Genomic DNA, 72,089 nt, shown 5'->3' with positions numbered 1-72,089 from the left:
ACAAAGTTCACATAACAGGAAGGTGAGATACAAGCACAAGTACACATGAAGACAACATATAAACAAACAATTAATTAATTAATTCTGAACAAACATGCAGATAAAGTGTACACAGCCAACACGGCAACCCAAAATCTTTATTTTAAAAAATCACTATGTGATTTTAGATGTTTTAGTGTGCGCTTCTCAGTTCTGTGTGCGTGCGTGCGTGTTTGTGTGTGTGTGCGCGCATGCACGCGCGTGTTTGTGTGTGTGTGTGTGAGAGATACCATCAGGGGCCACTTTGTAGTGTTAGTCCCACTTGACCTGCGGCCCCTCAGCATGGGACCCTGCATTGATAGACCTCACTGAATGAGGGGGAAAGTGAATGTTGTCCGGGCTCATTGGAATGACAATGGGGGCATATGGTAGTGTGTGTGTTGGTGTATGGTGGTGGCAGCCACCATATTCCTCTGTGTGGGGAAGCCAGGTGCTGCGTAGAGGGAGCCTACTGTGAGACGACAAATCATCTGCTGATACCCCAAAACAGCACAGCACAGCACTGGTCTGCTTGATGGGGGTTACACTGCATACTGTGTCTCTATCTTATGGTTGTTCTCTCTGTCACGACACTGGTCTGCCTGATGGGGGTTACACTGCATACTGTGTCTCTATCTTATGGTTGTTCTCTCTCTCTCTCTGTCTGTAGTATCTATCTATGTATTACGTATCTATCTATCTATCTATCTATCTATCTACACACACACACACACACACACACACACACACACACACACACACACACACACACACACACACACACACACACACACACACACACACACACACACACACATTCAGTCACACATTCAATCACACATTCAGTCACACACAGCCATTCTGTCCTCTCCTCTTCTGTCATGAATACTGAGATCCAGCCTAATGACTGTTCAGCACAGTGTGGAGGGCGGCTGTCTGCTGACAAACAGGCCAGCAGCCGCCACAGCATCTGCTGCAGGCCCGCTGCACCAGACGCCAAGCCTTGTACCAGGGCCATCGCAGGCTAATTGAAAGACAGAGGCCATCCCTCAAAGACTCAGAGAGAGAGAGGGGAAGATGGAGAAAGACAGAGAAGAAAGGATAGAGAAGATGAGGGTGTGTTTGTTTGTTTGTTAATTCGTGTGCGTGCGTGCGTGCGTGTGTGCGTGCGATGCTGTGTGTGTGTGTGTGTGTGTGTGTGTGTGTGTGTGTGTGTGTGTGTGTGTGTGTGTGTGTGTGCGTGTGTGCGTGTGCGTGTGCGTGTGTGTGCGTGTATGTGTGCATTGGGAAGGAGACTCGGCAGAAAGACAAACAGAGTCAAAGAGAAAGAAAGAGAAAGAGGGATAACATTAGGAATGGAAAGAATGAGTGAGACAAAGAGAGTGAAAGAGACATTGAGAAAGAGAGGTAGACAGGAGGAGAGAAACCTATTCTTCTTCTCACAGGAGAACCATCGGACCAGTCTGTTTGTTTCCCAGGCGGCCATGTTGGAGGAAAAGCCCCTCTGGGCATCGAGCTCCACGCAGCCCACAGCTCCACATAATTAGACTGGACCTGTGGTCTCAGCTCACTAATAAATACATGTCTAAGCATACACATCAATGGTTGAGTGGTTAACACCCACACGTTCAGACCCACTTGCACTGTTATAACTAGCCTGGGATCAAATCCCACCAGTGCTTTCCTCCTGTGCCCCTTTTCTCTGTCTTTCTCTCTGCCTTCTAGCCTTTGTAAATAAATAATATTATATGAGAGTGGGCTGCCCATAATATACATGGTTGAGTTACACAAGCCCCTGAACAAGATGATAAATGAAAGCGTCTGAACGTGATACATTTCTTTTCAACTTAGTATGTGTATCATCTTTATTGTGTGGCTGTAAAGCACTTTGAGCTGCATATCTTTGAATGAAAAGTGCTATATAAATAAAGATTACCACACCAATACAAATGATGATTCTATAATATTTTTTGACAGATTTTCAGACTGATCAAATTTAGGACTGCCCTTAGCTAGAATTTTTGAGGATGTTATGTCTACTGAATTAGAATAGGTTACTGCAACTTGTAATAAACACATCATGTTGAACAATCTCATTTAATCTTATCTCATCTTCCTAAAAAAATACTAAAATTGGCCAATGGGAGGACTGGCGGACCTCTGAGGTCACTCTGACTCAGCCGTATAAGGAGTTCCCAATGCAGCTATGCCCAAATATGGAGTGGGTTGTCTAACCTCAATGTGTCGGCATGGCATCAGCCGCAAACAAATCAGTCAGCTTCATATATGGGCACAGAAGGGGGCATGCTCATATTTGGGCAAATACTGATGACATTAGCGATCTCCATGGGCATAAAAGGGAGAAGGACTGACAGATACAGAGATCCGGTTGTCCAGAGCCACAGATCCGACCACTATGCCCATATATGGTCATGTGCATATACAGTATGGACGGATCGACATCAAACTCGGCGCGTGCAGCGCCATGGACTCGAGGGAGTGCGGTGCCCGCCGTCGAGTAGTTCGGATATCCAGTTGTCCAGAACCGCAGATCCAGCCAAAATGCCCATATATGGACATTCCAATATATGGGCATATACTGATGACATCATGGATTCCATATATGGGCAAAAAAGGGACAAGGACTGACAGATACAGATATCTCCATAATATATGGGCACAAAATGGACACAGAGGGCTACAACGAGTATTCTGACAAATCCCCCAACACTGTGACTCAGACATATTGGTCGGATCGGCAGTGCGACGTAGTGAGCGAACTCTAGATGTGAGGGCTGCATAGCGGCCCGAACCTCTAGTATTTGAAAACTGCTGTTATTATTCTCCAACATTCTCCTCTAGTCGCTATTACCAAAGGACTGTGAATAGCATTGTTATCAAGGCCCATCGCCACCCACCGGCAGCAACAACGAGCAACAAAGCGGCCAGCAGTCATTCATTTCCGATGATAGCTGGGCTACACTGAGTGACATGGAGCGGCGAAACGCCTGGTGACAAAATCGCCATGACTTGGTGACAAAGAAAGTTTAGAAAAGTTAGACTTTATGCAAATGACAGAGTCAAGCAACGGTCACTAGGAGGGCAGATGTGCTTGCCCATTAGAACAACTAGAGACAGACACTGTCTGCACAAGCCACCTGGACCACACACTGGACCACCACCTTAATGGCGTTATATTAATATACCTGCCTTTAAGAAAATACTTAAATTGTTGTATTTGCTTAAAAACATTATTATTATTATTATTACAAGCTGCCATTGCTCTCGAGCATTCGACTTCCTCAAAACTACAGTATGTGCATGCATTGAGAGGCAATCTAGGCGTAGGCGACAGTGACACAGGCTTTTGTTTTCGTCTCTTCTGCTCAGTATGTACTTTTATATTTATTGTTTGTCCTCTTTTCTTTATCATATGTTTTTTCCCCCGTAGATTTTATATTAGATAATTCAAATTATACGTAATGTAAAATGGTGAGGTTCTCGCATAAGTCAACTTTCCTATGGAAAGAACTATCATGCATATTTATATATAAACTGTTGTGCAAATCAAATAAATCAAATAAATTAAGTTTACAGCGACTGCACCTAACAAAGTTGCTGCTGGCGTGAGCAGAGGGCATCGTTCCCTCTTTGTATGTATATTTTGAGAGTATATAGTCTCACGTGACAGAATGTTGCCTCCCACATCTTTACAGTCGCAAAAATGTATACTAATATAAATCAAAATCATCTAAGCATATATAGCTGGTTGCTTAGCTGAAATATAATATGTAAAGATATTTCAAAATATATTTTCGTGAACGGAAATGACGGATAACAGATAACAGCTTCCTGCCTCGGATTTCGGGATGTGTGGTTCCAGACTCTATATAGCATTCTGAGATTGTGGAATAGGTGTCTGGCTAGGTAAGACTAAGTACTGTAGGTCTCTTAACATGATCTCGCACCAAAGCCATTGCAATTTGGACAATTGTCCAAATAGAGGGTCAATATGGTTTAACCCCCATAAAATTGATTAAAAAATGTTTCAAGATGGCGTCCAAGATGGCTACCAGGGGCTTATAATGGATATATCTCAATTGAAAAAAAAGTTACAAAAGATTTTTATTTATTCCGTTACCTCTTGGCATGCTTAATAACATACAAAAGATCAAATTAAATATACCTTCCTGAAAGGCTTCATTTTCAAGATGGCGTCCAAAATGGCGTCCGGGAGCTTAAAATAGCTCCCTCTATAGCAAACATTTATACAAAAGGTTTTTCACTTGATTCTGGTACCTCTAGACATGCGTAAGAACATACTAAAAATCTAGGAAAATATACCTTCCGGAAAGGGGTCATTTTCCTAGATTTTTCGTATGCATTTAAGCATGCATAAAGGTACCAGAATCAATTGCAAATCTTTTGTATCATTTATTTCAATTGAGATATATAGTCATTTTAAGCTCCAGGCAGCCATCTTGGACACTGTAAAAGAGTTCTTTCTGATGAGGGCTAGGTAGACAGAATGACAAACCAAATGTTGCAATAATCCGGATTTATTTTTCTTAAGGTGCACAAAAATGATGTTCAAACATTTTTTCAAAAAAAGTAATTCAAAAAAACACAAAACAATAAACTTACATGCTTCAAACAAGCAACAGTCCAGAGACTTAACTGACTCTGTCAGACTGAGATAAAGGGCAGAGCTTTAGCAGCAGCATTGTGCCCATGACTTTTCCTCTCCAGGCCTGAGACTAGACTGACTCATATCATCTACCTGTATGGCCTCCACCTAGTGGCCTCAACCATGTCAAAAGACAGGTAACCTCAACACATTCACCTAAAATACTAGTGAACTCAAACAAAGAAAACATTTTCCAAACTTTACAGAAATCATTCAAATCAATCAAAAGGTAAGTATTAATCATGTTTAACAACACACCTCTTTTCAATCATAATATACCTTATACAGAAAAATCCCACACTCCCCTGTCAAATGGTATGTCCCAATTCCCCTACCCTCCATATAACGAGCACTGTGGTCATGTGTTACTCTTTTCAGATCCTCAGACCAGGAAGAGGACATGGCAAGTATGGGTGTTTGTTTGGTGTGGTGAGGAGCTTTAAACTGTTGAGATAAAATAAAGTGGTTATGTTTTACACAAACAATTGTCTCTGTGTTGTTTGTATAAATGAAATTAATATGAAATGAGTAGTATGAAAATGCATATGTTAAACAGAAAATAATGAAAATAATGGAACATGTGAGGCTATAAAGGTAAAGTGGGAAAGGCAGTGTCTGTCTTTACCACACACACCATCTTGAAAATTACACCTTTCCGGTAGGTATACTTTTCTTAGGCATTTCTAGAGGTACCAGAATTAAGTGAAAAATATTTTATATTCATTTTTGCATTTGAAATATACAATAGCTATTTTGCTCCCGGACGCCATTTTGGACGCCATCTTGAAGATTAAGCCTTTCCGGAACATTTATATTTTTCATAGATTTTGTGTGTGTTATTAAGCATGCCTAGAGGTACTAGAATCAATTGAAAAATATTTTTCATATTTTTTTTCAATTGAGATATATAGCCATTTTCCGGCAGTAATCTCGGATGCCATCTTGAAAATTAGGCCTTTCCGGAAGGCATGTTTTTCATATTTGTAGTATGTTATTTAGCATGCCCAGCCCACCAGAATCCATTGAAAAACCTTGTGTATCAATTGTTTGGGGTTAAGTCTAAAACCACAAATACAAAAACCACAAATATGTCAACATGTGGAGTCAAAATGTAAGGCCCGAAATGTTGACCACTTAAAACTCACTTTTATTGTAAGGCTGTTGTGTGGCATGTTATTCCTTTAATGACTTTATTTCTGTTTGACTATGTGCCTAATATGTTTGCTTTCTTCATTTGTTAATTTGTGTATGTTATAAGCTATTATTATCATCATTATTATTATTACTGACTCTACCCACTAGTATTAATAATTACACCATCAGTATTATATGGTTTTTGGTCATGCATGGTTATTTTGGTTGGGGTTAGGCACTATTGGTGTGGTTAAGGTTAAGGTAGGGGTTTGAGTATAGGATGAAGGTTATAGTTTGATCCTAACTGCTGGTATTACTCCAGACGGCGGAGTCCAGTAGGAGACTCAAATGCAGGTCAAGAATTGAGTCTCCTACCAGAGACTCCACCGGTCATCAGGAATGCTTAGGAATGCAACAAAAACAAAAAAGGCTTCATGGGGTGTGTAATTGTCATTAAACATAAACATAAAAGTCATTTTTTGGGTGAACTACTTATTTAAGTCCACAGACCACACGGTCCACATTAGTCAAGTATTGATGTATAGATAAATGTTGAATTCTGAGTCATTGCCTGAAGATGTTGAATTACACTAGGCCCTAGTGTAGCCAAATTAAGCTCAGTGCTTAATGAGTCTTCCAGTTTAGTAGACCTTGTATTGTGAATTTGTACTTCCATGTACTGTTATTCTCATGTCTTACTAAATAAAGTACATCAATCAATCAAATATGTTAACATTTGGAGTCCACATATTTGGCTTGGACAAACTTGGCAAGTTCTGTAAAAAAAAAAAAAAAGCTATCAATCTTCAAAAAAGATATTAGTCAAAATCTGATTGTGATGACTGAAACCAGTTGGAAATTATTTTCTTTAGACTCCAACATGCTCTGGCCATTTGAGTCAACTCGCATATATAGGCTTTCTACTGGCTGGGATTTTGATATTTTTAAATGTATTGGGCAGTGCATGTGCTTCTTTGTATATTTTATTTATCAAGCTAAACAATACGAACACTGAGAGGGAGACAGGATAAGGAATATAGGCAGGGCAACAAACAGAAAGGCTAAATTGGGATTTAATCATCCCATAGGCAAAGAGTGGTATATTGTTCCACAAGCAAGCAGCTTAACAACTATAGACTATCAGTGGACACAAGTCCATTGATAGTTCTTTTTTTTGATGGTCACTTCTGTTCTGTTTCATGGTTTGTGAAAGAGGAGGCCCCTGTGTCCAGGCTGTGCCAGCTACAGTGTGTTGGGTCATACAGTGTGTTCTAGTACAGGCCCCAAACCACTCTAGTATGATCAGGGGGTGTCATACCAATCTGCTGCTGGCTGCCTGGCAGGCACAACGCTGTGAGAAAGAGAAACTGTTAGAGCAACTAACACGGTAAATGATTCTTAGGTTGACCAGTTTTTGTAAATTATCTAATTTAACCTATATTTAAGTGGTCCCGTTGAGCTTAATTTTTGTAATCTCCTTTTCAGAAGGGGCTAAGAGTGCAACATTAGGAAAACAGAAATATAGACAGCATGGATTATTTATTTTTTTGTAAATTATCCACAAAAAAATTAAATAAATTCAAAGATATTCTAATTGTAATATCAAAAACAGTGTTTGTTCTGTCCATGCATTAAATATATGGTTGGATAGGATTTACGCAATGAATGCCAGGTTTTTAATGCTGCTCTTATGCAGATTGCTACGGACATAGAGTTTCCTTTTAGCCACATGAATCCCAGCATCCCTATTCTGGGCATGACGAACATTCGGCTGAAATATGTGAACATTTGGTTTTATTTGACGTACAGCGAAGTATATTGGGTTTAAGTAGTTAATAAATATGTGAATCAAGACATGGGCGTATTGGAGTGAATGAATGAGTTTTTTATGGTTCTTTAAAGGATCCATGGGGTTCTACAGAGCAGTAAAGGGATGTTGTATCACTAGTTCACTACAGCCAGAGAACCATGAAAAAGACTTTAAGGACAGAGTAACAGTACATTATGCACTCCTCAGGGGGTGAGCTCTGGGCCTCTTGGATTTCCTAGGAGACGGTGCACCTGTTTCTTTTTTTCCTCTCTATTTTTCCTTGCATGAAGAATAATGGGTTGACTTTCACTTTGTTGACTCCATTTTTTGTGTCTCATTTTCTCTTTCATGATTTTTCGGTGTAATCTACTGTATGTCTAATATAAATATATATATCAATATAAATATACACCTGTACTTCTGTAAGTGTGTACTTATAATTTTCCCTAATAAAAATATTTTCTAATATATATATATTTATACTGTGTGTGTGTATATATACACACAGTATACAGTATATATACGGTTTATACATACGGTATATATATGCGGTATATATATATATATATATACACACACAACACATATACACACTGATAATGGGGATAAATGTGCACGCATGTGTGCATGCACACGCACGTGTGTGAGGCAAAGAGAGAGAACCAGTCCATCAGGTCTATTTGTCAGAGAGGCCAGTTATTACATCTCCACTAGCTGAAAAAATATGGCCGTCTCTCCTGAGATCTACCAACTCGCCTGATAAATCCTCTCTCCTCCAACCAGGTCGGCCCTCGTTAAGACACCGTCCAATGGGACGTCAGAGTGACTGACCTCTGTTAATCACATGTGATTTATATTGTAGTTGCACATCTCACTAAAACAGGGAGACATGTCTAAGCAGGGATATCTGTGTGCTCTATATATCTGATATCACATAAGATAACATACGCTTGGGGAAAGTGTGTGTGTGGAGGGGTCTTTGTGGGTCCTACAAAATGGCTACGGTGTGGTCAGTTTACCCCCACAGCTGTCTGTCTGACTGACCAGACTTAAATCCCTCACAGTGAGAGTCTGTGTCTCTGGCATGAGCTCACCCACTTACAGTAGGCTATCAGAGACTGACACATTAGACAGGCCTAAATCAACACCTGGTTTGTGAGGGGAAAGGGAGTGCTTGCAGCGTTTGGCAAATGTGATTTCACATGCATGTTTAAGAGCAGGCCGAGTCATATATTTTATCATCACCTCCCACAGATTGCTTTCAACTCTGCTGGGGCATCTAAACAGTGGGCTATTTGCCCTACAAAGACAAACCACAAGGTGTGAGTAAAGGAGCTGAGAAGAAAGAAATCCTGTTCCACTAGAAAATAGGGCCTATATTTTTTTGCCAGAGATTATGGCACTTATTATTTGTCTAATTGTTGTTGCTAATACTAATCTTAAACTTTAGTAAAGCCATTTAAAATGCACAAAATAATAGCTTAATATAGAACTGCATAACACTGCAAATAGCAGTGTTTACTGTACATGCATACATTGTTAAGATAAGGTAGCCTACATGGATTTGATAAGGCTTTGTTTTGATTGGAATTCCTTAAAAGCTTTCTGTACTTGCATGTATATAAAGCAACATATTAATTAGGAACCAATATATTCCCAGCAGTATGCCTCAGTGAGGCTTTAGGCCATACTGATTTTTTTTTCTTCTTTCAATTCCATCATTTCACTGAGCAGTATTTAAAACTAAACAGAAAAGGTGTACTCTGTTGAGATCACTGGAATAAATTCCAACCCCTGTTTCGGTTATTGAATTGGCTGCTGGCCCCCATCTGAAAATATTTTGTGCCATGCAGGGAACCCCCCCCCCCCCCCCTTTCCCCCAATACAAAAAGCTTCAAAAATATTCATTTTTTTTTACATTTTCTCACGATTTTTTTGAAAATAGCAGATCTACAAGGCAAGCTCATAAGCTTGTGAGCTTGCAGATCGGCTATTTTTAAATAGCTTATATGAGCTTGCAGATCGGCAATTTTTAAATAGCTTATGTATAAAGTGGTTACGCTGATTTTGATGCTATATTGACTAATTCTGCTGGGGACCCCCTAGAACCCCCTCAAGGGCCCTGGTGGTCCCCGGACCCCACTTTGAGAACCATAGGTTCCCTCTTGGGTGAACTGAGACGAGGTATAGGCATCATGTCGGTGACCTTGGCGTGAAAGGGCTGGTGGGGTGGGTCGTGGGTGGGTGGTGGGGGTTGGCTGGGGGGGGGTTCTTTGGTGGGACAGAGATGACGCCGCCACAAATATCACTATTTTATAAACAAGCATGCGCAGCAGCAGCACGTGGCCTCTCTGGACATCATCTACTGTCTGTCTGACTGACCCACCAGGCGAATGTCAGTGCGACATCAGACGTTGTCGTGTTGTTATCTATACAAAGCTGTCCTATTTGCAGTCCTGTTGATCAGCCTACAGTCCCGTCATAATATTTTAATTAATAGTATGAATTATGTTCAGTATTGCACTTTTTGCATTTATTTTTATTGTGTGCCAATTTTTTTCTTTTTTTTTGTTGTCACCTGATCTTTGTTGTTTTATCTTGTCAAATGCTTACTCTCCAATATAGCTATATCATTGATTGATTGATTGATTGAATACTTTATTAGTCAGAAATATAAACAGCACGAGGTACAGTCAGACATTTAGTCTTTTTTTTGTTAAGACCCTATGGGGACTTGTTTCCATTGTGGTCCTATGTATTCAATTCGATGTGAATATTGACATGTTTCCTCATGTTGACTTGAAACTGAGTTCTATTTTTCTATATAATTTGACATTAATTGCAGTATAGTTGACACTATTATTAAAACTAATTTCCGGTTGTTATAGTAGGAGTAGGCTATGTCGTCACGCTGGCTTTTTGTTTCATAACAGCTACTGGAGACCAGTGTCAGGCTGTGCTGTCATTCTTCTGTTGCCGGCTTATTTATTTATTTAAGACTGCATGATGGCGTTTAAAAAACAAACAAAACATTTCTTCTATGCATTTGATGTTTCGTTATGCGTCATGAAGAAGAGGAACATGATCAAAAGTAGGTGGCTGCAATTTTCAATGAAAATAACTGACGTGGTGCTATATTAATGTTTTTAGTTTTTAGTTTGGTTGTTTGTTTTGACTTCCGAGACCACATTATAGGACCTTTTGAAGATGTCACAAAGCGACAATGGGTCAATGCTCTGCCTGCCTCTCTCACTCAGCCTGCAGACCAGTGGTTCTCAACCTGGGGGTTGGGGTCCACAGAGGGGTCTCAACATGATTTTTTTTTTTGGCGGGGGGTCCCCAGATGACAGTAAGTGACAATTTAAGATAATACCTAAAAAACGAAATAATGAAGAAAAAAAAAGGAATTGAAAAAAGACCAAGAACTGGTCTGGACAGACATTGGCCAAATTGTTAAATATAGGAAAGAGGCAAAAAAAATGAAAATAGCCGATCTACAATAGCCATCTAAGCTATCAACTAGCCTTGATAGCTTGTAGATTGGCTATTTTCACAATATTTATCTGTGGAACCGAGTCAAACTAAATGTAATTCCTACAATTCCAAGTGCTTGTCAGAGTGGGGGGTCCCCAGTTAAAATGATTATTTGGGGGGGGTCGCGGCCTGTAAAGGTTGAGAACCACTGCTAGACTGTGTTTAGAAACTGGATTCATCAATCGTAGCTCTCAAATAAAACCAATTATTATTTTCTGTGAAAACAAAGACAATCAGAAATAAACGGAGCTTGTGAATCGTGATGCTCTCAGCTTAACCACTTGAACCCACATAGCATCCCTATTTTGGGGGTAACATTCGCCCAAAAATATGGCAGATCTGCAAGCTCACAGAGACAAGGTGTCCAAGTACAGTTGCAACTCAGGTCCGTTTACTACCACCTCCCTGCATGCTCTCTCTCTCTCTCTCTCTCTCTCTCTCTCTCTCTCTCTCTCTCTCTCTCTCTCTCTCTCTCTCTCTCTCTCTCTCTCCCTCCGTTGTATCACTTAATGTTGACTCATGCCTTTGAATTCTTCGGCCTAGCTCTTTATAGGACTGAAAAGAGGAAGTCTTTGTAAGATTTGACACACTCCAAACAAAGCACAAAGCACTTCACCCTCTATTGAATAGTTGAATTGGCTAAATAACCAATATTAATACAAAATAAATAGACAGATAGATAAGCTATAGCATAATAGGCAGTGCAATGCTCTTTAAACAATTAAATGTTCATTTTGTATTATTATATTGAATAATCATAAAACATTTATTTTGAAGATCATCAACGAACATAGGCCTATAGATTGAAAACATACCCCCCCCCCCCCTTCTCTCCCCTCTCCCTCTCCTGCTGACATTATCATCAGTCTGTTTGTGTTTTATTTCCCTGGTGGAAGAGTAGCCTACATTATGATACAGTTACTATCAGTCATCACTGTAATATCAACGTTAAAATACACGTCATTATTAGTCCTCCTCCTAACCCCTCTTTTAGGGCAGGAGTGGGAATAATATACTGGCAGTAATAATACTACTGCCACTAATAATAATAATTATTATTATTATTACAATTATAATGATTATAATAGCCTAATTATAATAACAACGTTTTTCTATGGAAAGACAGCAGCAAATACAAACCTTAAAAAAAATTGTCCTGCTGTAACAATGTTTCTATTGCTAGCCTCTGCTAGCAAATAATATTAATAATACAAACAATACTAACATTAATAATAATCTACAATAGCAATTAAATATTCTGTGATCAAACCCTAAATAATAGATAAAACATAATGAACTAATATAATAATATCTGGTTATATATATGAAAATGTAATTCTGTTAAAATATTATATATAAACCATTAATAAACAATTTATCCCAATTCCGTTACCAAAAACACTGAAGAATACGAAAAACAAAAAAGAATGTATATAAATCTTACTAATCCCCGACAGAACGAACAAACGTCGTTCGTTTATATGCAGATGGCCCGTCGGCAGAATTATGTTTTTTTTTTCAGCTGAAGCACACAAAAATAAAGCCATCATCATCATACTGCCAGCGCTGGAGGAATGAAGGAAGGCGGGGAGATTTGATCGGAGATGAAATATCTCGGCGCGGATGTAAAATAAGCCCTTTCGCTTGAGTTATGGCCCGGATTTGGCGATGCTGAGAGGGGGAAGCATACTACTCTCTCTCACCCCCTCCCCATCTCTCTCTCTCTCTCTCTCTCTCTCTCTCTCTCTCTCTCTCTCTCTCTCTCTCTCTCTCTCTCTCCCTCTCTCCCTCTTTCTCCCTCTCTCTCTCTCTCTCTCTCGCTCCTTCACTCACCCTCCCTCTCCCCAGAGGAGATATCGTCAGAGTTGATGTATCGCCATTCGCCAAGCTCTATATTACCTTTACAAAACAAAAGATCATCCGTTTCGTTCGGTGTAAAAAAAAAAATAGATCTACGTCCTTTGAAATAAATCACTAAAGTCTGTAACACACAGGATATAGACATGTCAAATACTCTCTTGTATTTAAATAGCCATACAATTCATATTCAATTAAACAAATTATGACTTCTGAATTATTATTATTATTATGTTCATTACATTGACGAGCTTTTAGGCTACAGGCTGGGCTCCATCCTCTCCATCTCTCACTCTCTCTCTCTCACTCTCTCTCTCTCTCTCTCTCTCTCTCTCTCATCTCTCTCTCTCTCTCTCTCTCTCTCTCTCTCTCTCTCTCTCTCTCTCTCTCTCTCTCTCTCTCTCCTCATTTACCGAGAGGCCTATTCTGGTTCCTCACCACACGGACTAAATTAGCCCCAAAGATGATGAGAGGAGCACAAAGCATTATGATTCCACGGGGCTCCTCCCCTCCTCCTAGCCATGCGTCCTAATTAATGGGACACCCCAACTCGCCAAAAAGCCCCGCACTGGACTGCAACATAGTCAAAGAGTGTGACAGAGAGAGAGAGAAAGGGGAGAGAGCGAGAGGGAGAGAGAGAGAGGAGAAGCGAGGGTGAAAGTGCCACCAGAGAGATAATTGATTACCTCCCCAATCAATGATAACTTGTTAGTAGTCGTCAGATCTCTGTGCAACTCTTTTCGACCCTCGCCATTTTCAAGGAGGGCGTCTCACTCAGTCACTATACTCCGGACCTGCTCTTTCCTTCTCCTTATCTGGGGACGATATACTTTTAAAGAACCATCCCATCCCGTTTTGGAATAAGACCTTTTTTTTTTCCTCTGCTCCGCAATTATCCACGATGCGGGGCTAACTCCTTTACTGTTATGTGACTATTTTATATTTTCTTTCGATAGCCTTTTGTTGCTGTTATTTTTCTATTTTATTTTATTTTATTTGTCTTGTTTTTTTTTTGGGACTGCTTATATTTCCAACAAACTTGCAGCACTATAGCTGGTTGAAACATGACATCCAAAGAAGTGTCCAAATGCGGCGAGAATGCGGTGGAGAACAGGCGGCGAGGCAGCCCGCTGGACCACCTCCCGCCGCCTGCCAACTCCAACAAGCCGCTCACTCCCTTCAGCATCGAGGACATTCTGAACAAGCCGTCGGTGAAGCGAAGTTACGCGCTCTGCGGGACGGCGCACCTGATCTCGTCCGAGAAACATCACCGTCCCTCCGGCCTGTCCCTGTCGAGCCGGGCCCTGCTCACACAGACCTCCCCGCTGTGCGCCCTGGAGGAGCTGGCCAGCAAGACGTTCAAGGGGCTGGAGGTCAGCGTGTTACAAGCTGCGGAAGGTATAGGTATACATCACTCCCAAAAATGTTTGCATGGGTTTTAAACGTTGGAATGTGGAATATGTTGTAGCCTATTGGATGATGCTATTAGTGAAGCCGCATGTATTGCATCTCGTCCATTGTTTTGTTTTATTCACTACCTCCTTTTTCATAGGCTAGCATTTTTTTGTTGTTGCTAAAGCCATAATTTAATTTTGCGCGAGTAAAATTGTCCAATAATAATAATAATAATATTTACATTCCGTTGGTGTATGATTTATTTATTATTGCCTGTTGTAGAGGAAGAGGAATTACCAGATCAGGTGTCACGGCATGATGATGATAGCCTTATTAGCCTATTGACGGGATTAATGCATTATGCCTACATGTGGAATACATTACATAAGAGTGCGTAAATCCAGTTAAATGATAATAATAAAAATGCATTTGTGCCACCTAGTTTGAAATATTCAGACCTCTTCATTCACCTATAGGCCATAGGGCTGGTGTTTTACGCGCAGCCTGCAACGCCCTTGGCGCAGTAAGAGAGAGCGAGAGGCATGAACATAATAACTGACATGTCGGTTGGGTTGAACTAAAACCTTTTCTCTGTGTCTTCTTCCCCGCAGGAAGAGACGGGATGACACTGTTCGGCCAGAGAAACACGCCGAAGAAACGCCGGAAGTCTCGCACGGCGTTCACCAACCACCAAATCTACGAGCTGGAGAAGCGGTTCCTCTACCAGAAGTACCTGTCGCCGGCCGACCGGGACCAGATCGCCCAGCAACTGGGCCTGACGAACGCCCAGGTCATCACGTGGTTCCAGAACCGCCGGGCCAAGCTAAAGCGGGACCTGGAGGAGATGAAGGCGGACGTGGAGTCGGCCAAGGCAACGGGCACCGTGCCGCTGGAGAAACTCGCCAAGCTCGCGGACCTGGAGAAATGCGCCAACGGGACGCTGGGCCACGTCCCGCGTTCCGTCGGCTCGTCGTCCTCCTCCCCCGCCGCACGGGGTCAGCGGGACGCTCACAAACTGCGGATGTCCCACTCCCCCCCCATGTCGCCGTTCTCGGACCACACAACGACTAGTAAAGAGTGTTCCGAGGACGACGAAGAGGACGTGGAAATTGACGTGGATGACTGATGGCACTGTGATATTTGCCGTCTTTTGTTCGTCCGTTTTGACTGTTCCAACCCCACGGTGTGGGGTTGGAACAGTCGAAATGGACAAACGAAAGACGGCAAATATCAAACCCCCCCACATCACATGGAAGACTTGTATCTTGTACTGCTTATATATTGTATACCATCTCAGAAACATTGTACCAAACTGTTATGACCTTTTTATATCGGGCAACAGATATAGGCCTATTCATAGTAAAAGCATGAAGAGAAGAAATGCAGTGGTACGATTTATTCATTGGCAAGGTGTTTTCTCTTGCAATCAAAGCAATATGGTCTGAAAATGATAGGCTATTACTTAAGTTATTGTTTTCTTTTCTTTATTTGTTTACTGTTCGACACACACACACACACACACACACACACACACACACACACACACACACACACACACACACACACACACACACGCACACACTCGCACGCACGCGCACGCACGCACGCACGCACAGACACACACACACACACACACACACACACACACACACACATGGCCACACGTACCACGCACGCGCGTGCACGCGCGCACGCACGCACACACACACACACACACACACACACACACACACACACACACACACACACACACACACACACACACACACACACACACACACACACAGTACTTAGTATGGTCATGTTTAATGTGCGACACAATTTCTCCCTTATTTTTTGCATGGGAATGCATGTTTTGATTTGTGACCATAAATATCTATTTATTTTTTTGTGTTTTAAATTATTTCGCTTGTTTTATGTTGAGCCAAACCACCGTTTCTCACTCCAGGCTCATTTTCTTGCCCATCTGTAACCTTGACTTGGATTTATAGGCCTATACCTTCTGCTGCAAATGCATGATCAGAGTGACACTCGGTTATACACAATATGCATTTTATGGGAATGCTCAAGCGATGGTATCAAAATAAAATTAATTTAGCCGTAATTTTGACAGCTACACTTTCTAGATTTATTGTTTGGATACAATATAGAGTTACGGCTATAACTTTATTTTTATTTTATTTTTACACCTGAAAGTGCCTTTCTAGAATCAGGACAGTAATTTGAAAACCAATGCACAAACTGTAATGTATATACTATGGGAATAAATGGCTTTTTCTGAATATTTCTTTTATATTGTTTAATTAATGAATTCATTACACCAAATAGTCTACTTTGTTACAACGGACAAAAACATTTTTTAAACGCATCATTTGCCAATTTGGGCGTAGCCTAATCAAAGCAACCTATTTAGCGGAACACTTTCAGCAGGCTGCACTTTTTCAAATATTGTTGTGCCATTCATTGTGCCTTTTCTAATAGGCGAGGGTTGCTTTAAACATTCTGTGGCTCGGAATCTCTCAAATCTTTCACTTTCTAAAAGCGTGTCTTGGCTTTTTGACCCCACGACGTACTTCCCCCATTCGAGGCGAAATTTATGTGAGAAACACAAATCTGGTCCCGGGAGAGGAAAAAAAGGGGACGTGGATGCCACAAAAAACACAAAGTTTTGGGCCAGTTTTCTCTCGGGCCTTTACAGACCCCGTTTTTGTTCCAGGGGACTGGGCCATAATTTTGAGCGTAAAGCATGAAAACTGGGGACAAATGAGCAGCGTTCCCCGATGTGACAAGTCACAATGGAGCATGCCCAGTCTCCCGCAGGCAGCAATACTGAGACAAGTGTGTCCCGCCGCACAGAAAGGACGCAAACGTTTGGAGGCCATATGGTTTTTGAATTTTCCCCTCACAATTCGAGACAATTTGATGGATTGAGTTAACCCTCCTTTTTAAAGTGTTTAACTCGGCGCGAACAAAGGCCATAATGCATACATAGACTCTCGCCTTCACGAGGGCATCTGCGACTATTAATGTCGAGCCTCCTTTCTTCGCCTGGCGTTTTGAACAAGTCAATGAATTACAATGAAACTGACTTCTCTTTTTTTGTGGGCCACTTGTCTTTCTTCGCTTTTTAGCCCCGGAATAATATGTTTGACTTTTGTCCAAGAAACGTTTTCTAAACGCCACACATTTTGGTTGAAAAGTGTTTTTCATGTTAAGCGGGGAGCCATAAAGAGCTGGAGACTGTGACATTTATGCCAAAGTCTGGTTAGGGAGTTCTTTTGTTTGTTTTCTTCTCATCTCTTTATTCTTCCCTGCTCTTTATTTCCTTTGTCTTTAAGGGGTTTAATGAGGCTGAAAACATGATGATGTGAGAAAGCGAGTCCAAAAAGCCAAAAGGACTTTAAAGATAGCCTACCTCCCGTTTAATCCTGCCTGTTGTTGGAATAATTGATGATAACTTCTTGGACGTTTTTTGTTTATTTCTTTTTGTTTGTTTGCTTGTTTAACCAAATAGAATATCTAAGTTTACGCTATTAGTTCCTGCAGTTTTGTTTGAATAAGTTTAACCACTTAAACCATAGGCTTGGCCCTGCACTCTATTTTCCCTATACACAAAATCATCTCTTCACCAAACAAATCCAATCTACACTTGTAGATCAGCTATTTTCTTTGAATGTTCTCCACAGAATAGTTCACAGAATTATTCATTTGTTTTAGACTTGGCAGTGTTTTATAGGCCATTTTAGAGGTCATATTATATTATATTATATTATATTATATTATATTATATTATATTATATTATATTATATTATATTATATTATATTAGGCTGCATTATATTAGGCTACATTATATTAGGCTATATTATATTATATCATATTATATAAAAGTGTATTCTTTCTATTACATAGCTACACAGAAATGCTTTTGAAGCTTAAAGTTGAAATCTCACTTTTCTTTTCTTTTTTCTAGGAGTATATATGCATATGTGCAGTATATATGTATTATTTTATATATATATATATATATAAATAATTCTACAACGGTTCTCATGCAACTTGTTTGAGCGTGCATAGTCAGTGTATACGTGCGCGCGCCCGTGTGAGCGCATGCCAACTAGAAAGCTTCTCTCTCTCTCTCTCTCTCTCTCTCTCTCTCTCTCTCTCTCTCTCTCTCTCTCTCTCTCTCTCTCTCTCTCTCTCTCTCTCTGTCTCTCTCCCTCCCTCCTCATATCAGTCACTCCTCTGCCACCGGCGTGACGCCTGCTCTGAATAAAGCGTATTTATGACTGGGTTGGGAGGTAAGGCAGGCTAACTTTATGGATCTCACTAGTTTATTTTATGAGCGGTTGTCAGGCGGGCTCCAGTGATAAGTAATACCACAGTCTGAGGGGCCAGTTCGTGGTAATTAATGCGGAGGTTTTAAGTGTATTTCAGTATTTCAGTTCAAGATGGAAAAAATCACTAATTCAATCGTCCGGAAAATTGAAGTTTGATGCATGAGTCCCCTGCTGAAACAATAGGACCATAGCTGCAGCACACCACTCTCATTTCATCTCTGTGCCTCCCCCCTTTTGAACCCCTCCTTTCTGACCATTTCTTGCTTTCTTATTCAGGTGAAGTAGCCTAGGGAGGGGAGAAATATTATAAGCGCATGTTACACTCATCAAGTGGCACTTCACACATCTAGCAGTAGCTATAACTAAACGGCAGTCTATCATCCTACCACATTTTCAGGGTAACTGAATGAGGGAACATGTTTATTTATTTCAAGGTGTTAATGTAGCCTACATTTATTAACTTGTATTTACCCACGTGGTCCCATTGAAATATTGAAAGACCATGGTCATCAAGTTACAACAGGCCTACAGCCATAGAATACATGCAAAAAGTATGGATAGCTAGCCTATCTTGGCCTGAAATGACGTGAATAAATGACTGAAGTTCTATTGTGTCCTATATGAAGAGCTTTAAAAGTGGAAAAAAAAACTTACTTTAAAAGTGCTGTAGCCATAGTTATCTTTTGTTAAAACATTTTTTCCTGTTAACAAGTTCAAGTTATTCTGATAGATAGTAAGCCTCAAATCATTACTGTTTGTTCAAGGGTCTCCCTGTCTCTCCAGCTCTTTACATTTGTGGGTCACCAATGTCATATAAGAGAACATATCAGCTTCAATGTTGTTCCACTTCCAATTTTGTCTGTTTCGTTTATGTATCCTGAGTTCTTTCTTTCTCCTGAGGATGACATTGGTATCCCGACCTGAACATTTATAGAGACGGGGGAGTGACCCCTGTTACTGAACAAACACTATAGGCCTACAACAATGATTAGCCTACAATATGGGAATATAGAACACTACATCTCAGCCATTCAGCTCAGTTCTTTTGAGCTACCTGTTTATTACCTGTATACTGGCAAAATAACAATAATAATATAATAATAATAAAGTTGAGTAATAATATAGTAACAACAATATATAGGCTTACATTAGATAAATGAAACAGGAATAACAACAGTATGTTGTAAGGCATTGGTTCTCAACCTTTGCAGGCCTTGACCCCCCAAAATATTCATATTTGAACTGGGGACCCCCATTTTGTTTGACTTTGTTCCACAGATAAATATTGTGAATATAGCAGATCTACAGTTCGGCTATTTTCACAATTTTGACCCCTTTCTTATATTATTTGACATTTTGGCCAATGTTAGTATAGTTATAGTTGATTACTTTTGATGCAGTATATTTGGTCTTTTTCTTTTCTTGAGGTATTAAAAAGGTCTTAAACGTCCTTCAATTGTCACTTCACTATCATCTGGGGACCCCCACAAATCATGTGGGGTCCCGACCCACAGGTTGAGAACCACATGCTGTAAGGCTCAAATCAAAATCCAGATCTGTTGTGTTGTAAATCATTCCATCCTCAGCATTATTTGAGTCTGTGTCTCTAAGTCAAAATGGAGCTGTAGAGTTGTAGAGTTGTAATCAGAGCCTTCCCCGTCGAGCCAGTTAATACTTCAAACTTCAATTTTACGGGCGATTGAGCTAAGCATGTTCCTGACAGAGTTGATGTATGTATTAATTTCCTTTAGCAGCTGATTAATTAGGGCTCGAGCTGAAGGCCCGAACTGAACGCCTTTGCTTTCGAATTTGCATATTAATCAAATTCTAGTTGATCGTTTCACATGATCTAGACTTTATAGTATAGGCTATATGTGATTTAAGAGACTTTTCTCTTCGCTCGCTGGTGCTGCAGTCGTCATGTCCACTGTATAAACCCAAAGACGCAGAACGGAACGGCTTGGCCCGGCAGTTTGTGAGACGACAGAAAATTCACCTGTCAAGCAGATCAGAATGTCTCTCCGACAGGAGAGTCTTAGCAATTACGTGTCTAATCCGGTGTGTGTGTGTGTGTGTGTGTGTGTGTGTGTGTGTGTGTGTGTGTGTGTGTGTGTGTGTGTGTGTGTGTGTGTGTGTGTGTGTGTGCGTGCGTGCGTGCGTGCGTGCGTGCGTGCGTGCGTGACTGACTGTGCCTGTCTGTCTGTCTGTGTGTGCGTGAGTGCATGCGTGTGTGCATGTGTGCGTGAGTGCGTGCATGCATGCTGCGTGTGTATGCGTGTGTGCGTGCGTGTGTGTGCATGCGTGCATGCGTGCGTGTGTGTGGAGAGAGAGAGAGCGAGAGAGAGAGAGAGAGAGAGACGCGCGCGTCACAGTGTATAGGCCTAAATTGTGTGTGGGTTAGGGTGTGTGGCGCAGGCTATCGATCCCTCTCTCTCTCCCTCTCCCTCTCCCTCTCTCTCCCTCTCTCTCTCTCTCTCTCTCTCTCTCTCTGACAGAAAGCATGTGTGTGGACTTATGTGCAAGCCTGCCAACATACTGTGAGAATCAGGGAGGGAGGGGTCTTCCCCCGAAACTTTTTAGCAGATCAAGTAATATTGAAACGCAAAAAGTAGGCACAGAAATTGATTTGATGACTGAAGTAATGTAAGACCCATCTTTAATAATAATAACCATTCATTACTTAAACGTGAATATCTCTGCATGATTGCATGCACTGACCAGACCCCCCCCAGCGGGGAGAAATCAAGGAGAAATCAAGGAGAAACTAGAAAAAGTGCTCCTCGGAGCACAGGTCTCCGCCAGGTCAGGTAGGTTATTGTGGCCTCCTGGTGGCGCTATAATAGGCCAATGTGAAAACGTTTGCCATTTCTTCTTAGGCCTTGCACGGCAATCGGACACTGCATTCATGATGTGAGGCATTTTGTTCCAAAAAAAATGTTTTGCTAAATTAGACCTGCTGGTGGCGCTACAGTATAACAGGCCAATGTTAAAAGGGTGGCATTTGCTCCTCAACATAGTGTGAATGTGCGTGCAAAGTTTGACCGCAATCGGATGCTGCATTCATGATTTGCGGCATTTTGTTCAAAACAAGCCACTACTGCAAACTTTAGATGTCAATCTTAGCCAATCAGGATGGAATATGAAATATCAAACACATCTGTCTTGATCACATGACTATAGAGATCATGTGTACCGATTTGCGTGAAATTTGGATCAAATCGGAAGGAGTAATATGAAAAAAAATGTTTTACATATAATATATAAATAATATAAAAGGCAGATGTAAAAAATGCAGGGCAAGGGTTTTTCCTTGACCTCTAGGGAGTGCGCTTACAAAGTTTTACACAGATCGGTGCAGTTATAGGTAAAAACACAAATCGGCCTGTTAAAGCGCCACCATGAGGCTGAAATTTTCAAGTGGCATTTCGTCCTCGGCATAGTGGGAATATGCGTGCAAAATTTCAAGGAAATTGCATGCTGTGTTCATGATTTGAGGCATTTTGTTCAAAACGGAGCACTCCTGCAAACTTTGGAAGCCATTTTAGCCAATCAGGATGGAATATGAAAAATCTGAAAGACCTGTTTCGTTTAATGACTATAGAGATACTGTGTACCGATTTACGGGGTTTTTGGACAAGATCTGTAAGAGTACTGTCAAAAAATATGTTTTGCACAAATCGGCCTCCTGGTGGCGCTATAAAAGGCCAATGTGAAAAATTTGGGGCAGAGGTTCTGCTGTGGCATCCAGGGAGTGTGTGTGCACAGTTTCACTGTGAGCAAGCAAACGGTGCCGGAGATTAGCTGTCCACAGACAGAATGACGGACACACGGACGGACACACACACACATGGACGGACGGACGGACAGGGGGCAAAACATACTCTCTCGCCATGCCTTTTGGCCTGGCGGAGACAATCAAGGAGATGTGGCTGAAATCATGGAGACTCCTGCAGGATCCAGGAGGGTTGTGCTTATGTGTGTTGATTAACATATTTGTATAGCCTAATATTAGATGAGAATAGCTGCTGATAGGCTGCTACTTTTAAATTCTATACCATTTTAAAGCCTTACTTATGCAGCAGTTACACAGACCTGGCAGTATAAGATAATTTGCTATAGATTTGGAACGCATTGCAGACTGGACAGGTTTAGAACAGGGTCTGGTCCCAAGTTCATTCTCATGATGTGAGTTATATAGCCTGTAGGTCCCATGCAGTTCACACATTTTGCACATGCATAGGCCTATTGTTTTGACATTTGCTTTTTCAACAGCCTATTTCATCTCTGTTGTGGGCCTATTTTGCCGACTTTCTCCAAGACGATCAAGTTGTTTAATTTATGAATGTTTAATAAACCACCAAATCACTTTTGACAACATGGACTGTCCAGACAGTCCATGTTGTCAGTCCAGATAATTGGCTATAGCCTAATTGTCCACATTATTGACTACTTAAAAAATGAACTCTTGCTGGCTGGATTTGAACGCACGTTCCCAGATTACAACAAGTGAACTCAGTCTCTGTCAGGTGGTGCATGAATTGTGTGGTCATTTTTGAAGGTGGTCAGTGAGGAGAAGTGGTAAATGGAGACATCTGCTGGTAGTGACAAATAACAAACTATAGTAGAGAATGTGGTGTAGTCCAGCATAGTCACGTAGGTCGGTGGGTTGGAAATGTAAAACAATTCATTTCCATAACTACCAAAATTGCAATGAAATTGATGATGTATATTTTTGCTATATCGGTGGTTGGGTTGGTCTGTTATGTTTTTATTTGGTAAATCTCCTTTTTAATGCTGTAAACCATATTTTAAGAATGCTTTACATTCCTCTAAAAGCCCTTTCATATTGTCTAATAAGTTCCTGAGAGGCTATACCACTGCCAAGGACACTGGCACTGTAGACTGCTTTCAGTTGCTCTCAAGCGTCTTGTCCACCTAATTAATGTATTTGGCCGCGGACCCCCATCAGAAAATATTTTGTGCTAGGGTCCCCATACATGATTTTTGTTATTTAAAAAAAAAAATCTAATTTTTCTCTTTTTTTTCTCGAGATTGTTTAGAAAATAGCAGATCTACAAGCTTACGTTGTAATGCCATGCATTGTGAGCTTGTAGATCAGATCAGCTAATTTCAAATAGCCGAATTCCCGAATATATAGGGTTAATTTGTAAAACTGGTTTTGATGCTATATTAACTTAATAATGGAGACCTTCTGGAACCCCATCAAGGACCCCTGTCCCTGGGGGTCCCCGGACCCCACTTTAATTCAGAACCACTGTGTTACTAAACATGTTTGCGCATGCTGCGCAGTCGCGCGCAGTGTTGGGGTTCTACAACACATTTCGCACCGTCCCTTGAAGCGCGTAACCTGACGTCATCAATGTTGGTGTTGTTGGGCGGTAGTTACGGTTTTGAAAATGAATCGTTGTGTGTGTCCGCTGCGGTGAAACTCTGCCAGCTAAATATGTGAATAGTAATTCTGATGAATAACATCATGGCCAAAATCGTGTCAATGTAGCCTTTTTCACAGCAGCACTCAGCATTTACCAACTTAAGCCAATGTTTCAGTCTTCATCATGGTAAGTGAACAATGACCTTTTTTGTTTAGCTCTTAACGTAGCTTTAGTCTGACTGTGAACACCCAATACGAGTGTTCCAACATGGTTGTATTGTTTCATTCCTTCGGAATCCTTCCTGACTGCTATCTGCTGCTCGCGATCCGCACAGGTCGACATATTTGTAAACAACAACTCGTGTGCGAGGCTTCTAGGCTAAGTTAGTTAGCTAGCTAGCATCCACAACATACAGAGGGGAACATTAGCTAAACAATAGCCGTTCTACTAGCTGTGAGCTTGTACATCGGCTATGTTTTGTGAAGAGATGTGTTGTAGAAGACGGGGGGAAAAAGCGGTCCAAGAAAATACAGAGCCAATTGAATTCAAGTCTAGACTAGTGATTAAGTGGCTAATATCACAAGTCTAATATCGATCAAATACATCTATGATTAGTCTTGATCCAAGGCTAGAACTAGTCAGTAGTCAAGATCCCTCCTCTCTGATCTTCTCGATATTAGCATCATTTATGGTTAGCCTCACCTGATTCATGGGCTATTTGCTCCATACACCAAAGTTGTTGGTACATACATCCAGTGTTGTTTTACACCCTGGCTGCCTGTGACTCTGTGTTAGGAGTGCTTTGTTTGTCAAGCTATCCCTCCTCTACCTCTTTCTGGAGGTTTTCCTACCTCATCTTTCCTATATGAAGGTTTTTCTACTTCCTACTTCTTCTTATTAACTATCCATGCCAAACTTCTCTTTGTACGTTTTTGAGCTTCCTTGTTTATGTGCTGGCTGCTGCTCTCTATCCTACTACACTAACTGAAAACGGTTTGGTGTTCTAGTTTATTCCTCCACACACACTGACACTACACATGCAGTGAAACACTCTGTGTTATTTTTCGTTTTCACTCCGAGCTTAACATGTTTCTCGGAAGGGTCCACTTGGTTACATTTGTGCGCTCTTGTACGAGTTATAAATGCATAAATGAACCCTGAATATTTTACTATGTAGGTTTTTCAGTCATGTATAGTGGTTTGTCCACAGCTCTCAGTCTCATCTGATTTTCCTGGCTTGGATGGATGGGTGGATGGATGGATAGATAGATAGATAGATAGATAGATTTACCTGTGTTTGTGATTGATTGATTGATTGATTTACCTGTGTGTGCATAGTACTTATTACTGACTATGTCTGTCCCTTCCTCACTGTTATTGTGTAGATTATGTCAGCTTCATTGTCATATCAGCTGCATTGCTATAGTGATAATTAATATTTGATCAGTTTACCTTCATTTGTTTGATAATAATGCTCATTTGTTTAATGTTCATGCAAATTGTGTAACCTTATGTGGACTGTACACATGCTCTTTCTTTATTTTCTTTCATAGTTTTTCACACAGCTTCTATTAAAGATGTCAAGTTCAGCTCCTGTCTTGGCTGCTTTTTTTAGAGGAGTATTTAGCTAGCCGCATAGCCACGTATGTAAACGTGTGGTGAGGGCAGGAGCTATTTGACCTCAACTTTTCAACTTGGACTATTGGCTAGATATAACCCAAACAATAAGACCATACATCTGTCATCACGGACATACAAAAGCCAGCAGCCAAACACAGCACTCGAGTCAACCCCGCATTGTTGCCCCTTGTCTTCTTGTCAGCCTATTACAGTACTGAGATGTGAGAGATCCCTGTTCAACTTACCCAGTGTCTAATTAAATGTCTGTATTAGGTGATTTAAAATTGTGAGCAACACTGACTGCTGTTCTCATCTATTCAGGCAGAGGTGATGAATCCTGACCAGGCTGCGATGAATGTCGATCCCGTTTTGACCCCCTACACCAATCTCTCTGAGGCCGCACAGACAGAATTGCGGGACAACTGTGAAAAGCAGTTTGCAGAGCTTGAATTGGTAAATGGATGTCTGAAAGATGGCAATTTCTTCAAGGCATTTCTGCTTTCTATAACAATAGCGTGGACATACATATAGTATATATGTACTTACTTTCTAAATCACCTGACTGCTCAGTAAAATGCTTTTTTTATGCATATATAGGCTTAGGGTAAGTAGAATACTTGGTTTAGACTCTGCTCCCTCCTCCTCAGTAGGCTTCTTCCTGGAATCTGATAGATAATTGATTATTATTTATTGTGTGAAAAGTTGATATTTTGCTTGAGGGTGAAGATAGGTCATGGGGTCACCTAGTAGATTTCAACATATGTTCTGGAGCAAAGTGGTGGGCAGATGGTCTGTGTCAGACTGGCCAACATAGCCATCTATAGAGCCTACAATGCCTTGAATATAAGAAAAGCATTAAATATACACCATAATCTACCATAGGCACATATAATTAGTGATAATTGGTATGTTTTTATTTTTCAGCTCCAGGATGAAATTGTGTCGTTTGAAACGGAGAGCCTGCCTGAGGTGAGATCATGATAATCACTTAGGGTTGTGCTTTGCAGCAAAGCGCTGGTCAAGGCTTATAGGCACAACCTCGAAAAAAAAGATGTTGGTCGTCTACTATTTCTTCAAATATGAGATTCGGTTACGTTTAAATGTAGGTGGGGCTCATGTCCTTCTATAGGTGTGACTTTTGCACATGATGGGTTGACCACATCCTGCAACACCTGTTGCACACAATATGCAGGTGTGCAAATGACCATGTTTTTTAATTCATGATTCATATTTTTCCTTAGACAGTCAAAAACGTTTATGTATATATCTTTTTTTAAATTTTTTAATGTAATTGTTTCATGTGTTTTACGGCGTGGTTCTGTAGGAGGCTGTGTGTGTGTGTGTGTCTGCCAGTGTATTTATCTGGAGGTAATCGCGCAAACTTAGTACCTCCACAATTTTTTCAATGTACAGTATATTTACTTTAAAATTTATAATGGATGTCAATGGGGCTTGGATGGGATCAGACTGAAACCTTCCAAGCATGTTGAATCATTCTGTAGATACGTCATAGACGACGCGTGAAGCCATGCCGTAAACTCAAACTCTAGTACATGTCATACACAAACTATATGCATCTCAGGAAAAACAGAAGAAAATATATTTTTTTAAATGATCTACTAATATATGCTATTTTTGTTTTAATCTCCAGTCAGTGAACAGACTGATATCGACAGAAAGTGAATTGTCGATGTTTCTCAATTCAGCGCCAAAATGTAAGTACTGTGATTAAAGCCTTGTTTGTCCAAAACATACTTTTCAGGAAAATAAGGAACTGTATTCCAGTGGATGGTTTTCATTGGTTAATATTTATAAAACCCACAGACTGGGGTGGCTCACCTGGTAGAGCGCATACCATTAAGGCTCAGTCCTTGCACAGTCGGCCCGGGTTAGAATCCAACCTTGCTGCATGTCCTTCCCCATCTCTCTCCTTGTTTCCTGGGTTTCTGTGTCACTGTAACAGTAACTATCCTAATAAAGCATGAAAATGCCACAAAAAATTAAATCTTTAAAACCCACATACAGACTTAATCACCTTTTAACCTGGTGTCTATTTTGGGCAAAATTACAATCTAAATAACAGATCTAGAAGCTAACTTTGCACGACACTGTCATATGGCAAAGTATAAAATGGGGCATTATGAAAAAGAAATATGGAGATACATGATTTCTCCCCGACAACGTTGTGTATGTATTCACAGCAGGGGCCAACTTTGAATGTTGTTTTTACAAACCGCAAATGACAAATCCTACTCATTAGTCTTTATACAATTAATTGAAATAATAGCATACAGCTTGGTTTATCCTATATTACATTAGAGAAAAGTCCCGTCTTCCGTTATCATTCCCTCATTCACTTCCGTTATCATTTCCCGTCTCATTGTTTCGCACTAAACACAACAACAACATATCACATGTCACTAACAACACAAGCCACAACGTGCGCGATTAATTTACGGGTGGCGTAGGCTACTTTTCATTGCTCACCACACATTTGCCTCCTCGGAGTATAATTAATTGCGGCCAGCACAAACTGACCAAATTACGGGGACACCCTTTCGTTCCCTTTAGCGTGGGCACCGCCGAGCGAAACCTACCGGGGCTCAAAGACGTGTGAATTTTCCTCCGGACGGCGCATTTGCCTCCATTCCTCCAAAGTGGAAAAAAAGTACTCGGGGCACCTCTGACATGACACGAAGGAGCTGTGTGCGTGTGTGGGGGGAGATGGAAAGAGAGAGAGGGAGGGACAGAAACTTTGGAGAAACAAGCAACCAGGTCAGTGTTGCCAGATTGTGCGCCAAAAACGAGCAACCAGCTTCATGAAAAAACAAAAGCCAGCCGAAGGTCCGATGTTTCGCGAGGGTCCGAATGGGTCCGCAATGTTTTGCGGGGGTCCCAAGACTCCCAGGGGGTCCCCATGTATCTTTTTTTTTTTTTTTTTTTATCCCACGATTTTGTAACCCCAAAATAAGCGGGCCCTCACTAGAGCCCCGTGCGCGGCCAGGGGGCCGGCTCTAGTGGTCTACAAGTCATGGCAACACATTTAAACCAAATATTAAATGAACACTATTTTTTACAGTGAAGGCAGATGCAAAACTGTACATACAGTATTCTATGTAATGTATTGTCGCCAGAATGACCCATTAACAATGTACAGTCATTATCTGTCAATTAAATTATGGTTAAGACTACTTTTTGCTTTTACTCTATCTGCATGTTCAACCAGTGTCATCAAGAAATCCTGAAGTTTTACTCCAAGCTGGAAAAGAAGAGGTAAAGTAAAGCCACAATATCCTCACTTGTGCATGTTTATGGCTATTTCTATACCTGTGTGTAAAGTGTTAGATGGATGTACAGCATCTTGGCAAACTGTATTGATTTGCTTTCAATAGTATAGTGTTAAAGGATGAGGGCAGCATAATTAATCCCTGTGATGATCGCAATAATGAATTATGCTGACCCAAGCAGTACGGCTCAACAGTCAACATGTCTTTCTGTTGGCTTTATCTTAAGGGTGATTATTATACTTGGTTGCGTGCCAGTGTCAAACACTGAAAATATCAGATCTACAAGCTCACCTGTAGATCCACTATTTTCAGTGCAATACTGTACATGACACACAAACAAGTATAAATCTGGCATAACCCTAAAAGTCAAGCCCTAAAGTAATAATAAATATTAAATATTAAGATGGGGGGAAAAGTATTTGATTTTGGTCAAACTAGCACTAGAATATGAAAATGTTCAGAAGCATCTCCCACAAACCCTAATGGTATTTGTATGTAGAACAGAGGGAACATCATAATTTTACATATTGTGCTAATTGTTTAGTTAACAGAGCACTAGTGCTTTTTTCTTTCTATGATTTAAGGACATGAGCGGTGTTGGCTAGATCATGAATCATTATTATAATTGTACGTAGGAGAAAGTTATTTTTAGAATGCCGTCTTTCGTAGGCTATATTGACAATAATAACAAAAACATACATAATTTAAGATGTTATCCTCTGGAACCACATGCATCCCTGTTGTCCTTGGCTCAAATACTGCGAGAGACTTTTTTCTTTTCCACAGCATTGTGTTCTTCTGAAATCGGACGTCATAAAAGAAGTGTTTTTCCCATTCAAAATCCCATAGACTTTTAACATCACATCATATAAGAACTGTGTTCCAAAAATAAAAGATTTGCCTGGCGATTTTACCCGTATATGGGTATAAAGCATCAACTGAGGTGAAAAGGTAATCATTTATCCAAAGAGTAAGAAAATGAAGGGCCACCTACAAATTGACTACAATTCTCAGGCTTAAACATTCTCTCACAAGACCAAAACACCCATCCATTGACACTAAATACTCGCTAGATCATTTGCTATCGATGGGGGCACCAGGTACAAAAATTACAACTACTTCTGTCGGAAGACAGTAATGACAATTGCGCTGCCCATTTGTGCCGTATTGCGCCAGGTGGAAGTTAGGGCCCATGGTGTTACACCAAAATACTTAACATAAATCACCAAATGAACACCATTACACAACACTAAACATAAAGTCTCACAACATAATCCCCCAACGCATTCCCATATTCAAATAACGGCTTAAACAACAGTGTGCCCAAGTGCATCATGGGAAATCAACATAGAGATACATTTTTGCAACTTGGCAATATTTTAGGTTAATAACACATTATTCTGTGGTGTGACAAACTGGGTATGTTAGGGCTATCGGGAAGGAATTGCTTGGTATGGAAGATGGGAGGGGGTGTGGTGAGGGAGGTGAGACGTACCAGGTGATGTACCTTGTTTTATTTATTAACACAGTTCTTACATGATTTAAAAAACACATCTATGGGATTTTGAATGGGAAAAACACTTCTGTGATCTGGGCGTTATGCAGAAACCAAAATGTGGAAGAGCCAATCACCGTCTGTCAATCACAGGGCCCTGAGCACAGACGCTGATTGGCCTTTCCACTTTTTGGTTTCTGCAAAACGCCCACCCAGCGCTTGGGGCTGATAGCAAGCCCCAAAAGAATTATCAGCCAGCAGGCTAAGCCTGGGAGATGCACAAACTAAAAGGACTCGCGTCCAAACGAAAGCTCAAGTTTAAAATTACTTCAGTATCACCAAGTATTACAATACAAACTTCCAATAAATCTGTATACATAAATCTGTGCAAAGAAATAGAAAATGTGGTCTACAAAAATTATCTCTCCCAGCTCACCCTACCCCCACGGTCAAACCAGCCTCCAGGTGAGCAGGTGAGGACCATTACTTGTAACCGCTTGAGGCCACCCACAGAGACACTCCCACCACCAAAGTGCCAATGCGGTGCCTACATCTATCACATATCAATAATCCAATCCAGTGCACAAATACAAATATAAAACCCCATTTGGCTCCTACACACATGATAATGTGAATTCATGCGTCTGAGATGGTTTACCAATTACCAGGCAAAGAACTAGAAAAATGTGCTCCTTGGAGCACAGGTCTCCCACCAGGGCAGGTAACTTATTGTGGGCCAGCAACGTTTCACAGCAATCAGACACTGCGTTCATGATTTGAGCATTTTGTTCAAAACGGGCCAATCCTGCAAACTTTGGAAGCCAATCTTAGCCAATCAGGATGGAATATGAAAAATCGGACAGATCTGTCTTGATCACATGACTATAGAGATACTGTGTACCGATTTGCGTGATGTTTAGACAAAATCTGTAGGAGTGGAACATTTTTGACAGAGGTTCTGCTTCGGCTTCCAGGGAGGGTGTGCACAGATTCACGTCGATTGGGGCCAATGATGCACACACAGATGGACAGGGGGCGAAAACATTGTCTCGGCCACACCTTGGACAGTTGACTGCATTGTTTTATTTTACGTGACCCAGTCTTTCCCTCTGTTTGCCTCAGATGCAGAAGCAGTGCTCAGAGTTCGAGATGGTCCTTTCATGGAACAAAGCCAAGAGAGCGACTTTGTTAGAAACGTGTAAACGGTAACTTGTCAAATATCAGTTTATTTTATTTGTTTGCTATTAATGAAAACCCTCCAGTGTAGTAATTATAGTATTAATAGTAATGATGACAATAATAATAATACATTCTTTTGTTTTTCCAGTGAACAAAAGTCGCTGGAGGAGAAACATGAGGTGTATACTGCTGCTGGTGCTCATACTATTCAAATAAGAATGGAGAAAGAGTCTCGATCCTCAAAAAAGTAGGTCTTCTGGTCCCTTTTTTACACAGGTGTCTACTGTTTACCTCCTTGTTTTTAGCTAGCAATGCTATTAGGCCAGTTTTAAGGAACATTTCTGTATGCAAGCATGCATTTTTGATGTAGCTTTTTGTATCTCTCTCCCTTTTGTATTTGTGCATATGTGCCTGTGCATATGTGTGTGTGTGTACAAAAACTGTGCATGTGCATGTAATCCACAGACGCATGCTGAACCTCAATGACAAGATTAAGAAATTGAGCGAGCACCATGAGAAGCTGTTGGAGATAATTATGAACGTAGTGGAGGAACACTTCCCATTACCAGAGGATGAGGTGTGTTGAAAACACAGGATACAACTAACTGGCACACAAAAAGTGCACTGGAACTTGTCTAGGTGACATTGGTGCAGTGAATTGGACTGTACAGAACAATACAGTTAACAAAACCTATGTAATAAGTATATGGTGTATTATTCACAAAGTGCCAATATGTATAGAATATTGGCATGAAAATGTTTTATTTAATTTGCCTTCTTTTGAAAAATGCAATAACAATTAATTGACCAAAATCAAGACAGTATTCATCGTCATAATCGGGTTTATAGTTTTGTCCATGATATGTATTTGTCATACATTTGACAAATATGTAATGTTATAAAGTACCACTGTAGCCCATTCAACACAGAAACGTTTTGTAAGTTGTAATGTAATATTAATATGCAGCATAAAGAACATACTGACCTCATGTTCAGTACAGTGGGATAGTGTTGGGCAATATATACAGTACGTACGTATGCTATACGTTCAGCAAATTCACAAGAAAGTGAATGCAATATAAGGTCTACCAATTGAAAATGAACTTAGTTGTCTGTGTTTCCATTACCAATACTGTATGTGGCTAAATGGATCTCTTTCTGTTTTCCATATGGTTCCACAGCCAGATCTACTTGCACTCGCAACAATTTTGGAGGTAGGTTTTGATGTTCTACATTTCATAAGAGAAACGTACGAAGAATATTGGTGAATGAGACCCTATATACTTAGTTGACCAGAGTATCCCAGGGCTCTATACTTGGTCCACTCCTTTTCCCCCCGACACCAAATCAAAAAATAGCCTATCTACATGCTCACAACGTGTGGCGATGCACTGAGAGCTTGAAGATCTGCTATTTTCACTGAATGTATATTACAATAGCCTCAACTTAATACCTAAACCATGAATTTGAATTCTGACTTGACACATTTTCCCTCTCTTCACTACTCCTCCCCAGCGTTTGATGAACAAGGCTCTCCAGAGAACACATGACCCCTATGTGACAATTGATGAGAGCTTCTGGCCGGCATACATCGAGATACTGCTTCGATACGGCATCGCAGTTAGGCATCCAGAGGACAATTCCAAAATCAGACTGGAGTCCTTTTTAGTACAGTAGAGATTGACTGGAAACGGGGACAGAGTTGGGAAGTGAATCGAACCCGGGACTCATGGTATGCTTTGAGCCTTAACCACTCCGCCATCTGCGCCCTGTTTTTATTTTATTTTATTTTTTACAGGAATATTTTCTTAAAAGCTAGTTTTTTAATGGAATAAAGGAAAATTAACTGTACACTAGCTCATGCTCCACAAGTGATTTTGTTTTAGCTTACAAGCTCTTCCTCAGACAATGAAACACTCACTGAGCAAAGACAACACCTGACAGGTCACCTGACCCAGCAGGCACGCTACATCAATCGATGCACTGGTTATCACAGAAATATGGCAATAAGTGATCTTGTGACAGGCATAAATACAATGCACAATACAACCCCTATAAATATATATATATATATATATATATTATATATTATAAAAAATAAAATAAAAATCTGTCCACGGACGGACGGACAGGTGGCAAAACATAGTCTCAGCCACGCTTTTGGCCTGGCGGAGACAACTATAGCTATAGGCTAAATGAAATAAATAAGCTGTTAGATTTCACAAAGTAATGTCTTGGTATTTACACATTTCCAATATTTTCCAAGAATTTGCAGAGTCCGCAGCCGCAGCCCTGGACTAATCAGAGTCACTGTATTTGTTTGAAGAAAGATGGGATGGAGGAGTTAAAACTCCAGATTCTCAACAAAAGACAGTAGTGTTTAAGTGTCACTTTGGCCTCATGGGCATATGATGTTTTAAGGGGCAGAAGGCCAAACTGAGCTGGTCAGGCGGCCTCTGATCTTTTGATTGATTTGATTGATTGATTGAATACTTTATTAACAGTTTGTAGCCTATGTATAAAATAGGACTGAAGTGGTTAATGTATGTTTTATAATAGAATAATTTATATCTGCAAAGTAACTAAAGTTTTCAAATAATTGTAGTGGAGTAAAAGCACAATATTTGCCTCTGAGATCATGTAGTGGAGTAGAAGTGAAAGTATTGAAAATCGGAAATACTGTCTCCAGTAAAGTAAAACATACCTCAAATTGTACTTAAGTAAAGTATTTGAGTAAATGTACTTCGTTACTTTACACTACTGATAGAAACATCATTAGAATGCATTATATCATGCATTTCAATAAGGACATTATCAACAACAGAACATGTTGATACACATTTGATGCATGAAATAAGAAAAATAATTGATATCTGCATAAGTTTATAAACTGACGCGTCACATATAAGCGTCACATTCACTCGTCCAATCACAGGAGCCCGTCTCAGCTCAAGAATCAGAGTTGCCATGTCGGCTTATAAGCTTCTTTTTCTGTAAAGTTGTTTGTAAAAAATGGTAGTTGCGTTTTTTTGTGCTGGTTTCTTACGTGATTGATTGAATACTTTATTAGCAGTTTGCAAAAAAAAGCACAGGAAAGTACAGTTCAATACAAGGTCTGCTAAGAGGATTTTAAACCTAAGAAAGCCTATTGATTGATTGATGTACTTTATTTAGTAAGACATGAGAACATCAGTACATGGAAGTACAAAAAAATCACAATACAAGGTCTACTAAACTGGGAGACTCATTAAGCACTGAGCTTGTTTAAGATGAGATCCCCATGCACACAAATCATGATGACATATAAGAGACAGACAGATATACACAACTACTATACAGAATGTCATACAATCAGCTTACAGGTTACTGGTATGAAGAGTGGGGGGAAAAAATCTACAAGAGAAGAAAATAAATAGGGGGGGGGGGGGGTAGGTTAAGACTTAGACAGGGGCCATTTTCGAATTGCAGCCTCCTGAAGGTGTATCTTTAGGGCAGTTTTGAAAGTGAGTAGGGGTTTGCACTCCTTTACTCCATTACTACTATGGCTTGTTTCCATTGGGGTCCTTGGTACTCAATTCATCGAAACATATTAATGACAGACAAATATACAAATGACAGACAAATATACGTGTAGTTGCTTATTTAGGCTTGCTTCCAAATGTTGTAATTATTTATTTGGTACCCAAATATTTTCATAAATGTTTTAAGCCGCTCAGGGAGCATTTGTGTTGATAGAATGTTTCAAAAGATATTCCAAATATTCCACATTTTATTTCAAGAGTTTTGAAAAAAGCCGATCTACAAGCTCACAACGCGTCGTTATGTGACGCGTTGTGAGATTGTAGATCTGCTATTTAGTATTTTCAGATCGATTTATGTAGCGCTCATGTTGTTTTCCTAGACCTGCTTGCTTATTTCTGTCACAAAACATGGCAACACTGTCAAGAATTCCAGTGGGCGGAGAGAGGATTCCGGTTCCGGGTGTTTTTTCGTCCACCAGTTTCTCGGAAGGAATTCTTCTCGCCTCTCGATTATGATCTCAAATGAGAAAGTTGTTACGACTCACGAGTATTTCAAGTAGATAAACCCCCTTAAACTTAAGATTAACAAAATAAAGCCGCAACAATGACGACCCGCTCGGAGAGGGAGAAGGCCCTGAAACTCAACGAGCAGCACCAGGCCATCCTGTCCAAAATGCTGAGGGAGGACGACAACAAATACTGCGCCGACTGCGAGGCCAAAGGTACTGATATATAGGATAATTCACAACCGGTCACTTCTTGTTTCAAGTCAATTTGATAGTTTCTATTTCAACTGTTTAAGCTAAGCTAAAACGGGCTAACTCATTTAGGTAGATGGCAATGTTGCCATGTCCTCTTGTTATAAGCGGGCTTGTTCGTCCTGTAACGTTGCTTGTAAATATTGGTGGTTGCGTTTTTTTGGGCTTGTTTTTAATCTGTATGTATTTTGTATATTATATTTTAAAATAATGTCCCCAACCATTTGCATGTCAAGGACGCCCCAAATTAATGTATTTCTCCGCAGACCCCCCCCCCCCCCCATCTGAAAATATTCCCCTAATATATTTCAAATATTATTTCACTTTTTATTTTCAAGATATTTTTCTAAGTACCAGATCTATGCGTTGTGAGCTTGTAGATTGGCTATTTGCAAATAGCCAATGTACTGTATATAGGTTTAAAGTCCTCATGTAGCCTGTAGTCGCTTCTTTTGGGCTTGTTTTCATAGACCTGGCTGCTTACTTCTCTCTCAAAATCTGGCAACAGTGGTAGATGGCTCAGGAAAAGTCAGCTGACAACCTTCTTCCCCCTTTAGCTTCGCATAAGTAGCTAGGTGGCTAACTTTGACTAAAGCTCTAGCAATATCTACACACAGACGGGGCGTTTTCTAACCCACGCCCTGATCTAAATGTCTGTGGTCTGGTTATACATATGTAGATAAAGATGTATAATATACACATCTTAAAGCACACTAACATACAACCCTAGCCTTGGATCAAGAAGACTATCATAGATGTATTTTAAAGTAAAAGTCAGACTCGATAAAATACATCTATGATAGTCTTGATCCGAGGCTAATATAACCTTAACGGATCTATTAACTGCATATCATTGGTGAGGAATGCAGCTTTTTACCTTGGCAGGTGTGACACTGACAGTCAGTGCAAGCTCATGCATGTTTACTTGCAACCACCATCCTCCTAGCCTGGTAAACCCTCCCTCCGGAAATCTCATTTCTATTTGAATCAAATAGAAATGAGATTTCCGGAGGGAGGGTTTACCAGGCTACCATCCTCCACCACTCCCTCTCTTCTCTACCTTATTCTCACCTCCCTTCCTTACACTCCCCTGTACTGTCCATCCCTACTCAGATCCAATTATTTTAAAGATCATGTTGTGTAAGGCAATGCTTTTTTTTTTAAAATAGAACAGTGGAAAGAGACATGGAACAGAATTAAATGTAGATGGTGGACAAGTGCTGATTTGAACTCAGGACTATGGGGAGCGTAGCCCCTTTCGGAACCCTGTATCCACAAGTTTCCTAGGGCATTGTGGGCATCACTTCATGTCGATTTGATCACTGAAACCTGATCAAATTGACAGGAAGTGATGCCCACAATGCCCTAGGAAACTGGATACCTTTTTTGTATTTGGGATGACTGTATTGGTCATCCCAAATCCCAAAAAAGGTATACAGCGTTCCGAAAGGGGCAAGAGTAGACTATGGGATCAGCACACTTGAGCAACACACACCATGGAGCATAATGAAGTGATCTTGTCCTATTTCCAGGTCCAAGATGGGCGTCTTGGAATCTTGGTGTGTTCGTCTGTATCCGGTGTGCCGGCATTCACAGGAATTTGGGGGTGCACATATCCCGAGTCAAGTCAGTCAACCTGGACCAATGGACCGCAGAACAAATTCAGGTGGGACTGCTACCTGACCCACGTACTTGTTTTATTCACATAAGATGTTAATTGGTATAGGGCTGCCCCCAAATATTCATTTTTTTTTTGCATGCTTGTTTGACGGGCTGCTATTCAAACATAATTTCAATATTTGGATGCTTCATTTTGTATATTTTAATCATTGCACAGTGCATGCTTTCAATATGCTCCCATGTTGATCTGTTTTATAGGGAATCTATTTAGGCACGGCATTGGCCAGTTTACAGTAGGCTTGTCTTTAAATGAACATACTGTAGCAATCTTTATAATCTTCACCAAATAATATCTAAATTACTTCACAAGAACAACTAACTAAGATATTCACTGAAAAATATATTTTATGGATAGACTTCTTCTGGTTAAAACAAGAAGTATTTTGTTAAAAGGTTAAAGCACTGTATTCTGGTAGTAATCATTGCTATAGAGGAGTTTGTTCAGTAACAGGGGTCTGTCTCCCTGTCTCTCCAGCTCTTTAATGAACAGAAAATACATTTTCAGGTGTGCTCATTTATTTGTGTCATCACTTCCAATTTCACTTATTTAATCTGAATCCTGGTTGAGTTCTCTATCCTGAATGGATAAAATTGGTATCCTGACCTGAAAATGCATTTTCTGTTTAATAAAGAGCTGGAGAGACATGGAGATTCCTGTTACTGAACAAACACTCTATAGCAATGAGTACTATCAGAATATAGAGCTATTGAACTTTGAGCTATTGAACTTTGATTATTTTAATCAAAAAAAATCTTTAATTAATCCACTGAGCTGTGTTTGCAATAAGAGTTTGTCAGATAAAATATGCCTGATTAGGATGCTTTTAAAGTTTTTGTTTGTGATATTATCACGGTTTATAATTGATACACTAAATTGTCTTATAAACGGTCTTTCCTCTACGTAACCTTACTCTCTGTCCCTGTTCTACAGAGTATACAGGACATGGGGAACACCAGGGCCAGGCAGCTTTACGAGGCCAACCTTCCAGAGAGCTTTCGCAGGCCTCAGACAGACCAGTATCCTTCACTGTGGGGTTCTCAAATGAAAAAGTTTGAGAACTACTGGTTTAGCAGGCATTTGTAGAATCGGCCTCAGGTCGTAATGGGCATACATGACACTAATGTCATCTTACTGACTTTCTCTCTTCTCTGGCTCCTACTCACTTTCTCTTCTTTTATTCACTCTTTCTTTTCTACCACATTCTCTCAGTTTCCTTCTCACATTTATTCAGTACTTATTCTGTTTGTTTTTGCCACTAAGCTGCCTGTTTGTTTTCCTCAACTCTGAGCCTCAGAGCTGTGGAGTTCTTAATCAGGGATAAATATGAGAAGAAGAAATACTACAGCAAGAATGTGACCAATGGAGGCAGTGTATGTATAGATGGTTTCAACAGTGTTCTTAGAAGACGGGTAAAAACCCATGTAACATCCTGCCTGTGAGCTGTTTATATCAGTTTAAAGCCGTAATCCATAACTTTCACGACCTACTTGGGATTTAAACCCGGGTCCCCCTTGCGAATGCCACATTTTCTACTGTTGAGCTATAAAGGAGAGCTTGTCTGGGAAGGTGCAGGTGAATATTTCCCTTTGAATTTCATTCAATATACCTCCTCCTAATCAACCAGTAGTGGTCCTACTTGACCAAATAAACGTTTACTCCCTAAAATGACGTGTTATTCCCCCAAAAAGTATGGATTGCAGCAAATTTAAAACCAATTTTTAAATGATAAAAAGTCTTGAGGTTACGAACAGGATGTTAACCAAAGTAGGACGGTGCGGCAGTGTTACTGTTTATGTCTTTGGTCGGTTGAGAAATTCAGCAATGAATGCCGATGTAAGGGACTTTGTTGAATACCACTTTTTCTAGTGTGGTTTAGCCAACGGTTGACTTGATTTTCTGTGTGTCTAGCCAAAAGAGAAGGAGAGCAAGACAGAGAAGGAGGTAGACAGGGGAACCAAGCTGTCATCTTATTCCAAGGTATGCAGACCAGCAAGTCACACAAACCAGATGCATCCACTTCTGTCTAAATTCCTGTATGATATCTTTAATTTGCTTCAGGAGTAAGCTTTGTAATACAGGATACAGTGAAATGTGTGGATGTGTCTACACAATGTTGCTGTATAATAGTTGTCTTTGGTCCGTAATGACTTTGTTTAATATTATTGGCTAACTACTGTACATGCCATTTGATAGATGCTTTAATTCATTTAATCAAGTGTTTTAATGCTAAAGCTGTATATATATATACTTTTTCACCAGTGTAAACGGCTTTAACTCAGTAATTGTCCTAATTAAGTATGGTGTTATTACTATACTCTAGTCACTAACCTCCACACCACTTCTATCATTTTCTTTGTTAAAAAAACCTTTTGTTTATATTATTTGTGTGTTGGGGTTTGTGTAGAGTGAAGAGCCCCGGACAGTCCCTAAAATCAGTCCTGTGAAGAGTTCAGAACCGGCAGTCAACCTCCTAGGCCTCGGTGAGTCTCCTCTTGCTGTGTTTTCCACACTGCGGAAGTTGTGGAAAGTGATACCTGTGTTGTAATAATATACTTTTTAATCATCTCCATTTCTTTCTTCAATGAGGGTGGATAATCCACTCCCTTTTTTTGTATTTATTTATATTGAGATGGATAGTTCAGAAAGCTGAGAAGGAAAATTTCACCATGCCATCGATGAGCCTGTAAACTGGTTTCTAAATTAATCATCAAATTGTTACCTGACCCTTGGTATGGTACAATTCAAGAAAGAGCCAGTGAGTGACTAGAGTAAAAACAAGGATAGACTGCAGATACATTGTGTTCTTGTTATGTAAGCTAATGTGGCCCACCTGTAAAACCAGTTTATTCTCCTCCTTTTTGTTGCAGACGCACCGGCAGCCGTATCGACTAACAACAGCAGTAGCACAAGTCAGAACAACAACGACCTGGATATATTTGGTCCCATGGTGTCCAATCCCCTCCCAGTTTCATCATCCACTGCTCAGTTTTCTCAGGTAAAAAAAAAACCCCACAGAAAGTCTATTCAAAACGCATGAACTGAATCATGATTTGAAGACGGTCGAGTCCACTCTCAAGCCAACACAATGCTACCGGATTTATCTTGGTGTTGAACAATAGAAGGATAGGGAATAGGGAAGTTTAGATTTCAAGAATTGAGAGGTTTACAGAACAATACAAGGAATAGGGAAGTTTAGCTTTCAAGTATTGAAAGGTTTAATACATTTCCTATAAAGGAAGTTGGTTTGAGTTTGCAGACATGGTTTACAGTACCTCATAACGAATCGCAATGTGTACTGACTATTTTAAAACTGGCCTGAAAACCCTCTGTCTACAGATAGGCATTTCTTGGTGCACTGCTAAAAAGCTGTCCTCTATTGTATTAGTATTTCACTTATGCTTTTATTTGAATTTTGTATCTTTTTTTTGGCAGTGTTAGGTGAAATTGGTGACCTGCCAAAATATGTGACCATCTTGTGGACTTCACATAGCCATTTAGTCATAAGATAAATGTGTTCATGCCAACGTAAATAACGACCACACATGCTTCATGTGTGCTATATGCAGAAATATAAATCTTGAATTGCATCTTAAAAACCTGTTTTCCATTAATTTACTCATTTCCACTCTGTAGGCTAGCACCACTGATCCTGCCAGCACCCCAACACAAGCTCCAGCAGGTGGCCCCAGTACCGTCTCTGGCCAAGCAGAGCTGGACCTGTTCAGTGAAAGTAGCAACAGTAAGGCAGAGGACACAACCAAGAAACCTCTGTCCAAGGACTCCATCCTGTCCTTATATGGAACAAGCAGTGTGCCCCAACAGACACCCACAGGTGAGCATTCAAAAAGCTCAACCAGACGAAGAGTTTTCCCTTAACCACTTGAACCCTAGCATCCCTATTCAGATTTAAACGTTTGGCTTAAAAAGCCGATCTACAAGCTCGCTTGAGCTTTTTTGGTGAAGAGATTTGGAGAGCTTTGGAAAAAAGTGGACCTACTAGACCCCTTGTACTTGTAGGTGATCTAGGTACTGTAAGTAGGTTTATTTTGAATTACAAAACAACATTTTGTCCTCTTACTGGAGTGCTATCTAGCCATCCAGATAGTTTGTGTAATTGTCTCCGCCAGGCCGAAAGGCATGGCGAGAGAGTATGTTTTACCCTCCGTCCGTCCGTCCGTCCGTCCGTCCGTCCGTCCGTCCGTGTGTCCTGTCTGTGTGTTAGCAGCTAATCTCCGGCACCGTTGGCCCGGTCGCTGCGAAACTGTGCACACCCACTCCCTGGATGCCAATTCAGAACCTCTGCCCCACAATTTTCACATGGGCCTGTCATAGCGCCACCAGGAGGCCGATTTGTGCAAAACCCATTTTTCCCATTACACCTACAGATTTTATCCAAACATCATGCAAATCGGTACACAGTATCTCTATAGTCATGTGATCAACCCGGATCTGTCCGATTTCCCATATTGCATCCTCATTGGCTAATGTTGGCTTCCAAAGTTTGCAGGATTGGTCCGTTTTGAACAAACTGCCTCCAATCATGAACGCAGCTTGCCATTTCCATAAAATTGCACACGCACATTCCCACTAGGCCGAGGAAGAAATGCCACTTGAAAATTTTCAAATCAGTCTCATGGTGGCGCTATAACTGGCCGATTTGCATTTTTAACTATAACTGCACCGATCTGCGTGAAACTTTGGAAAAACATCTGCACTGCATTTTTGTCTCCGCCAGGCCGAAAGGCATGGCGAGAGAGTATGTTTTGCCCCCTGTCCGTCCGTCCGTGTGTGTGTGTGTGTGTGTGTCCGTCCGTGTGTCCGTCATTCTGTCATTTTGTGTACAGCTAATCTCCGGCACCGTTGGCTTGATCGCAACGAAACTGTGCACACACACTCCCTGGATGCCAGAGCAGAACCTCTGCCCCAAATTTTTCAAATTAGCCTTTTATAGCGCCACCAGGAGGCCGCTTTTTGCAAAACACATTTCTTGACAGTACTCCTACAGATTTTATCCAAACATCACGCAAATCAGTACACAGTATCTCTATAGTCATGTGATCAACACAGATCTGTCCAATTTTCCATATTTCATCCTGATTGGCTAAGGTTGGCTTCCAAAGTTTGCAGGATTGCTCCGTTTTCAACAAAATGCCTCAAATCATGAACGCAGCTTGCGATTTCCGTGAGATTTCACACGCACATTCCCACTAGGCCGAGGAAGAAATGCCACTTGAAAATGTTCAAATCAGCCTCATGGTGGCGCTATAAATGGACGATTTATGTTTTTAACTATAACTGCACCGATCTGCATGAAACTTTGCACGCACACTCCCTAGAGGCCAAGGAAAAACAACTGACCTGCATTTTTCACATATGCCTTTCATAGCGCCACCAGGAGGCCGACTTATGTAAAACACATTCTTTGATATTAAGCCTTCAGAATTTATCCAAATTTCACGCACATCGGTACACTTGATCTCTATAGTCATGTGATCACGATGATGTGATCACGATGGATCTTTTAAAATTTTCATATTCCATCCTGATTGGCTAACATTGACATCTAAAGTTTGCAGGAGTGGCCCGTTTTGAACAAAATGCCACAAATCATGAATGCAGCGTCCGATTGCGACACTTTGCACGCACATTCGCACTACATTGAAGAACAAATGCCACCCTTTTAACATTGCCCTATTATAGCGCCACCATGAGGCCAATTTTGCAACACTTTTCTTTTTTATATTACTCCTACAAATTCAAACATCATGCAAATCAGTACACATATAGTCAAGTGATCAAGATGGTTCCATCCAATTTTTCATATTCCATCCTGATTGGCTAATTCCAAACATTGCTGCCCCACAATAACCTACCTGACCTGGCGGAGACCTGTGCTCCGAGGAGCACTTTTTCTAGTTTCACATCTGCTTTTTACAGCGCCACCAGGAGGCCGACTTATGAGATTATTCCTTCAGATTCTGTCCAAAAATTGGTACACTGCATCTCCATAGTCATGTGATTCTGATGGATCTGTCCGATATTTCATATTCCATCCTATTTGGCTTACAGTGGCTTCCAAAGTTTGCAGGATTGGTCAGTTTTGAACAAAATACCTCAAAACATGAACGCAGTGTGCAATCTCCGTGAACTTTTGCATGCAGATTCCCACTAGGCCGAGGAAGAAATGCCCCCCTTTTCACATTCACATTGGCCTGTTATAGCGCCACCAGCAGGTCTAATTTAGCAAAACACATTTTTGGAACAAAATGCCTCAAATCATGAATGCAGTGTCCGATTGAAAGGCCTAAGAAGAAATGCCAGCCTTTTCACATTGGCCTATTATAGCGCCACCAGGAGGCCACAATAACCTACCTGACCTGGCGGAGACCTGTGCTCCGAGGAGCACTTTTTCTAGTTTGCTGATGTTTCGCCATGTTCCCATTTAAAAGCATTGACAGAATCCGCCCGCATAGGCAGAGTTAAAGTTTGGTGTGACTGCACCCTTAAACTTATTTTCTCTTGTTGCAAACTTTTCTTTGTAAACTAACCGTATTTCTTTCATATCTCTTCTCTTACCTCCTGCAGCTGGTATGTTCATGGGTCCATCGCAGATGCAGTTTCCTGTCCAGGCTACAGCTGGTTACCAGGCTTACCCTGGTATGGGCACAGCCCCACCAACCACAGTCATGGGTGCCATGATGGCTCAGAGTGGGGCAGCCATGATGCCACCAAACATGATGGTCGGTATGACGATGCCCAATGGCTTCATGGGTAATGCGCCCGCTGCAGCAGGAGTGATGGGCATGGCACCCAGGATGATGGGACCACATGGAGGGCCAATGCCCACCGGCATGCTGCCTGCCCAGGGCATGTACGCAATCCAGCCTGGGCAACAGGCACAGTGGAGCATGGGGCAGGTAAGGTGTTGCAGTTATAGTACTATACTTAACTAAATGGGTTGGGGTTTTTGGTGAAGTATCTGACAGCTGTAGTTGTGTAAGCTGTGGGGAAGAAGTTGTCAAGGCATTTCTTGTCTCTTTTGGTGACATGAAAGCAGTAGGCCTATGTTTGTTAGTGGCTCTAGTTGTAACAAGAATGTTGCATTTAATCTCCAGATTATTGGTAATTTGGTAGGCTGAGATCTCCTTTTGTCTGGTATCACAAGACTAATCATCTAAAAGCATGATGAGTCACAAAAATGAACTACTGATGATGTAAAAAAAAAAAAGAGAGAAAAGGAGAGCGATGGCAGAATATAAAAAGACAAACAAAATAAATGGTTACTTATAATAACATTTAAGCCACTGCAACTGATGGTGGACCACTACAATTGACAATCGGAGCAACTCTCATATCAAAGCTGTGTCCGCTTGTGCTTGCCTCTGTGACTAGATGACTGAGTGAAAGGAGATACTTTTTCAACTTGACTCTGAAAGCCTGGCTAATAAAATAAGATACTATAAACCTTTATTGATTCCCGCTTGGCTAATAAAATAAGATAAGATAAACCTTTATTAATTCCCAGGAGGAAATTCAGGTGTCAAAGCAGCAACAGCAGTGAGAATGAAACACAGGAGAGGTACTGGTAAAAGTCAAGAAGAACCAAAACCAAGATAAATAAGAATATAAATACTAAGCTGCTGGCCCTAGATATGTGTATCTAATCAGTGCTTGTGTGGTCTCTATAAATACATCTAAATGTACAGTGAATATATGAACGTACTATCTATCTATCGCTATACGTCCATCGCCACTGAATATTGCTATATGTACAGTCCATCAACACAGAGTATATGAATGAATAAATTATGGCTTGGCAATATATCGATATATCATCGTCTGTGATTTTGGATATCTTAATATATGACATAAGTCTTGTCTTTTCCTGGTTTTAGGCTGCATTACAGTAAAGTGTAAACTTTCCTTTGCATTTGTAAAATATCGAATTCCTTCCATACATTTTACCGCTGTAGTTATGGCAGTACATTGAGTTATGCTGGTGTTAATGTAGTTTTCTTTCTATATCTGTCACCCTTCCCCTCCACATCATTTCCTCTTTTGTCAGATCAACCCTTGTCAGATCAACCAGCAGATGTCAGGGATGAGTCTGAATGGAGCAGGGGGTCAGATGGCCTTTGGTCAGCCTGCCTCGGCCATGGGAGGCTGGGCCGCTGCTGCAGCCTCTGGTCAGACCCTCAGCACCCAGCTATGGAAATGAGCCTTCCAGGGGTCGGAGGTCATTGCTAGGGCAGCATAAAGAGTAGGGAAGCAACACCAAATCTGGCGCATCTCTGCACCCTGCTATGAACTGATGTATGCACTGCCTGTTTCCAAATATGACCGCCCCTCAGAACATGCAACTTGTATCTCTCTTCCCCTCTCTCTCTCTTTCTCTCTCTCTTTCTATTGTGTGAGTGAATTGGGAGTCATTCAGCATTGCAGGCTCGGCATTTTATGCCTGCTGTATGTTTTTTGGATCATAACATTTATTTTCCTTTTTTGGAAAAAGAAGATATAAGAAAATACAGTCCCGATAAAAACACATTGACAACATATCGGAGAAAAAAAATGCTGCAGGACCAGTTACACAAGCTTTTATTGTATCACTGTATCATTCTGAGATAATAAGAAAATTAAAAGAATAGTATTTAATGGGAGAAGACGTGTCTGTCAATACGCCTCCCGTATGTACAGCGCTGTATAACCTCTTTTAAAGTACCTGTGGTTCCCCTATAAAAAATAAAGTATGATAATCCAATTATGTTGCTCTGAGGAGTTTTCTATAATTGATCTCTAGGCTTGCAGAATGTCCAATTCTTATGTCTTATAAAGGAAATAAGTGAGTTTAATCAATGCAATAAATAAAAAGGTGGCTGTGTTATTTTATTCACTTTAGGAATTCATGGTTTCTTTATTCGTAGCCTTAAACTTGTGTCTGTTCAATTTGTAGTTCTGTTTCCATCAGTGGTTCTAATCCCTGCTGCTTTGGGATCTCAATACTATTTTTTTATCTAGCCTACCTGCACTGCTGCTAGTATTCTTTCCTACCAGATATCCTGGTACTGTTGTTTTTTAATTCAGTATTTCTCAAACATAGTCGGTTTCAGTTCCCACTTTCCCTGATACCTAGTACCCCCTTTACCTGACTAGAACATTTTGTTGAGAAAACTAAGAAAAAAGCATAGCTATTAGCTAGTGATGCTGTGATTGAATGATTGAATTGCACCTTTTGGAAGATTATAAGATGGAGTTAGAGTTGCAATTAGTGCCCCCTCAGTAGTTCCTTATTATAAACTGGCCATAACATTTCAGTAAGTCCATGTTTTGATGTCGGTATGTCCAAATAATGTGCAAATAAGTGTTGCTTTCTAATTTCTATTCAATAAGAGTATTAGTCAAGTTTTTGGTTTAACACTTCACAGATCAGGTTAACAGATAAGGTAATATAGAAAACCAGCAATATATGGGGTACTGGTAGTAGAGAAAACCAATAGTACCAGTGGTACTGGTAGGATAGAAAACTAGTAGTACCAGTGGTACTTTAGGATACCGGTACATAACAAGCAGTACATGGGGTACTGATAGGATGGAAAACCAAAAATACTATGACTACCACGGACCAGAGTTCAGAACAACTGTAAATGTCCTCTTGGTGTGATGCAACTTACCTGGGAGGTTAGGCTGAAATCCACCACTAGATGGAAGTATTATACCACCACGAAACTTAAATGGAAACCCTAGGCACCCAATTAACTTGACACCACATCAACTTAACCTACAGTACAGTACCAAAGCAATCTGTCACAAACCATGCTCTCCTATGCACCAGATTTTCTTATTCAGCATTTGTGTTGCTAGTGCAAACAATGGTTGTTTAGTCCTTATTACCAATGTTTGGGGATGAACTAAACCCAAACTCAGGGGGATTTGGAAAATATGAGTCATACTTTTTGAACCAGTACCAGTTTGGTTTAGGAAAGTGTACCTCACTGTATGTTCTGTGGCTATAGTGTTATTCAGTCGTTCCTTCAGTGGGTTGCACAGCGCCCAGTGGGTACTGAACACATTTACATGATGTTAAGGATGATGTATGTGTTCTCTTTTGTTGAAATTATGAGCATTAGTTAAATTGGGAAAGTTAGAAAACACAGAACAATGAAAACACAAATCTGAAGAATGTCAGGGGCACTTCAGTGGTGGACAGAAAAATGTTGGCGTAATTTATCTACATGGCAAAGATTTAAGATGACATCGGCCAATAACGAGCTATAGCTAGCTATAGTCATCAAAATCTCAACAATGAAGGTGAATCCTTTCATCTAGTCTCTCACAAAGTCTGTGTTACTGGCGAACACCGAATTAAATATGGACAGAGAACAGTAAAATGAAAATGAAATATAATCAAGGTACTTAAAAAATAAAAATAGAAATGATTTTAGTCTTTTGTTTCTGAAACTAGGGTTCTGGATGCAAAATGTGTTGTAGGCTTTCTTTTGTTTACTTTCCATGTGACCGTAACAGTAGTGAGCAACAAAAGGTTTTCACAAAGCATTGTCCTTGGAACAATGGCTAACAAGGCCTTTGTAAACCACACAGCATGTTTGTTTTTTTTGTCGTGGCGTACTTAGCACACGCAGTGTATGTGCTGGTGAGCTTTAGGCACTGGGAAAGTATGACCTATCTCAAGGGCAAGGGAATGGATAACATCAAACTTATCCATTCTTTCACACTTGTGCCAAATTTCAATGTCCATCCTACCTCAGTGGAACCTTTGTTTCTGATATTTTACGTGTTACTAGGTCTATACCTCCTCTTCTTTCCTTTCAACCTTTAGCTTCAAGGCTTTCATGTTGTGGTACACTGTGCTTTGCAAATTGCAACACTAATTGTAGGCTAAGAGTTACTAATCCAACTACTTTAAACTGTAGCCAAATGTGTCTATGTCGACATTTACAGTTCTGCTGTTCTGAGTTATGTATCTGTGTAAGAGGGTGATAAGAGAAGAGTTGTTGATCAGAGTTGGAGCCAGTCCAGCCTTGTACAAATCCCACCATTTATTCCTGCAATCTGCATCTTTCAGGCCTCTCCACTGCACTAGTCCATAGAATACAATGGAACACATGGTGCTGTGGTTACGAAGAAAAGAAAAACGAAGACATACAGTCTAATAACATTGTTGCCTACCCTGTTCAATCTTTAACTATGATGGCAAGTTACAGAACTATGTGTTCAGGTCATGAACAAAGCAGCACAAACCACAATGCAGTGTTCAGTGGCGAAGATATGGATAGCATTGTCCTCGCATTGACAAACTGGCTGCTGTGGGTCAACTAGTGTGGTGATGGTCTGCATCTCCTAATGCCCACTTTGCTGGAATACGGTACCCAAGACTGTAGGAAGGCTCCAGCTCAGCCAGAGTGCTTACCAGGACAAAAATAACGTATAACTCCTGTGCTCAGATCACTAACTGGCTTTCCATACAGTACAGAATTTATAGAATGTATGAAGATTTATACAGTACACAGTTAGGCCAGCTTCAATTCCTGTGATCATAAAACTGATCATATAGAAGGGAAGATCCAGGATAATAAATATCATAAGGGCTAGAGAGAGTTTAAAGGAATACCTATTTGGTGACAGGAATATTAAAACTGACACATTTATGTGTTCCCGTTGCAATGTAGATGCTGTGCAAATGGTTTGAAAATTCACATCCAAATAATACTTGGCCTTGCTGTTAAAGCTCCTTGAAGCATACTTGATGTTGTTCCACTGCTGACTCTCAAGACATTCTAGAGCCCAGGCAGATGTTTCCAACTTTCACAGTTCCTTCTGATGCCGTAGCCCTGTCTGAGACCTTTAGCAAAGAGGCTAAGCATTCCTTTCTCGGCTTCTGTGTCAAACTTAACACATGTGACCCAGCACTGTGAAGCATATTCTTCTCTCTATCTTTCTTCAGCCCTTTGTTGGTCTCTCAAACAGCAGTATGTTCTGTTCTCTTTTTGTTCTGTGGTTAGATATATCATGGTATGGCTTAGGTTGCCGTACTTGATTTGCAGAGAATTCTCAAAAACTTGGTACATATACCATAGCAGCATTTCTATTTTGTACATGCATACCAAATGTCTTGCGTTAATTGCAAAAGCTTTGTTGTTTGCGGATGCAGGAGATTTGTCAGTTCAGTTGCATCCATGCACTGCTGCAACTACATTTTTGCAATACTGTACATGCAAACTGACACCCTGGTGTGCTGATCATGAGTTCTTTCTTGCAATGTAGGTTCTTCATTCTTCTCCAAATCCAGCATTGCATTACCATCTGAGAATATTTTACATAACTTGTCTCACATTTCAGCTAGAAGGATTTCTCTGTGATCTCTCAAGATAGTTTGAACTGTGAATCTCAGTCCAACAAGCACAGGCGCCTTTGTCTCTTTTGCATATATATATGTGTGTGTGTGTGTGTGTGTGTGTGTGTGTGTGTGTATATATATATATGTGTGTGTATATATTTGTGTGTGTATATATATATATATATATATATATATATACAGTATATATATATATATATATATATATATATATACACACACACACACGTACACATACTCACACTCTCTCACACTCTCATAGCAGGCTGTTAACCTATTAGCCTCTGAACCCAAGCATAACTCAAGCTAGCTTTGTGTTGAATCCTACCAGCACTTTCATCCACATACTTTCCTCGTACATTTCCTTGCCACTTCGTATTTATCACAATAAATATCCAATATACTGTATATGCAATACAAGAGGGAGTGGACCCCTCACTTTGCTTCAGAAAAGAAAGAGACACCTATAGGGCCTCAAAAGATCACACGCCTCCTTTTATGACACTGCATCACAACATCATATTGATCACCTTTCCACAGTCTGTGTTCATAAAAAGGCAAAGTGCAACACTGATACTTTAAGAACTCCGTGAACAGAGCTGGCTTTGTTCTGTTGGTCACTGTTTGCATTCCCAGTCCATGTTACGAAATGTGTTACCAGGCAACAAGGACTCCTGCAGACTTAGACGTACGCCATGTAACATTGTGTTTAGAGTTGCCAGGGCAAATATTAGTCACCGAAGTGGGGTGTGTCCTGTTTGAAAAGTCCTTTCACTGTATCTCATGGGTCATTAACTTTTTTGTCACTGAACTTGCACTTTTCCTTGTCCCTGTGATTTAGTAACCATATATAGGCTTCAGTACAGTGTGTTACATGTGGCAACACAGGGTGGTGTAGTTGTACTGTGTGTGAGCGGCTGCCCCTTAATGGAAAGCTCTCCTGCTGACACCATGTCCTGACTAAAAGTGTCCTTGAGCTACACACTGAACCCTTATCATTTTCTGATCAATCATTGTAAGTTGCTCCAGATAAGAGCTACAAGCCCAAAGTGAAAAAAATATATAAAATAAACATGGCTCTTTGACAAGGCCAGTCTTCAGTTCTGTTCCCAGTGTTAGATGTTCCATGGGAGTTGTGAACCATTGTTCACCCCTTCCTGGCAAAATTACCCTCCCCCATATTATAGTACGGTTGGTATGACAACTGTGTAAACACTGGTCAGTGACGGAAAAGATACCGTGGCTGTGGACAGTCCACATTTCCCCAAAAACGTTGCCTTGGTTAAAAGTTCACTTGACAACACAGAACACAGGAAGGTAAACTTCACCAGCAGATTTATTTTTCAGATCAAGTCACACAAACAAACACGGGGACACACTCATAACACAGACATTTCCTACGATTTGCCAAATGTTCCATTTCATAAACATTAATACAGATGATGTCTTTAACACAACGCTCTCATCTCTTATAAGTGGCAATCTTCTTTTCATTATGTAACAGCTTGAGTTTGCAAGTTTGTGTTTGAGTGTGTGTCAGAGTTTGTGCATGTGTGTGAACTGCTTGTTCTGCCAGTAGGTGCTCCTAGCTGGAAGAACGCACTGTGGTGGTTGTGACTGTACTCTTGCTTCCCCCTGCAGAAAGAAATACAGATCATTATACCAGTGCTATAACAAGATTACGCCGTAAAATAATGCTTGGTTAAAAAAAATCTTGTATAATTGTTGAATGGCTGCTTACCTGAAGGCCTACAGTAGGGACAGGAAGAACAGAACAGAGGGAAAAAATAGAGTAATGTTAAGTGGTGTTTTCTGCATTCCAGTGACATATGCATTGATTTCTAAAACTGCAGAGTACAGACCTTATGCTCTATCTGACTACAGGTGTTAAAATTTGTGGACTTTTCAATTAATGTAATTGACTGATCCCATTCAGTTCAGACAGTACTGTCTGTCTGTCTGTCTGTCTGTCTGTCTGTCTGTCTGTCTGTCTGTCTGTCTGTCTGTCTGTCTGTCTGTCTGTCTCTTCTTTTCCTCTCATTCTCACTCGTTTGTCCCATGATTCAGACATGCTTGCAACATCTTTGGTTTGAGTCCAACTTATGACTTGGTTCGCCTGTCATCGTTTGAGTCTGTACTACTGTCCATGTGCTGAACTCTGTCTAATTAAAATGCCTTTAAAGAAAAAATTTAATGTTTACCTAGACTCCTCGCCTTCCAGGAGCATCCTGTACTGGGAGATCTCCTGTTCCAGCCTGGTCTTGAGGTCCAGCAGCATTCTGTATTCCTGTCCCTGCTGATCAATGCTGGAACGCACGTTACCCAGCTCTTGCTCTAGCATGTTGATCTGGTCTTGGTAGGCCTGTAGCATGGCTCCGTAGCGTGCCTCTGTGTCTGCCACTGTGCTTTCTAGTGCCCCTTTCTGTAAAAGTGGAGAGTTTGTTAAAAAAAGAAATGAAAATGTACAACCATGAAGATATTCTTTCTATTTTAGTTAGATTTTTATCAGTATTTTATTTAATTACAAAACTTCTGGTGAGAAACCTCTCTATAATGGGATTGAACAGACATTCTCTGGGAAAGATTATGCACCAGCTTGTATGGCTGCTGAGAGGATTCTAAACTAGTATTAGTTATTTAAACAAACTCCACCCTGGAGTCATGTGTGCGAGACGTTAACAGCCTGTCTGTGTTTGGATAGATTACTGCAGTAATGGTCTGCAGGGGGTATTCAGCATAGACCAGACACACTTACAGTTTTTTCTTTGTGGTATATGTACAACAGAAACAATCCACTGTGCTGTACTGTACTGTACTGTACTGTGCTGTGGACTACTGCCCCACAAAGAAACAGTATGTTCTTTTTGTTCTTTTTGTATATGTATGAGTAAGTGTTAGATGTAATGACTGGTGTCTAGCATTTCCAAATGATAGAGAACAGAACTCTACTGTACAGTACATGTATCAGGGTGGCTGTTCTGTGTTGTGATTAACCCCAGTTGGGTCCTGATGGCCCAAGGGAGTACAGTTTTGGGTTGTCCAGTTCTCCACATTCCTTTTGGCTTTGCTCATGCTCTGTTCTGTCTTCCAGAGTAGAAGCAGATGGCCTTATAACGTCAGGCTTACAGAACCCTTCCACTCTAAATAACTCCTCTTCTCTCACTCTCCCCCGCAAACTCACCAAATCCTCCACTTTTTACCCCCTCCTGGGCCCTTCTTGCGCTAATATCTATTAAAACCTTGTTCCTCCGTCTCTCGGTAGATCATTTTAGCCTCCCCGCTCAGTCTAAACTCTCTGCCACCGTTCATCACGATCTGTTCCTCCATGCGTTCACACACAGGGCAAGGCTAATGGATTTTTTGTTCAAATAAGGCAATGATGTTGAATTCTGAAGAGATGGCGTGTGCTCTGGAGTTGTTTATTTATCCAGGGCAGTTTACCTCGCCATGGATGCTCTTTTATGGCAATGCTACAATTTGCACTCTTACATTTTGACAAATTAGTAGGTAGTCTCCTATTACGGAGGATCTCCACAGGGGGGATTGAGGGTTGAGTGCCTTAGATATAGATATTTTGGGGGCTTTTTCTGCCTTTATTTATAGTGTTATAGTAGAGATGGACTGGAAACAGGGAGAGAGACATGCAGCAAAGACCGTCAGGAGCGGGACTTGAACCCGCAGTGCGCTGTCAGGCTACATAGAGCCTAGGTGCCCGAACCACGAGGCCAGCGGTTCGGGCCAAAACGGTAGTTTTTAAGGGAGATGTGTTTCCATTTCCCTTTAACTACACAGATTTAGAGCCATAAACGTAATGATCGTAAGCCTGCGTCTATAAGCTCATTTACCACATTCTCCCACCCTCAGTGTTGTTGTGTCAGGGTTGCGTATCTCACCATGCTGAGCTGTGACTGTAGTTCGATCTCCAGGCCCTGCATGGTACGCCGCAGGTCGTTGATCTCTGTCTTGGACGTCTGGACGGTTTCTGTGACGATGGCCACCTCCTTGTTCAGGGTCGCGGACTGCAATGGGAGGTATACATTTTATTGTAAATAGTTAGGCTATGGTTTGCAGCCAGGGGTGTTTACAGCTTTTCTGTAGCCTATGGTTTGTGGTTTGCTTTGATACATGTTGCTGTAATTGAAACATGATTTATCTCTGAATATACAGTATTTATTTTCCCTACAATTACATTTCCTATTGTCTTAATTAAAGTCTTGAACTTGTCTCAAGCTACATAAACTATAGCAACATTAACGGACCTCCCGGTGAAGGTCTTTCATTCATCTAATTCACAGATTATAGATAATTACTAGTCTGTCACCACTATAAAGACAGGATTAAGTGAGTAGGCGTTGTGTCGGGGTTTCAGGCGTGGTTTTGTCTTCCTACCTGGTTATTAAACCAGCACTCCTGGTCACGGCGGTGTTTGTCTGTGATTCCTTCATACTGGGCCCTGACCTCCTCCAGGATCTTGCTGAGGTCTTGCTGTGGTGCAGCATCAACCTCCACGTTGACTGTGCCTGTGAGCTGAGCACGCATAGCTGCCAGCTCCTGTGGAAGCAAGGAAAATGTGAGTAAGTAACAGATAAGTTCAAAGACCCATAAAATGCACCACTACACAATAACATCCAGAATCCATTGTTATACTCTCTTGAGAGAAATTAACATTCTGGGTAATTGGGTAACATAATGGGACATTATAACTACAGACAGCAGCACACAATAATGTTTTTAATGGTCTTCTCTAGCTCCAAGCCAGAAGAACATCCTTGTGTACAGACTGTGTGATGGTGAGCACCAACCTCAGCGTGGTTCTTCTTGAGGTAGGCCAGCTCATCCTGCAGGCCTTCAATCTGCATCTCCAGGTCAGCCTTGGTGAGGGTGGTCTGGTCCAACAGGCGTCGCAGGTTAGCGATGTCTGCCTCCACTCCCTGGCGCATCATCAGCTCATGGTCAAACCTGATTGGTTGGGGAAGATGAGAGAACACTGATGAGGGATGTTTAAAATGAGATCAGATTTACCGCATCCACCAAGTGCTGTAGCTGTGCAAGAATTTCCGTTGGGGAGACTGGTGCACATAAATGTCAAGAAGTGGAAATATAAATACCTGTTCCATACTTTTATATTTCTATTGATGTAGCTATCATATATGTTAATGATGATCAGTACCTATAGTATGTAGCGACCTAGTTTCATGGAAAGAGGGGGTTTGATAGAGGGTGTGTCATTGGGGTTATGAAGTGGGCACTTCCCATCCCAAATGTTTGGTTTAGTTAGTTAGGTCCACAAGACCTCCAGAAGGCTCAGTGAATTCTGTCACCATTTTCAAAATTCAACCAAACCTCTGTTCATTTACAGCACACTTATGCAACCCTGACAACACAGCCACTCTTACTTAGGACCTCCCATTTTGTACAACAGGACCATACAGGGGTATTACAATACATCTAGACTATTTTTCACTACATATATGTAAAATGTGTACTCACAAAGTTGTATTATATGTGTTTATTTTCCATTTTAACTGTAAAATTGTGTGTGTATGGGGATGAGAAGGGTCTCTTGCTTACTTGGTATGGAAGTCATCAGCAGCCAGTTTAGAGTTGTCGATCTGCAGCAGGATGTTGGCGTTGTTGATGGTGGCACCATTAATCTTAAAGAGATATATAGAGAACCATTGGTTATTTATCAGCGGACAATAGACGCATTTCAATGTTGATAGATCGGAAATGCTGTGGCTGTTTTCCCTGTTGTATCACTGCTGTAGTTTGTAATTTCAAATGTACAAGTTAAGATAACTTGCTACTAACAATCCACTGAATACCATTCAGCCTATCTGTTACAGAAACACCCACCTGTGAGACAGCTGTTTTAGGTCTCACATTAGGTAATGCTGAGATATCTTGGCATGCAAAGCAATCCTACTAGGGACTTTCTTTTCAGCGACATTTTCTTGCGTAATATGTGACTTGTATAAATGATTAATCATTGTATAAGCTAACGTTTGAATACTACTAAGCAATACTATACATCTGATTCAGATAGAATTGTCTGTCTTCACTGTACTGTAAATGCCTAACATTTATTTTCTAACCCATGGCAATGATTAACAGCAAACATTACTTGCTCCATACATAAGCTATAGAGACTTGTCAAATACCTATACTTTCTATTTCTGAATTTATCTACAGTAATATTTTGTATAGCATAGTACCGGTGTACCTAATAACCCTGTTCAGTGTCCTGTTCTACATTTAGGCTACAGTTCTGACTTGTCATGTCTCTGAAAGTTCTCCTGGTTCTGAACCCTGGGGTGGGAACAGTGGTTCCTACTTCCTACCTTGTCCTTGAGATCATTGATGATGGCCCAGTACTTGCTGTAGTCCCTCTCGGCGGCGGGTCCCTTCTGCTCGTAGTACTCTCTGATCCTCACCTCCAGCTCGGAGTTGGCCTTCTCCAGGGTGCGCACCTTATCCAGGTACGTCTCCAGGCGGACGTTGAGGTTCTGCATGGTGGCCTTCCCGTCGGTCCCAACGCGGTGGTCCATGCCGTCGGCCAGGTCAAAGCCACCGCTTCCGCCACCATAGCCGCCGCCGTATCCGCCACCGTACCCAGAGGAGACGGTACGGACGCTGGATGAGGAGATGCGGGGACCACCGAAGCCCATGCCGGACACGCTGTAGGCTTTGGGGGCGGAGGAGACGTAGCCCACGCGGCGCTGGCTAATGATGGATCCCCCTCCACCCATACCCATGCCCCCACCCATACCCATACCGCCACCGCCACCCATACCCTGACCCATGGCCCTGCCGCCATGTCCGCTGCTGGAACTGTAAGTACTGTAACTTGTGCGAGTAGACATGCTGGCTGGATGTGCTGATCAGGAGATGAGAAGAGAGGAGAGGACCGTTATACAGCTGCAGGCTTTCAGAACCACACTGGAGATGGATGGGAGGAGGCCAGCTCCTGATATACTGGCTGGCTCTTGGGGGAGGGACCGGGGAGGTTGGAGGGAGGAGGGGACAGCAGAGAGAGTTGGAGAGTGGAAGGGAGTGGAGGAGAAGGTAGGGTGATGGAGGGAAGGGAAGAGAAGGAAGGAAGGGAGGGAGGGAAGGAAAGAAAGAAAGAGAAGGGAGGGTGATGGAGGGAGTTTTTGCTTTTGCAGTGCAGCGATAGCCTTGGCACCGCCACAGTACAGTTGCTATTCTCCCCAGTGAGGGAACCTTTATGGAATGTGTGTGTGTGTGTGTGTGTGTGTGTGTGTGTGTGTGTGTGTGTGTGTGTGTGTGTGTGTGTGTGTGTGTGTGTGTGTGTGTGTGTGTGTGTGTGTGTGTGTGTGTGTGTGTGTGTGTGTGTGTGCGTGTGCACGAGAGGGGGGAAGAGAGAGAGCAGATAGAGTTCCCTAATCTCTGCATGAAATTGTGTGTGTGTGTGTGCGCGTGTGTTTGCACACACGCGCACACACACACACTCGTGTATACTTTTACGAGTACGTGTAAGTAAGTCTAGTCCCTGCCAGTCTCTGGTACAGAGTCCACTATGATATTTGCTAAGAGAGTGGTATCCTTCTAATGCAAACACAAATGCCACTAAAATCATGCTCCACTGCCCCGCCTGCCATCAGTGTTCACCTTAAGCACTCTTCATCTGCTTATAATCAGTTACATTTAACAATAAGATTAATACTAAAGATAACCTCAATCGACATTGAAAGTTTTGTGCTCATATCTTCATACCGTATATTATGCACCATATGATTGTATACAGTATATGGACCACAATATGGTGCACAAACATATGCACGATAAAAAAAGTATTGATCCCCAAATTATACATTTTTATGTTTTAGTAATTGAGGCAATGCAGTAATCTGTGGTATGTGTATATTTTTTACTAAAAGAACTACACACCTCTAAGATGGAAGGCATCTTGAACTTCATGTACAGTATGTTTAATTTAATAGACAATGATTTATTGTAGATATGGTTAAAATGTAATCTCCTTATTGCTTGGTAACTGCCGAGCGCAGTTCTCCATTGTTTTTCAAACATTGGGTCTGGTTCATTTAAGGGAACATGTCAGCACCCCATTGTTCACCATGTCCCTCAAAACATCCCCTGTGTGTGTGTGCAGTGTGTGTGTGTGTGTGTGTGTGTGTGTGTGTGTGTGTGTGTGTGTGTGTGTGTGTGTGTGTGTGTGTGTGTGTGTGTGTGTGTGTGTGTGTGTGTGTGTGTGTGTGTGTGTGTGTGTGTGTGTGTGTGTGTTGGGGGGGGGGGTTATATCCTGTCTGTGAGAGAATGTGTATATAGCCATATCTCCTGTGTGTTTATGTACATTCATGAGTGTGATCGTGTTTAAGTTCATGTGTGTTTGTGCTTAAGTTCATGTGTGTGTGAGAGAGCGACAGACAGACAGACAGACAGACAGACAGACAGACAGACAGACAGAAAGACAGACAGACAGACAGACTATTGACCTCCCACTGCTGTTCATTGTTCTGCTTTTGGCCTGTACTTGTGCGTGTGTGCGTGTGTGTGTGTGTGTGTGTGTGTGTGTGTGTGTGTGTGTGTGTGTGTGTGTGTGTGTGTGTGTGTGTGTGTGTGTGTGTGTGTGTGTGTGTGTGTGTGTGTGTGTGTGTGTGTGTGTGTGTGTGTGTGTGTGTGTGTGTGTGTAAGTAGTGCATACTGGTGTGCACTCCTGTTACATCACTTTTGGATTCTGGCCCGGTCGCCTGCCCTCTTCCTGTAACAAGTCAGCTGAGAATCAGGGGTGGATCAGAAGGGAGGGCAGAGGGGTGGAGGTTATGGGGTCTCATGCTTTAATTACATCAACATGGGGTCATCTCTCAGTCAGAGAGGGAATAGGAGAAACAGGGTGTGCATATTGAGGCTTAAATTCTTGCATGTGGAGTACGTCACTATGGGTTTAGATTAAGTGCATTATAATAGTTACTAATGCCACTTAATGATGACATGATGAGAATTCACTCACTTTGATGGGGCAGGAGATAAGCTTCTCACTAAGCGCAGGAAATTACCTTTGGTCTTGTTGGAAAGAAAAGCACTAATTTTACTTATTTCTTGGCAAATCTGCAAAATATGACATAACATTTTGGTGGAACACCAGCACTTATAAAAAGGGTTGGGAATTATAAGAACGAAATACATGTGCAGAAGTTGAATGTTGATTGAAGTCCTCATCTCTTGATGGCGTGTTCCTTTTCGACCGACACCCTAAACCTTTTCCCCCTGTGTCTTCCCTATGCTGTCTTCTTTTCAGTTTTCCCATTGTAGAGTCCATAAAGAAAAGAGATGCAATGGGGAGTGTATGTTTAATGTACGTCCAGATATTGCAATAATCTTTTTTATCTGTTGTTTCTGTGCTCTGTGATCGATGTGTAGCCGGTTTCTTGCTACGGAGCACAGAAGCAACAGATGAAGTTGATATCATGCTGCAGTGGCTACAACCTTGCCAGTGCAATGAGAAAAGATAATGAATCAAGTTGAATTCATTTTACACAATGTCTCCAGAACTGCACATTGGTGTGACATCACAAGTTGACCTGGTCTGTGTGCATACTTAAATATTGCAAATATCATTAGAGATGACTGGTTAGAAAAAAGTATTAAAATAAAATCATTATATGGGTTACTATTACTGCAATCATGTACCAAGTGATGGTGTAGAAGTCAAATCCATGCACCCATGTGTACCAGTCTAGGAAAAACCCCAACCAGAGCTTTTCCTGTTATTTTTCTTTCTCTCTCTCTCTCTCTTGTGCGCTCTCTCGCTCTCTCTCTCTCTCTCTCTCTCGCGCTCTCTCTCTCTCTCTCTCTCTCTCTCTCTAACACAATTATCACATCCTCATGATCAATGGGTGATCTATATCCTTGTGATTAGATCACATCAATATACAAGCAATCAATAAAAGTCATGGACCAGAAACCGATGAGATGGCATCACTGTGGAATTTCCACCTAAGAAAACATTTTTTTTTACTTTGTCATGATTGTTTTGTAATATAAAACAGGTTTTTATCATGTTTCACCTATTTTTCCTGGACTGGTTGATAGATGTCAGAGCTCTTAGAGCAACTACACCAGATTCCACCAATGGTGATTGTCTTGTCCCAATACACAGGACCTCTTTGCCCACTGATCTAAAACTATAGACTGATGCAATGTTTTTAACAAAAGGACTCAAATTATGGTTAAACTCAACACAACAGTGCTCACATGAATAGATTTTGACTGGTTTATTAATCTGGTCATGTAGTCTCTGTTATAGCTTGTATGTTTTTAATTCTGATTACAGTGTTTTTAATTTATATCTTTTTAGATTAGAGATACATTTTTGTTTAGACAAGCTTCCAGTTTTCCTCTAGACCACGTATCAGACAACTGGGGGACCCCGGTCAACGAACTATAGGGTCATAGTACAAGAAGTCCACTGTATCCTGAGTCTCCTAATTGGGGCAGTGTATGGGGTATGTATGAATTTTACCCGGCAGCGTATTCACTTTAATTCAATACATAGAGTATGTGACCCCACTCAGGTGTTTACAAATCTTGAATGACCCTTAATATACATACAGTGTGCACGCAAGACATTGTTTGCACCAACAAGCATATGTTGTGAGAAAGTCCCATTCTTGTATATTCATACGGGTCAGACATAGCGGACATGTGTATAATTTGGCCTCTCAATTGTCTCCTCTAGTGTTTTATTTATGTCTGTGTACCTGCTTTACAATGATGTCAATGAAGTAGTTTGTATGTCTACTCTGTTCCTACATAATGTCCCTCTGGCAATATCATATTCTTTTGTACATTATCCCAGCTACTTTACTGAAAACATAAAAAATGGTTAACAACTGTACTGCAGATGATCAGGGCGGTTTTGGCTCAGGTGTTGGTATGAAACAGACAGGGCTGGGCTGATACCTGGCAATGTGAGTAGTCTGCTGAGGCACTTATATGTTGCGTAGTGATGACGGTGACAAATGAGTAAAAACTGGTAGATTAACCAGCCACACGTTTCCCATCATCACGTTAGCAACGTATCAAAACAGAAAGATGATGAGATGATCTCTAGATACACTCACACCTGGGTGCTTGTTTTCACTTGAACAGACTGAATGACTAATGTTCACTGAACAGATGTGAGAAACGCTGTCTATTTGTGAAAGGATTTCCTGCACACAGAATCCTTCAATTGTTTTTCAAAAGAATAGTTTCACAAGGACAATATTCTACAATGTTTAATTAATCTCCCTCTCTCTCTTAAGCTTTTAAAATCTCATTCTTAAGAATAGACTCCATAAAGTTTACATAGCAACATAGTGGTCTATCTAAAAACAGGTTTATTCATGTCCATTGTCCATAGAGCAGAGCGAAAAACGTTTTGTTGCTTTATGCAGATTAAGGGGACTTTCTGCAGCTGAATATGAAACATTGCAGCAGATTTAATGTTGTGGGTTGAGGTAGTGATACTTAAGTGGCCTCTCCCACAAAATGATGATAAATGAGAAGGGTGGCTTTAATTGTAATGCTTATGCATTACAGTGAAGTCACGGTGCATCAGTCAATGTAATCCAATTCATTTCATCACATCCCGTGAGGGAAATCACACTTCACAAAAAGTGTGACAATAGAAACTAGAAAAAGTGCTCCTCGGAGCACAGGTCTCCGCCAGGTCAGGTACGTTATTGTGGCCTCCTGGTGGCGCTATAATAGGCCAATGTGAAAAGGGTGCCATTTCTTCCTCGGCTTAGTGGGAATGTGCATGCATTCATGATTTGAGGCATTTTGTTGCAAAAATGTGTTTTGCTAAAGTAGACCTGCTGGTGGCGCTATAACAGGGCAATGTGAAAAGGGGGTTATTTCTTCCGCGGCCTAGTGGGAATGTGCGTGCAAATTTTCACGGAAATCGCACGCTGCGTTCATGATTTGAGGCATTTTGTTCAAAACGGACCAATCCTGCAAACTTTGGAAGCCAACCTTAGCCAATGAGGATGGAATATAGGAAATCGGACAGATCCGTGTTGATCACATGGCTATGGAGATACTGTGTACCGATTTGCATGTTTTTTGGACAACATCTGTAGGAGTAATAGCAAAAAAATAGTTTTGCAAAAGTCGGCCTCATGGTGGCGCTATGACGGGCTGATCTGAAAAATGTGGGGCAGAGGTTCTGCTTTGGTATCCAGGGAGTGTGTGTGCACAGTTTCACAGCGACCGGGCCAACGGTGGCGGAGATTAGCTGGTCGCAGACAGAAGGACGGACACACACACACACACACGGACACACGGACGGACGGACGGACAGGGGGTAAAACATACTCTCTCGCCATGCCTTTCGGCCTGGCGGAGACAATGATAACCTAGAAAAACTAAAAACATGTTTTTCAAGAATAGTTTCACAAGGGCAATATTCTATAACTAACTAGAGGTTTCGGGCCGCCACGCAGCCCTCACACCAAAACCCGCCACCCGAAGCCGCCACGCAGCCCTCACCCCAAAACCCGCCACCCGAAGCCTCCGCTCCAACAACACCAACCATCTTGTTGTCCCTGACACCAACCTCTGCACCATGGGCGACCGGGCCTTCTGTCACACAGCCCCATGTCTGTGGAATGCCCTCCCAGACCAGCTGAGAGCACCGCAGTCCACTGATGCTTTTAAAAATTGACTAAAAACCTACCTTTTTAAAAAAGCATTTTTAAAATTTTATGGACTTTGTTTGTTTTTCGTACTAAGTTTTAATTTCTAAATTTTGGCCCTTTAGTTTAGCCTAGTTGGGTCTATTGTAATTGTTTTGTTGCCTATGCTGTTTTTATGCCTTGCTTTTAATTGTACACTCTGAGATTTGTGAGAATGTAAAGTGCGTTTACAAATGTATTATTATTATTACGTCGCACCGCCGATCCGACTGATATGCCCATATATGGAGATCTTTGTATCTGTCAGTTCTTGTCCCTCTTATATATGGAGATCTCTTTATGAGATATCCATATATGGTCTATGGTCAGTCCTTGTCCCTTTTGCCCAAATATGGAGATCACTGATGTCATCAGTATATGGGCATGCCCCCTTTTGTGCCCATATACGGTATGGAGCTGACTGATGTGTTTGTGCCTGATGCCATGACGACACATTTAGGTTAGACAACACACTCCATATATTGGTCGTAGCTGCATTGGGAACTCCTGATATGGATATGGTTATGGCTGAGTCATGGTGACATGAGTGTGACATCAGAGGTCCGCCGGCCCACCCGCCCGCCAGCCTGTCCTCCCCTAAGCCAATTTTAATACAGGATGTTTGTAATTTGTGAGAAAGATGCTTCGGAGAAAGCTGCTGTATTTCCCGGCCTACTTGGGGACACGCAAGTTGGGAATGCCACCCGTTTATGCAATATCCCTTGTATTTGTTGTCAGAGTACCCGTTTGTAGCTGTTCTCAGAGTACTCAGTGTGGTACCCACTACCATACAACCGATCGGCTAAATATGGAGATACTGTTGTCGTCAAGAACTGCTGACATCATGTTGATGACCTATATGATACGCAAATAGAGTTCCATTGTACATGCTCCCACTTGTATTGGCGCAGGGGCACAGACGTTACTCAAAACTCGGCCAATCCATGAAGCCGATGCCTACACCCCCCCCAAACATAGCGATTTGGTGCGTCTGTCCTCCACTAGACTGAAAGAACGAGCCCAATCGATGGTCTTGAAGGGCGGATCCAAACCCAGCCGCAGGGATTCCTGCGGCGCTTCCTATTGCTTCACCAACCTATGTCCTGTCCCGCCTCCCCTCCCCTCCCCCCCCGGCCTGTGCACGGAGCACGCTGACGTCACCAAATTTAGAGCGACGCCCCTCTGCACTCTGATTGGTTAGGAGATAACAAGGTCCTAAGACCAGCGTTCCTGCATGCTTCGCCCAGCCTTTTTTTCTTTTGAAACAAAAAAAAAGGCATGGGTTTACGAGGCTAGTCCTCCACAGACTCGCGGACAGATACAGATATTTGTTGTTTTTCGGTTCTCGGAAACCGTTGGTCCGATCAAATTCCCAATTGGCACTGCACACCCCCAGGTCATCTGGGACACAAACGCCAAGTTTGAAGACAATCTGTCGATCTATCGATCTGCATATAGCATCTATCAAAACAAGGTGATAAGAAGAATACAACGAAAGTGTAGTGCTAAGGGATAGGCTGGAGTCTGAAGAGGTGAGTTTTCAGACTGCAGCAGAAAGTGTGAGTCTGGGGGTTGATAGAGCACAACGATGGAAAGAGGGACCTTTTCTTTCAGGGTGTGCTCCCTCAGCTTTAGTCTTCCCAGACTTACCCACAAGGCACGTGCAGGTTGCTCAGATGCCATGGTGTGTCTACTGCATGTGGGCCCTGCGCATCAGACCTCTGAAGAGAGCAATACTTTACCCAGCTAGGCCAGCATCTCAACAAACAGAGCACCATGAGTGCATTGATCGAGCAGTACAGAATATTGAAAACCAGCACCCACTGTGCAGTCATACCATCTGACTGGTACATGACTGTCTGAGTTGACTAATGGCTCAAGAGACAGTCATTTAACCATTAAGATCATGGGTTCCGTCCTTGCAACAACCACATTGTCTGTCAATAGGGTCCTGTCAATCATTGTGTCAGCCATTAGAAAATGAACCGATTATTTGCCAGACCCAGGGGGTCGGCCTACAGGAGGCTTTGTCGGTCGGTCGGTCGATCGGTCTGTCCCTCTTTTCCTACCCGTCCCCTTGATTGGCCAAGCTTCGCGTGACGTAGTGCTCTGATCTTCAGATTTCAACCACTAGGGGTCTGGCAGTGCTCCGAGGAGCACTTTTTCTAGTTATTTCACATACTGTACCAAATATCTTTATAGCGTATAGAAGACCTGCACATATTTGAAAATGCATGTAAAAACACAGAATATTTGAAACCAATATTTCTGCTGGTTTTAAGTTATTGTTAAATCTGTGTTAAAGCTGAGACTGAGGCATTGCCGCCATGTTTGTGTAAGACTCAAGGTGCTCTCTTGACTCGCTGTGTGGGGGTGTTACAGTACAGTACAGGCCAGCCAAATGCGTGACTCATAACAAAAATACTGCCTCACCCATTCCCTCCTCTAAAAGCCTACTGCTTATTCAAACACATGGCTGTAAAATATAGATAGATAAGGTCTCATAAGGACCCTTGAGAAGGGGAGTGCAACCTTTGGAATGTTTTTTTTCCCTTAGTCTCTCTAGGGAATGGATTTAGGGAGTAACCATAAGAGTGCACTGAACAGATTTTTGGCTGACCTTTTTCATTGTTGCGTTTGAAGTTGCACAGTGTGTCTTCTTAATGAGTTGTACATACTTTAATACAATCACTTAGTACAGCTTTTGACAATGTTAGGCTACTGAGTAGGCAAACAGTAATGAAGTCAAAGTAAGTAGCCAGTTCACCAGCCATGTGGCCCATAGGGTGGATATAGGCAAAAAGTAATAACTAATTAAATCCCTAAGGGCTCCAATAAAGTATGAAAATGTACATGTTCATACTTTATTGGAGCCTACTAAAATTGCATACTCATGCGTTTCAGCCAAAGACCTTCGTCAGAGCGTGGGCTGTTATGTTAGACAGCAGATCATTGTGTGAGATCAAATTGCATACAGTTGTACAACAAACCAGAGACTTGAAACTTGCTTTAGATAGGTAATCCATAACAGTGAACTTTATTGCACCTTTATTTTTTTTAATAAAGTTATTGTTTTAATTCATTTAAGGCAGACTGATTAGAAAAGTCTAGGCAATTTCCCCCCCCCCTGGAGAAACGAACTGATTTATGCAAACTTTGGAAGCCAATCTTAGGCAATCAGGATGGAATATGGGAAATCGGATAAATCCGTGTAGATCACATGACTATAGAGATACTATGTACAGATTTGTGTGATGTTTGGACAAAATCTGTAAGAGTAGTATCAATAAATGTGTTTTGCACATATCGGCCCCCTGGTGGCGCTATAACAGGCCAATCTGAAAAATTTGGTTCTGAGTTGGCATCCAGGGAGTGTGCGTGCACAGTTTGGCAGCGGCCGGGCCAACGGTGCCAGAGATTAGCTGCTAACGGACGGACAGGATCGACACACGGACGGACGGACACATGGACGGACGTACGGACGGACAGGGGGTAAAACATACTCTCTCGCCATGCCTTTCGGCCTGGCGGAGACAATTAGAAAATATAAACAAATGTGACATATAAAAACAAAGAGAGATAGTGCATGCACATCCTTATCACAGTCCAAGTGCTGGACAAATGGTAGATCAGCAATGAAAAAGAATAAAGTCTGCACACTGGTTCTCAGCTCCACTTTTTTACTGCTGTTCAACCTTTCGATCTCTTGATCTTCACGTTGAGTAGCAACCAAAAAAAGTAGAGATGAGAACCAAATCTAACATTTGAGCCATTAACGGAAGATGGTCTATGTTTATGTATGGCCAAATACTAATATTATAGTTATTGTCAGCAGTATGGTCCTTTAAGACCTGGGCCAGCACTGGTGTGATGCCTGTCAATCCAAACTATCTGTTGTATGTTTTCAGTGTTACAGGCCATTACTATGTGTTATATTCTAAGGTTATTTCCAGGCCTTTTATGGTCTATTTAGATAGGAGAGAGTAGAGAGATGGGAAATTTAGTGTAGAGAGCGACAGGGACGGCGGGAGTGAGAGGGGCAGATGGGGGAGCGAGGTAAAGGATGAGAGAGGGAAGGGGAGAGAGAGCCTATGTCAACACATAACCCCGGCAACGACGGGCAGGTTGATAACGCTGACATTATCAGCCCAAATATGATGAAATCAGCATATCACGTGTCCATAATGTATATGGAGATACCCATGGGTGTGTGTGCCCAGATTAAGCGCATATATGGAGATCCCTGCCGTCAGTGCTTAACAATGTTAGGCCGCGGTTTTATACCCATATATGGAGACCCCGACATCAGCACAAATCAACGTAGTAAGGCAACGGTTACATCACTGTATTAAGTGCCTGCATTATGACCAAATATGGACATGCCTGATGTCACAGCACTGACATCATAGCTGAGTGACTTCGTCCAATGCACCAAAACCTGATGTCGATGTCTGTGTTTTCGGCTTGTGAATATATTGAACACAACATCTTGGCTTGTACAATGTAACATTTTCATGCGTAAAATCATCTTTGTCCCACAGTCAGATTTTTAATAACATAATCATTTTACATAATCCCAGTCTCTCTTAAAATGAGTAACATTTTTTCAGCTCAGTGGATGAATAAATATTGAACCCATTTATTTCTGTAAATTGTATATTGTGACACGTCGCCATGACGCCCTGAATACAGTGAAAGACAAAATGTCCATGCCAGTGAAACCAAAGATTACCGTACATGACCGTTTGAGTGACTCATCATTCAACATTAAAACAAACATGACAGAGAGTTGCGTACCCACACAATGAAAGACAATGTGGTCATGGCCAAATACTTTATTCATGATGTTATCATCTGGCTCTTCTTGTTGTTATTTTACAGCATGCCATGAAGAGACATGTTGTTCTCTCTAACACACAGGGTGTGAAGGGGTGGGGATCGAGGAGGAGAGGCCAGAGTGGTCCACTCACTATGTTTCGGTTTAGACCTGTCATTTATAAGTCACCATATAGACCCACACAGAATCAACATATACCACCTTTTGTTTGAACCATAGCAACCATGACAAATTAATGATGGGTGATGGGTGTGAGTGTAGTCTATTGTTTGAAATCTGGAAGTGCTGGATTCCTACACCTGAACACAGACAGAATCAGATGCTGCTTCCCTGACATCAGCCTCCAGCAGTCAGTGGGCGTGAGAGTTGAGTGACTTTCCCATACCTGTCAACACATTGGTCACTTCCTGTTAGGAAAGACTGAAGTGTTGTTGAGCAACCAGGTTTCTGTATACCAGGCTAAACAGTGCTTCTATTATCCAGGTGTGTGCAGGTTTGTCAGTAGGCTGCTTATAACACTGTTGACTGCAGCGCGTGCAATCCCTCATGGTAAATGGTCTGCATTTCTATAAGTGGTCTGAATTTCTATAGCGCCTTTATTCAAAGTGTTTTCACTCACACACACATTCACACACCGACCGTAGAGGAAACCATGAGAGGTACCAATGCCATCAGGAGCAGATCAGTGTCTTGCTCAAGGATACTTCGACATGAAGCCCCATTGAACCGGATCGAACCGGATCCTGTGCCACAACTGCCACTCATAAATTGTACTTCATGAATGGTGAAAATTACAGTGGTCAGCATTTATGGAACTTTGTTAAGAGGAACCGAATGTCCACCCGACTGTGCCGTTTTCTCATTAACTGAGACATTTGAGACTTGACACAAGTCAGTGTACCGTTCGTTACTCCTTCAATGGTCATGTCAGGACACTGGAAGAAAGGTGTGTATTCAAATATTGACTTAAACTGTATTATCTCACACAACAGCTACATCTGTAGATCTACATGGGGTAATACAGACTCCTTTTAATGTACCACACCCCTCTATCAATGTTTTGCAATACTTGCGTGTGTGTGTGTGTGTGTGTGTGTGTGTGTGTGTGTGTGTGTGTGTGTGTGTGTGTGTGTGTGTGTGTGTGTGTGTGTGTGTGTGTGTGTGTGTGTGTGTGTGTGCGCACATCTGTGGCGCGCATGTGTGCGTATGCATGTGCGAGTGTGTTGCACTCCTAAGATATGGGTTTTGGACCCTAGCCAGTAGTGTGCATGCAATAGAGAGGCGTTTTCCATTCACATGGCTCAAAGAAGAAAGGAATCTGTCTTCTTACTGGCAATAAACCTTGGAACAAACTTTTGGAGAGACACAAGGACGGACATATTGACATTGCCATCCTCAGAGGCCCACGTCTAGCAGGGTAAAAACCATGATTCGTAAAGACTTTGGGTCTATAATCAGGTGCTACAGTAAAAACACAAAAATGTGAAAATGCCCTGAATGATCACATTTACAAATATTCATAACATAACTTTAGCAATTAATACCTTATGACTTTGGGAGGCTATGTGACCCAGTGAAATGGTTCTGTACAGCACAGAGACATGCACACCACGCACGCATGCAATGTTACATGAGTTCCTGTGAAGAGTGTATTGTTTCAGTGTCTGTGGAGAAAGTTAAACGTTGTTAAACATTCACCTTTTGGAATTTTACAGAGCTACTGTTTGCATGTCATTATATGCACTACATTGTCAGCTGATACTATACAAGACTGTGTCTCCATATCCTGTAACAGAATCTATTCTGCTTGAGTAAATAAGTGTGCTGTGTCAATAGCCGTCTTTCACTTCATTTTAATGGAATGTGTGTTAGTGTTAACAGGTTCAGGATATAGGTTTTACTTTTTCTCCCTTAGAAATCATAGTTTTTTTTATTTTAAAAGATCCGTTATGTACAGAGATATTAAAAATGTTCTGTAATGCCCTTTGTATGCAGGGGCGTAGCACCAAATTCTGGGCCCTGGGGAAAAAGATTCCCTTTTTTTTCTTTAAAAAATACCCATTTCTTTTTTTTTTTTTTTTTTTTTCTGGGGCCCTAGTAATTCAGTCCTTGCAGGGATAAAATACTAAAGGGCCCTATTTTGGGTGCCGCCTTACCCCTTATCCCTAAACTTATTAGCCATCTTTTAAAACATTTTAAAATAATTCAACTAGCTCTATCGACACGTTGTGAACTTGTAGATTGGCTACTTGAACTATTTGAAAAATGGCAAAGAAGTTTAGGGTTAAGGGGTAGGGCGGCACCCAAGTTAGGGCCCTAAGGACCTGTTTCATGAACAAAAATCTAAATTGTTGCCACTTTATTGAGGCTTATGTAAGCCTACTTTATGTGACTTCATATAACATGATTACATAACCGAGTTTTGTGAGACCCTAGTTTTCAGTGTAATGGGCTGTACTTCTCCGCATGTACTGTAGAATGCCCTTCCCTTTAGTGTATATTGGAGTCATTTAGCTGACACTCCTAGCCAGAGTAACTGATAATAATGAAGTACTATAGGACCGAAGTGTGACATCACTGCCACTAGAGGCCGCTATCCCCGTGGGTCACAGAGTAATTTTGTATTAGAAATCCCATAGGCAAATCTTAGATTGTGTCAAAGAACTGTGTTCCAAAAATAAATAAATCACCACGGCAATTTTGCTCATATGGATATAAAGCATCAACTGACAGTGAAAGGTAATCAGACGTCATCAAATGTAACTCATTTATATCTTTATTTTTGGAACACAGTTCCAAATCCCATAGGCAAATAAAGATTTGCCTATGGGATTTCCAATACAAAAAATAACTGTGACCCAGGGGTAGCAGGAGTTAGCCTACTCTATATCAGTCACCAGAGCCAGTGTGTTTTCAATGAGTCTAAAATGGTTCAAATGGAGTTTGAAGTTCAATGGGTTTATGTAGGAGGGGACGTGTCTGATAAAAGGAATATAAAATATCTAAATATTGAATCAAGCAACTGTCTGGGGTACACAAAAGAGTCATTAAAATGACCTCAGAAGTGTTTTAAAGGGAAATACGCCTTTAAGGACGCTTTGATGCATGACTATTGAAGGTCAAATTAGCTATTGCAGGGAAGGGAAAAAAACTCTTGTCAACACTTTGTTCAACTGAAAATACTCCCCCTCTCTTTTCCCCCCATTTTTTTTAACCCAGATTGACCAAAGCATAAATGAGGCTGTTCCAGTGACTTTCATGCGTTGATTGAAGTGTATGGTTTTAGTACACATTTATCCACGTGTCACATTGTCATTATGCCATGCCATCTAATGCATGGCAGTAGTCTTTCAGCTGCTGTGTGTTGGGCGTTGTCTTTTCCCTCTGCCACCACTGTGCCACACCCCTCTGTACTACAGACTTCTAAAGATTAGTTCCAATGGTACCTGTGCACCCTCTAGTGCTAACATGGAGAAGATGGATAGTGTCAGTGTGTGGGTACACTGTGATGATACATTACAGTAGGCTTTGTGTAGTAAAAGCTACCTTTTCATTTCCCTTGAGGTGTTCATTTTGTGTTAAGCACATTGTACAGTTTATTTAGTTTACAGATTTTAAGAATATACAATTATGTACAGCACAAGATTCATTGTGCTAGTGATTATAACATTCATTATAATTATAACACTTCTCAACAGGAGGCTTTTAAAAAGATACAATAAAATGAGAAAACATTTTAACACTTTCTTTGAAGCCCATGTCTATGATACATTATAAACATACTCATATTTTTATATTTATGTACAGTGCATACTTCTGGCTTCTCCCCATTGGCTGCCAGTAAGTTTCAGAAATGATTTTAAGATTTTAGTGATTACTTGTAATGCCTGGCAAGGCCAGACTCCCAGTTTCATTTTAGATATGCTGGTACCATATAAGCCTGAGCGCAGCCTAGATCCTCAGAAAAAGCCTTCTAAATTTGCTGTCTCTCTAAATTTACCCCAAAACTTGCCTTATCACCTGCCTGGCTTTTGTGGACCTGGCTGGCACCTATAGGCTTGGAACGCCCTGCCTGAGGATCTAGGGCTTTGGCCTAGAACTCTTGAACCGTGGGTCGTACAATCAAAATGATTTTCTAGTTGGTCAGTATCTTCAAAACTACAATATCACAACCTATCATTTAAAATGGAGAAAATGTTTGCAAAGCCTAACCCTCTGCTGGATGGACTTCAGGAGTTCTGGATTGAAATAATTTGTATACTGACAATGTCTGTAGAACTTTTCATGTAAATGGGACTCACTGTATAGGAGTTATGACATATCAAATTTGGAATTTTAATTGACCACCTAATCAGTTCATCCTTGAGTCTGAAATTTGTGCCAAATGTCATGAAATTCCCTCAAGGCAGAGATATCATGTTCACAAGAATGGGACAGAGGTCACAGTGACCTTTGACCACCTACTTCTAATCA

The 72,089-nt window shown here is 41.3% G+C and overlaps 4 protein-coding genes across 5 annotated transcripts; 3 read left to right on the top strand and 1 right to left on the bottom strand.

The window, feature by feature from the left end:
* Positions 1-14,104: 14,104 nt before the first annotated feature.
* On the top strand, positions 14,105-15,561 carry lbx1b (ladybird homeobox 1b; the record flags this gene model as incomplete). The annotated part of the gene is made up of 2 exons (XM_080452150.1): positions 14,105-14,438; positions 15,047-15,561. The coding sequence occupies 2 exons, from the start codon at positions 14,105-14,107 to the stop codon at positions 15,559-15,561; spliced, it is 849 nt and encodes a 282-aa protein (XP_080308276.1).
* Positions 15,562-24,167: 8,606 nt separating this feature from the next.
* Positions 24,168-33,604, top strand: cenpk (centromere protein K). 2 transcript variants are annotated; one of them, XM_080453064.1, is made up of 10 exons: positions 24,168-24,353; positions 26,109-26,240; positions 26,712-26,756; positions 27,439-27,502; positions 29,014-29,060; positions 31,692-31,774; positions 31,897-31,995; positions 32,214-32,325; positions 32,930-32,962; positions 33,264-33,604. In XM_080453064.1, exons 1-10 carry the CDS (start codon positions 24,351-24,353, stop codon positions 33,423-33,425), a joined length of 780 nt encoding a protein of 259 aa, XP_080309190.1. In that variant the 5' UTR covers positions 24,168-24,350; the 3' UTR covers positions 33,426-33,604. The 2 variants fall into 2 exon arrangements, with proteins under 2 accessions (XP_080309190.1, XP_080309191.1); XM_080453065.1 differs by having other exon boundaries at positions 24,168-24,357; positions 26,113-26,240.
* Positions 33,605-35,699: 2,095 nt separating this feature from the next.
* On the top strand, positions 35,700-46,598 carry LOC308076701 (stromal membrane-associated protein 1-like). Its single transcript, XM_080417132.1, has 10 exons — positions 35,700-35,991; positions 37,560-37,693; positions 38,639-38,724; positions 39,003-39,078; positions 39,617-39,685; positions 40,113-40,188; positions 40,576-40,703; positions 41,342-41,540; positions 44,294-44,625; positions 45,774-46,598. Exons 1-10 carry the CDS (start codon positions 35,874-35,876, stop codon positions 45,924-45,926), a joined length of 1,371 nt encoding a protein of 456 aa, XP_080273258.1. The 5' UTR covers positions 35,700-35,873; the 3' UTR covers positions 45,927-46,598.
* A 5,677-nt stretch (positions 46,599-52,275) lies between these two features.
* LOC308105627 (keratin, type I cytoskeletal 19-like) lies at positions 52,276-56,924 on the bottom strand (the record flags this gene model as incomplete). Its single annotated transcript, XM_080456474.1, has 6 exons — positions 56,420-56,924; positions 55,650-55,732; positions 54,881-55,037; positions 54,468-54,629; positions 53,972-54,097; positions 52,276-52,500 (listed from the first exon to the last, which is right to left on the bottom strand). The coding sequence occupies exons 1-6, from the start codon at positions 56,879-56,881 to the stop codon at positions 52,276-52,278; spliced, it is 1,215 nt and encodes a 404-aa protein (XP_080312600.1). The 5' UTR covers positions 56,882-56,924.
* Between the last annotated feature and the right edge of the window lie 15,165 nt (positions 56,925-72,089).

Source organism: Gymnoscopelus braueri (assembly GCF_963280865.1).
Source record: "Gymnoscopelus braueri genome assembly, chromosome: 2".
Lineage (NCBI taxonomy): Eukaryota > Metazoa > Chordata > Actinopteri > Myctophiformes > Myctophidae > Gymnoscopelus > Gymnoscopelus braueri.
Note: the sequence above shows the minus strand (reverse complement) of the source record. Positions and strands in the feature narration are given on the sequence as shown.

Bases quoted from the DNA above. Each gene is read 5' to 3' on its own strand.
- LOC308076701 (XM_080417132.1), top strand. From the start codon at position 35,874: ATGACGACCCGCTCGGAGAGGGAGAAGGCCCTGAAACTCAACGAGCAG. The intron at 38,725-39,002 runs GTATCCTTCACT...TCTGAGCCTCAG, and splicing joins CGCAGGCCTCAGACAGACCA to AGCTGTGGAGTTCTTAATCA. The intron at 41,541-44,293 runs GTGAGCATTCAA...TACCTCCTGCAG, and splicing joins GCCCCAACAGACACCCACAG to CTGGTATGTTCATGGGTCCA.
- cenpk (XM_080453064.1), top strand. The intron at 27,503-29,013 runs GTAAGTACTGTG...ATGTTCAACCAG, and splicing joins TCTCAATTCAGCGCCAAAAT to TGTCATCAAGAAATCCTGAA. The intron at 31,775-31,896 runs GTAACTTGTCAA...TTGTTTTTCCAG, and splicing joins TTGTTAGAAACGTGTAAACG to TGAACAAAAGTCGCTGGAGG.